Source organism: Triticum dicoccoides, chromosome 5B (assembly GCF_002162155.2).
Source record: "Triticum dicoccoides isolate Atlit2015 ecotype Zavitan chromosome 5B, WEW_v2.0, whole genome shotgun sequence".
Classification (NCBI taxonomy): Eukaryota; Viridiplantae; Streptophyta; class Magnoliopsida; order Poales; family Poaceae; genus Triticum; species Triticum dicoccoides.
Window position 1 is genome coordinate 181,267,849 of NC_041389.1, and position 53,541 is coordinate 181,321,389.

Genomic DNA, 53,541 nt, shown 5'->3' on the forward strand with positions numbered 1-53,541 from the left:
CCCACCCCCTCCCGTCCCCACAAATTTCACTTGTAGATTGCCCATGTAGATGGCGACTGGATCCACAGTTCCGGCCGTTCATGTTTATTCTCCTCTGCCCTCCAACATCAAAAATTTGCCATGTTTTTATCATGGATCTGATCTAAGAATTTAGGTTCCAGATGCTGTCAGTAGGTGTTCGAGAAGGATGTTTGAGATTCACTAAGAACAGGGCAGAACACAGCAATTTGGGCAGGACATATGGAGCGAAAAAATATTTGCCACCTATCTATGTCGTCAGTTGCCATCATATTATATTGTCAGTTGCCATCAGTTCAACAGAGTAGTTGCCATCCAGACTGTAGAAAGAGGATGAACATGCATGCCCTATCATCCAAAAAATGCACGGCTACGATGATTCGTACTTGCCATGTTGTAATAGTTATTTATGACAGAAATGTGATAAGATTGCCATGTTCCTTTTATGTGCAAACGGCAAACAATTGGAACTCCAACACCGAATAATGATGCGTTCTTATCTGTGCAGTGACCGAAAACACAGTGCGAGAAGCAGAGAAAATGAATCTTGAAGACAGGGCTGATCCTTGGTTTTCTGGAAGGCCGCAGGCGCCATCTTGGGATGCAATAGAGTACAATCAACTCATTTTCGCAGGACCATTGCTGCCACTACTAGAGCAGTACGTGAGCTTAGGTATGATGCATGATGAAAAAAAGACAGTTGACATGTTTGTGGACTTCAAAATGGTATTCTACTTATGTACTACAATGAAATTGTTCGCATGTTCTTATGACACAACCACACAGGCAGGGATACCACGGCAAGTTGGAACACAAGGGGCTATCGGTGATAGATATATAGGAAACCAACTTCAAGTAGCAAATGTGGAAAATCAAGGTAACGCAAAAAAGAAAATAGCATGTTGATGTGGCGAATAAAACTTGCAAGGATGGCAAGACTTACGAGTATTTTGAAAAAACATACGACCATCATGCAGCACGTGGCGACAGGTGGCAACCAGATACCTTCCATGAATGTCGTACGCAAGTGAGACATATGAAAATGATCTTGCGGACAGTGTATCAGGAAGGGAAACTAGATGACATTGGTGTTTGCATGGTGTGACGATAAAATGAAGAAAAGATGGTAACTTGAATTTGTAGTTGATAGAAATCGAGAAAATGATGGAAAGTGCAAATGCCAAGCCTGCCCAGCTGTATTTGCCATATGTGGACAACTGTGTGTGTGAAATTAAATGTAGAGCTGACAGTTGCCATGTCTCAACAACTGCAGGTACCATGTCTCAACAACTGCAGTTACCATGACTGAACAACTGCAGCTACCATGATTGAATAACTACATATGCCATGTTTTAACACCAAAGATTGCCATGCCTGACCCACTACAGTTGGTCAATGTTTGTCAATTGTAGTTGCCTTGCATGCTGGACTATGTTTGCCATGATTTCAAAGTTAACTTCCACGTGATCGCAGGTTATTATGGTGTAACCACACCAGCAGATGTCTCATGGCAAGCTTCACCATTGCAGGCCATCGGTAATGCAGATACAGTGCACCAAATTGAAGTGGCACACCAACTTCGATTAGCACATGTGGCACAGCAAGGCAATATCTCAACCAAGAAAACATCATGCATTTGCTTTGTGCAAAAGCATTGGGAAAGTGCATTTTTAACAGTGGTGGTGGCAAATGCCACCAAGTGAATATGTCCATTAGTAATCTAGGATCATCTGGATTTGCCAATTACTGTCTGTGCGTACTAGACATTTGTGATTATCTGCATTTGCCATGTGGGATCATATCTAGAATGCAAGTGTTGATGTCAAGATGTTGGTTGCCATGACCTGGCAACTGCAGCTGCCATATTAGGTAAACTACAGTTGCCATGGCTAGAGAACTGTAGTTGCCATGCATGGCAAAATGCAGATGCTCAAGACTTGCATATATTAATGATGTCATGCCAAAAAAGGATGGGTTACAGTTGCCATGATTTCAAAGTTGCACATTCCAGCACTTTATACATGTAAATTATACAGCTGCAGTTGTGTACCATATTTCAGATGCAGTTGCCATGAACAAATCGGATGCAGCTGTTATATTTCATTACGACGAATATGCCATTCAAGAAATACTACTTACACACATACCTGATTTTTTGCATGAGCTTCAACTACAATCAACAGCGGCACAAGAACATCTACTGCGGGAACCTCAGAGCACACTGAAGGAGCATTCCACAAGCAAGTCATCGGTGCTGCCACAAACAGTGCAGAATCAGTGTCAGAAATGGCAATCGTTGCAGCAATGACGACAAGCATGCCTCTGCACACCAGCACAAGCAACACTCAAGCAGATGAAATAGCCGCCAATACTAAAGTGAATGATGGAACTGATGATGAAGCGCAAGGGGAAGAAGAAGATGGACAATCAGAAATCATGATACCTTGACCACCATATGTTGGGCAGAGATTTGGTTATTTTGAAGATGCCAAGGAGTACTACCAGAGATATGCGATGTTCCATGGATTGGCGGTGAACACGGAATACCATAGGAAAATTAAAAAAACTAACGAGTACAGCAAAGGTGAGATAAGGTTTTACAAGGCACGAAAGAACAAGAAGAGTAAAGATGTTGTGCCTGTCGTGCCGGAACGAAAGAGAGGCATCATTCTCAAGACGGGATGCCCTGTCCGGTTGAAGCTAAACGCAAATGGAGCATGGTGGGTGGTCGCCGAATATTTCAAAGAGCACAACCACGACTTCATAAAGAAGTTTGACCTAGTAAAAATTATGAGCGCCCACAGAGGATTCAGTCCCATCGAGAAGAAATTCATAAGGTTTCTACATAATTGTAACGTCGGTCCATCAAGAATGGTACAAATACTATCCCTGATCCATAGTGGAGATGGTAGTCTGAGTAACATGCCCTACATACCAGCAGACGTCACAAACCTAAAGGCAAAGTACCGTCGAGAGAGCAGGTTGGCTGACATAGAAGACACAATAGCCTACTTCAAAGAGAAAGCAAAAGTAGATAATGATTTCTTCTATAGGATAAGATTGGACGTTGAGGACCATTTCAGAAACATGTATTGGGTGGATGGTGCTGCAAGAAGAGCCTACAAACATTTTCGTGATTGCATTTGGTTCAACTCGACATATCTCACGAATATGTATAAGATGCCATGTGCTCCATTCATAGGAATAAATAACCACAATCAGTCCTTGCAGTTTGGTTGCAGTCTTGTTCGTAACACAGATACAGATGGTTACACTTGGCTGTTCAAAACCTTCTTGGAGTGCAAAGATGGACTTGCTCCGATGAACATAATAACAGAACAAGATTTTAGCATGCGCGCGGGCATAGAGGAGGTCTTTCCGTTGGCAGTTCACAGGCACTGCAGGTGGCATATTATTAAGAAGGCTGAAGAGACGCTAGGACCATTCTTCGCTGACCGTCCAGGGCTACACAAGGCATTCGAGTTGTGTGTGGACCACAGCTTGACGGTGGAGGAGTTTGAACGGAGCTGGACGGCTATGATTGAAACATACAAAGTCCAAGACAACGAGACACTAAATAGCTTGTGGGAGAAGTGAATGTATTGGGTGCCAGCCTACTTCATGCAGTGCTTCTTTTCATTTCTGTAGACTACACAACGCAGCAAGGGGTTCAATGTTGTTTTGAAGCATTACGTGAGCCCTGGCAACTAATTGCTGCAGTTTGCCAAGCAATATTCAGCTTTGCAATAGAAAATACTAGGATCTGAGCTACAGCAAGAAGCAACTACCGCACTCAAGCAGCCTAAATTGCTAACATACTTACCGATGGAGAGGCAGATGAGCAAGATATACACCAACAAGATATTTAACAAGTAAGCGATTGATCTTATGGTCTTATTTCCCATGTACGACACGGCACATTCAACATTGAAAACTGCTAAAAAAAGTAAATAAATATGTTTGCCATATCTGCTGATTTGAAGCTGACATCTATAGTCAACACATGAATGCAAAACAAAATGAAAAAACTATGTAGTTGCAAAAACAAATACCTGCTGCTTGTTGTGAAACAAAGTATAACCGCCACTTTGAATGTGATGTGGTTGCCATGTGGGATGTAGTATAAATGCCATGTATAATGCAAGTTGTATTTCACATGTAAGATGAACTCATGTGCATTGAGAGCAACATGATGCAGTTGCAGTACCATGAAAGTTGTTGCCATCTTTTCACATGCTGATGGTTTGAAAGACAATAGTTGCCATGTCAAAATGCAATGCATTTGCCATGTGAAAATGCAATGCATTTGCCATGTAAAAATGCAATTCATTTGCCATGTGAAATAAACTGTAGTTGCCATGTGAAAGAAACTGCATTTGCCATGTGAAATAAACTGCATTTGCCATGTGAAAGAAACTGCATTTGCCATGTCAATAGTTTGCAGTTGCCATGTGGGAAACAATCATTACAAAAAATATGTGAAAAAAAGATTTCTTTTGCCATCGTTGATTTCAATATGTTTGCTATGCTGTGGCCTACCTCAACAAAAGGTGCTACAGAAAAGGATATAAAGAAATTAACGAGCACAAAACATGCAGATTCCAGGAAGAAATAAAGCGGTCCAACATGTATACAGCTTACCAGGTTGACGAACATACCTTCAAGGTGTGCACTCTCATGGGCATGTCTGATTCAGAACCTGAAGACCCGAACAAGGGAAGAAACTACTTTGTCAAGGCCTCAAACGAAGGTGAATACTACTAGCAATGCTACAAATACGAACGGGGCATGATTGTGTGCTGCCACATACTCAAAGTAATGAACATGCACACGGTCACACGATTGCCCCGCCGTTTCATATGACGGTGGTGGACTTGGGACGCTAACGATGTGTTGGGGCCACAAACATCAACTGCAGTTTTAGCTGTACATGATGACAGACCAGAGGCAACCATGGAGTCCGTGAGGCATATTGTATTGACCAAAAACTATGCTGAGCTAATAGATGAAGCATGCAAGAGTGATGAGACAGCCAGGGTGGCAGAAAAGCATAGGAAGGCCCTGAAAAGAGAGCTTGATGAGATCAAGAAGAGGAAGGCTGAAGAAGCCTTGCATCGGTTCCCCCGCACCTCAAGTGTGCCTTCGTCCATGGGTCCATCCTCTGAAAACTCGAAGGTAGGGTCTGGAACAGCAAGCACACAGACTCAGGTCAGGAACACGCCCCGTTCCGTCACAAAAGGGCGTCCAAAAGAGATACGATACAAATCGGGGTTGGAAATTCAAGCAAATCACAAGAAAGCAAAGAAAGGGGCGGGTAATCCATAAGCAACTATGGAGGATTATAACTTGGGTGTTGGTGACAATTATGTAATGTAGATGATCAAGGTTTAAAAAATGCGAGAGTGAATGTTGGTGGACAACAGAAATTGAAGAAAATGCCATGTATGCACAACTAAATTTGCCGTGTAGTTGCTACTAAATCTGCCATGCAGCTTGCACTGAATCTTCCATGTAATTGATAGCTGAAACTGCCTTTGCGTAGATTACTGTTTTTAGCCCACACATTTTTTGTTTCACACGTATTGAATTGTATGTATACTCTATACGAACCAGTTGAAATGACCACGTCCAAAAACACAAGAGAGAACAGTTGCTTATGAACTACCGTGCTTACCGATACAGTTATCAATGCAAAAAAATCAAAACAAATGAAGTGATTACTTGCACTAACCGTGCGTGATCAACTATATTTGTCGTGTTTCAGCCATCATAAACACACTCAAACTCTCAAATTGGTACTCACATTCACAAACATATACTAGTAGTTAACATGAAAGTAGTTCTTGTCACACCTAAACAGGTTCAGGTCCACACATATATTACAAGTATTCAACGCCACATACACGCCACCACTATATACTACAGCAAAGGGGGATGCAGTCATAACATAGCACGTGGACATAGTTTCAAAGAACAAGGTGATACCTTACATTCCTCAGCCACAGAATGTAAGGTAGTCATGTGTATGAAGAATCACGCGATCACTTGTACTTCTTGTTTGTGGATTTGACCGCTCCATCTATAAATTCTCATGCTGAAGCCTGCTTGTTGAAATCTTCATTCATCAACCAGTTCCATGTGTATATTTTACGGAGCTCGACAACCATTGCAGCTGTGATCACTGGGACCCGTCGACCTTCCCACTTTGCAAGGTATGCCAACATGTAAAACCCCCAATCATGCCTAGAACGAAGCAAAACATGTGAACACATGCAAACAGAAACATAATAAACATTGATGAAGAGAAGAAAAGATGGTGAGCACATGAAAAAGATAGTAATTACCCGTTTTCTTGCTTCTCGGTTGTGACGTACTCGATTGGAAAGTGACTACACTAGACCTTTGAGTTTTCGTAATGATGGTTCCAGGTCTGTTTCAACTTGTTGATAAAGAATTCAGCATGAGTAGTAAGGTCTTCATCAGCTCCTGAACGGGTTGAATAAAGCACCTCAAAACATTGGTTCTTCAGGTCAAGGCAAATGGTGTAGTGGTGACCACACTTGTCATCTGGGTCTTCTGGTGCAAGCTCCTGGAACATGGGGAACATGACCTGCAAGTAAAAAAAGGGTCAATAAAAAAAAGAGTTCACATCTAAAACAGAATGATGTAGTTGGAAAAATGATATTTATATATATATTGCCTCATGTAGTAAGAGATGCATGAAAAGGCAACCATTAAAATGGCCAGTGCACGCATGGAAAAAGGTTCATTTTCCATGTGTAATTATAAGAAATTGCCATCCATGGGCAAACAAAGTTGCCCAATATTTTAAGTGAAATTGCCACATAAGTTGAATTAAAAAGTTCACACTAATTTTATATGGCAGCTGTTGCCACATGAAACATCTGTCATGAAGAGTACGTAACCCACATATGAAGTATAACTGCTGACAAAACATAGCATGGAAAAAGATGTACAACAAAAAGAAACACTCACGTATTTCTTTAATGTGAGCTTAAAATCACCACGCGCGGCAAAATGCCTCCTCGGGATTTTATGGTGGAAGTCACCATCCCATATTTTGCAGGTCATGTTGTACTGCATGATCGTGTTGTCGGGACAAATGTCCACATGCTTGTTGATGAAGTCAATCCCACATGCAAATACATTCTTCGACATTTTACCAGTAGGCCTCACAGACTCAGCAAGATCGCCCAGGTCGACGTATGTCGCTTCGCATTGTATGATTTTGGTTCTGTCCAAACATGAGCTGTATGAAAATGATATAACATGAAAGAATCATGTCTACTAAAAAAATTAAAAAATAAACAATGCATGGCCAAAAGGACAAAAAGCAAGTAAGCGGTTGTGTGGTGTGGACATTACGCTTTCAGCTCCTTCATGTGCTTGTTGTTCGACCTCGCATTTCCGAAATGCTTGACAATATCATATAGTTGGGTCTGATCTTTTGTAGCCTTAACATCGGGCTCAAAGTCATCCACTGGTGGTGCATGAACTACCCTCGTCTGCTTCGCAGATCCAGGGGTTGCGCTTCTGATGGTATCCTCAGATACTGCCTCAGCAGGCACATCATAACTTTTTTTGCCCTGATTCCATGAGGACCTGCTGTTTAATGCTTCCTGCTCAACCCTACGGTAAGCTTCATCAAGGGATGACGAAATCTCCTCAAGGGTGGCTAGTATAATAAAATAGTGGCATAAGAGACTTGGACATAGCAAATTGTTGTGCAGGAAGTTCAAAATGTGAAGTGAAAGTGCTGGTAAGAAAGTATCAATGTCAACTGTTAGTTAGTAAAGAATGTTTGCCGTGTGGAAAGTACAATGCAGTTGCCATGCGCAGGGCACCTCATCTGCCATAAGACAACAACTGCAGTTGCCAAAATGTGTAGTGCACTGCAGTTGCCACATGGCAACAATTGCATTTGCCATGTGTAGTGCATGCATCTGCCATATGGCAACAACTGCAGTTGCCATCCGCAATGCACTGCACTTGCCACATGGCAACAACTGCACTTGCCATGTGTCAGCAACTACAGTAGCCATGTGCAAATGCACTGTAATTGCCCTGTACAATCAACTTGAGTTGGCATGTGGCAGCAACTACAGTTGCCATATGCAACTAACTACAGTCACCATGCATCAACCTCTACAGAAACAAACGGTTGGCATCTAGTAAAAATAAAAAATCAGTTGCCATGTTTATATGAACAGCAACTGCCAAATTAGGTAACCTAAAATGACAACTACATGTGCATCCCATGAGATTTTCCATCACAATTGAGAACGCAAAAAGTTTACCTTGCACTATGGGATCTGCAAACTTGACGGCCTTCTGCCATCAGCCAGTGGCTGCGCCATCATTGGGACCATGCCTGTCGGGAAAGAAAAGGCAACAGGCATAGGATCATGCACTGGTACATCCTGAGTGTGATCAATGCCATGACTAAAGCTCGGTGGGGTGAAATCCATGGGGTGCCTCTCCTTCCTACCAGATGGATTGCGGACAAATTGATTGGCTGAATCTAGAGGTGATAGAACAACAAACATGTCTGCCTCGTCTGCTGAAGGATCATCAGGCTTGTTAGTAGGTCGGGGCGTGCTATTAGCGATCTCAATCACAACTTCCTTGCCTATCTTCCTGTTTGGGCTATAGGGGACACCAATGTTGACAGGGAGCTTGGAAGTGCGCAGATTTAAGCTGGTGTTCTCCATGGCGGCAAAAGATCCAGTCTGCTCTGAACGTCCACCTCCTTCAGTAGTGCACGGCTTACCGGCTGCATCTGTTGTACTGGAACTTCCGTCTTCTCGGCTACATTGCTTTTGGCAGAAGGTGGGAACAGTGTGGAAGCAGGCACGTAACCAAAGTCACCTCTGCTGCCCTTAACCACCTCTGGTTCATTGGATACCTGTGTAGGATTCTTACGGGGGCTATGCCGCCTAGGTGGCCGGCCAGCTCGCACAACGGTTGCAATAGCAGACTCTGGGCCACCAGCCATTGTGACATGAGAGTCAACTGTGGATGGCATTTCATTCTGAAATGTGGCTGCATCCCCTTCTTGTCAGATGAGCGGGAATCTTCCTTGTTTAGGTTGACCTCGGGAGCATCCACTTCAACACTTGCTGATCGGGTGGCATGGGTGACAACAGCATCTCTCATTGCCACCAGGGTAGGCAATATCTCAGCAGTCCTGGCAGATACGGACTCATCACTCCCAGATGTACGGATGCCTGCTCTTGTAGTCTGCACATCTACAACCGGTGGAGATGCGCGGCCCCTTGCATCAGAGCTAGCAGAAACAGTGGACGGTGCAGCAGCAGATTGGTCAACTGGTGGCTCATGAATATCTGCATTATCGGATGTCGACAACTTGGAGTGAATGCGTTCAAGTGGGTCTTTGGTAGTACGACTGGTCAAGCGTGTAGTAGTCTTCTTCACCCTGCAAAATAGAATGTGTCGAGTGATAAACGGCCATTCAAGAAAACGCCAGAAGAGAACAAAAAGGTGAGCGCTAGGAACAAAAATAGATTGCCATGGTAGTCATCATAAAATGAAACATGAGTGTTATGCTAGAGCTGCCATTTGAAAACAAGGTAAGGATGAACACAAATGAAGTGCAAGCGGTTGAAGTAAGTGGAAGCTAACAGTTGCCATATGAGTGGACAAGATTTGCCATGTGGTCTAGTAAGCAGTTGCCATGCAGAAGAAGCAGGAGTTGCCATAAAACAAATTTAGATCATAAAACAATAGTTGCCATGTGGGACAGACATGATTAGCCATGTGTCAAGTTAGACAGTTTCCATGAGAGGCAGATAGTAGTTGCCACAAAAAATGGGTCAAGTAAAAAGTTGTATATGATTTAGAATGCATCAAACAAAATTAGCATCAGGACAATACATGACTTGGCAAGCTCATCGCGTGCAATTGCCACGAAAAGAGTTCAAAGAGAATGCATTTCCATATGGCGACGTAATGAAGATAGCTCAATCACAAAAAAAAAGTAGATAACAGACAGGGAGAACCCACTTCTTGGTTGTCTTCCTCAAGTCTTCCAGCACGACAGGATCCCCGGTGTTGGACATCGATGTGCGAGGAGACACCTAGTGGAGGTGGTGGTTGAGGGAGTCCCAGATTAAGAGGTCCTCGGACAGCCGGACTGTTGGACTATGAAGATACAAGATTGAAGACTTCGTCCCGTGTCCGGATGGGACTCTCCTTTGCATGGAAGGCAAGCTTGGCGATTCGGATATGAAGATTCCTTTCCCTGTAATTGACTCTGTGTAACCCTAGCCCCCTCTGGTGTCCATATAAACTGGAGGGTTTAGTCCGTAGGACAACAACAATCATAACCATAGGCTAGCTTCTAGTGTTTAGCCTCTTCGATCTCGTGGTAGATCAACTCTTGTAATACTCATATCATCAAGATCAATCAAGTAGCAAGTAGGGTATTACCTCCATCGAGAGGGCCCGAACCTGGGTAAAAATTGTCCCCTGCCACCTGTTACCATTAGCCTTAGACGTATAGTTCGGGACCCCCACCCGAGATCCGTCGGTTTTGACACCGACATTGGTGCTTTCATTGAGAGTTCCACTGTGTCATCACCATAAGGCTTGGTGGCTCCTTCAATCATCAACAAAACCGTCCAGGGTGAAGTTTTTCTCCCTGGACAGATCTTCATATTCGGCGGCTTCGCACTATGGGCAAACCCGCTTGGCCATCTGGAGCAGATTGACAGCTATGCCCCTGGCCGTCAGGTCAGGTTTGGAAGCTTGAACTACACCGCCGACATCCACGGAGACTTGATCTTCGACGGATTCAAGCCTACGACAGGCGCACCCCGCCGCCACGATGAACATGACCTAAATCTATCATCAGATGGTGTGCGGGATATTGCACCTATAACCGCACTGGCCCTAGATCCAGAGCAGACCGCGCCATCCGAGGACGGGAGGCTCAACCCCGCCACGGAAGCCGTGGACCCAACGGTGCTAGAGCCAAACACAGATTTGACCTCCAACGAGGTCTGTGTCATTGGAACCTTGGACTCGTCTCCGGCCATAGGCTCCGAACCGCGTGTATCCACACCCATTGAATCTGACTGGGCACCGATCTTAGAGCTCAGCTTCACGAACATCTTCCAACACTCACCCATAGGCGATGTGTTAAACTCACTAAAGTCCCTCTCCTTGTCAGGAGATTCTTGGCCGAACTATGTCCGGCTCGAGTGGGAAGCGGACGACGAAGGACTTCATTGCCCACCCACCACCCACTTGATAGCCACTATCGATGATTTAACCGACATGCTTGATTTCGACTCCGAAGACATCGACGGTATGGACGACAATGCCGGAGAAGAACAGGAACCACCGCCCATAGGGTGCTGGACAGCCACCTCCTCATACGATATTTACATGGTGGATACACCCAAAGAAGACAACGGTGATGACAAAAAGGACCAAACCCCTAGAAAGCAGCCAAAGCGCTGACGTCAGCGGCGCCGCTCGAAACCACGCCATGGTAAAAATAGTGATATCAGCACAAGAGGGAATAACATCCCGGATGATGCTGAAGACAATAAAGAAACCGCAGACCCAGCAACGGAGCTAGATGAGCAAGGTGATGGCAAGCACAATACAGGGCCCCTGTCGGATCACAGCGATGCTGAAGACTCCAATTACCAACCTGTCTCCGAAGAGGAGAGCAGTCGGGGTGACGATGCATTCATCGTCCCGGAAGAACAATTGGAATAGGAGCACCTCCACCAGAGACTCATTGCCACCGCGAGGAGCTTGAAAAAGCAGAAGCAACGGCTTAAAGCTGCACAGGATACGCTCAATGATAAATGGAACGAAGTGCTCGACACTGAGGAAAAATACGGTGGTAATCGCCAAACAAATAGCTACCCCAAACGCAAACTGCTGCACGAATTTGACGACGATGCTATCACACCCATACCGCCGAACAACAATACGGTCGATCAGCCAGGCTGACCACCCCATAATCGAGGCAGAGCGGCCAATAACACCGCACACAAAACCACACCCCCTACCCATAAAGGAAAGGAGGTCGTAGCCCAGAACAAGAAACACGATTTACGTGAAGACCTAGACAAAAGAGTTGGCAGAACCAGGTCCATTTATGGATCCAGGGAACGCATTCCCGCACAAGATCAGGGCCATCAAACCAAATATGCAGGTAACTTACCAGTTCAGAACCAACACCGAACACTGCAACCGTCGGGCCCGTGCCGTGACACGGCCAAATACAGGGGTGCAGCACACCCCTTGTGCTTCACTGATGAGGTGCTGGATCATGAATTTCCAGAAGGGTTTAAACCCATGAGCATCGAGGCATACGACAGAACGACAGACCCTGCGGTCTGGATAGAAGACTTTATTCTTCACATCCATATGGCTCACGGAGACGATCTCCACGCCATCAAATACCTACCCCTCAAGCTAAAAGGACCAGCTCGGCACTGGCTGAAAAGCCTCCCCAAAAACTCCATTGGAAGCTGGGAAGAACTTGAGGACGCTTTCAGGGCCAATTTTCAAAGGACCTATGTCCGACCTCCGGATGCAGACAATCTAAGTCACATAACCCAACAACCCGGAGGGTCAGCCCGTAAGCTTTGGAACTAGTTTCTCACCAAAAAGAACCAAATCATTGATTGTCCGGACGCCAAAGCCTTAGCAGCTTTTAAACACAGTGTTCGGGACGAATGGCTGGCCAGAGACCTAGGCCGGGAAAAGCCAAGGACAATGGAAGCCCTAACTACACTCATGACCCGCTTTTGCGCAAGAGAGGACATGGTTGGCCCGTAGAAGCACCAGCGACCCTGGCACATCTGAAGTCAGAGACGGCAATGGAAATCCACAACAAAATAAAAACAAACGTCGGAACAACAGAGAAAGCCCGGACAATACAGCGGTAAATGTCAGATTCAGGGGCTCCAGACCCGGTCAACGTCACTTAAAGGCAGCAGAGATGGTCCGTCTAGTCTTGATAAAATTCTTGAAAGGTCCTGCCAAATTCATGGCACCCCAGACAAACCAGCTAATCATACCAACAGAGAGTGTTGGGTCTTCAAGCAGGCTGGCAAGCTCAACGCTGAACACAAGGGAAAGGGACCACAAAGCAAAGACGCGGACGAATCTCGCTAGCCAAATATGGGGGGACAAAAGAAATTTCCACTGGAGGTCAAATGGTGAACATGATTTATGTCACTCATATCCCAAAGGGGGAGCACAAACACGCACTCCGGGACGTATATGCTATAGAGCCTGTCGCCCCCAAATTCAACTCATGGTCGGCATGTTCGATCACTTTCGATCGCAGGGATCATCCAACTAGTATCCGTCACGGGGGCTCGGTTGCCTTAGTGCTTGACCCAATAATCAACGGATACCACTTCACCCGAGTCATCATGGACGGCGGAAGTAGCCTCAATATGATATATCAGGACACTGTCCGCAAGATGGGGATAGACCCGTCAAGAATCAAGCAAAGCAGCACTACCTTTAAAGGAGTAATACCAGGTGTAGAGGCCCGCCGCACGGGCACCCTAACACTGGACGTCGTGTTCGGCTCCCCCGACAACTTTTGAAGCGAGGAGCTAATCTTTGACATTGCTCCATTCCGAAGTGGCTATCACGCACTACTCGGACGAACGGCCTTCGCCCGTTTCAACGCAGTTCCACACTATGCTTATCTTAAGCTCAAGATGCCTGGACCATGTGGCGTTATCACGGTGAGCGGAAGCACTGAGCGTTCTCTTCGTATAGAAGAATACGTGGCGGCTCTAGTAGCCGAAGCACGAAGTGGCCCTTTAAGGCCGAACAGCTCATCGGTCCTCAAGACCGCGGACACAGCCAAACGTGTTTGGTGTACACCTACGTGTAAAAGCTCAGATAAACCTGCGCTTGTTTGGCAGCCCTGCCCCCATAGATCGCCCCATAAGAAGACTATATACATTTTCCTATATACATAAATACACACTCAAAATTCCTTGGGTAGCACTGGGGGCACCCTGCACGTAATAAGTCCATAGTTCGGCTCGACCCTATTTGGACTCAAGAAGCTACAGTTCACGGTTCATCAAAACCAACAAATTATATCCGCGGCCGTACCAGATTGTTTTCATCTGGTTTTTTCTTTTTACAGATAGGCCATCATGATATACCCTTCAAGGACACGGCACAACGGAGATAAAGGCGCAGACGTGCAGTAGGGCCCCGTTTCAAGGTTTCTCTTTAGATTAAGACCATGTGTAAACCTTCTTTCTTATTTTCATCTCTTGTTGTTATATACCCTCTTGGCATATAAAATGCCCTGGGTATGGGCAGTACTTGCAAACTTACGATTTGCCGTACTAAAATGGATGTGATGGAAGCAGCCAAGCAGTGTACTTTGAGAACTATATTCTCACCACAGGCGCTCTCTCCTCACGCCGGGTCATAGCACGTGCCTTGAATTTATACCGGGGGCTGTACCCAGCCCGGTACATACTAAAAAGTCCGAACACCTTCGGGAGTGTTCGGCGTTGCGAGTTTTGGCCTTATATGCATCAGCTCCGAATCATGTCTTGGGTCAATAGTTGGGTTTGCCTAGCTCCTGTGCTTGCTACTTTACGTTCCGTTCCATCGGCTAAGGCGGCCAAAGGAGAACTACTGCAATTGTGCCCTGGTTCATCTGGATGAGCACCACAGTAGAGAAAGCCGAAAAATGACTGTCATGGTAAGGCGAGAGCTGGTCAACCACTCGATGACTCAGCGGAATCTTCGCGATTCCTCCGCATTAACGAAGGATCGGTTTCCTGGTCATGTATGTAAACGCATCGTATTCGGATAAACGCGGACATACCAGGGGCTATATAGTAGCCCCACCGTCAAACTCCTATGGCTAAGTGAAAGTGTCAAAGCTCTATAGTCCGATTGCCTAGTTCAACACACTAACACCTCCTCAAACGGACCAAGACGTTGGGTCAAGTGTGATCAAATGCTTTTCCGAACACCCCCGAGTTATACGCGAGGGGGCTGAAGCCGACGACTGCAAACTTTCAGGTTACATACATATATACATACACGGCCTCACAGGAGGCACTAAAATACTTTACGGGCAAAAGTATAAACACAACCTTCATTATCATAAGCATTGCTTTTACAATTCGGATACATGTTACTCGAACATAACATTCTTCGAGCACTAAACCTCTAGCAAGCGGGCACCCTCTAGTACTTCCTCAAAATAATTTTTTGGCGTGTCCTTACCCCTGGGCCCTGCGCAAGCGGGAGCTACATGCACCAGGTTGCCCTTTTTTCCTTACCCCTGGGCGAACCCCCCGTTGCAATATCGGTGGCCTTCATCTTCGCCCAATACATCTTCACATGGGCAAGGGCCATCTATGCACCTTCTATGCACGTTGATCGCTTGACAGCGTCGATATGCGACACCGCACAAACAAGTTGCTGCACTAAACCAAAAAAAATTGTTCGCAGTTGCTCCCCCAGGCCACAGCCGGTCCACGATAGCCTTCATGGCAAGTTTGGATATCCTATGGAGCTCGGCCCATTCGGCCATCTGCAGCAGCGGACGCCTTGGCATGCTAAACTGCGACCAGAAAAGTCATTCCACTTCATGGCCTTCTTGGGCCTGGAAAAACTGCGTCGCATTAGAGGCACTCTTCAACGAGTCCAAATATGCATCCGGAGAGCTCCACATTTGATCAAGCGGGGAATACTTCGGATCGCCGGACTTAGTTCGCAATAAAAAGGGCTTCCCAGCCGTGATCTCCCTGGCTTGTCGGATCTCCTCCCGTGTCGCCCTGGCCTCTGACCGGGTTTCCTTTGCCACTTGTAAGGCCTTCTCAAGGTCAGCCACTTTTTCTTTGGTCTCTTTCTCGAGAAGAGCATATTTGTTAGCAGCGTCCCTTAGCTCAAGCACCATGTTGGATATTTTCTCCTCACTCAGGTGATGAGCAGCCTGTTCGGCCTTTAATTCACCAACTGCCTTCTCGGCAGCCACATTGCTTATCCTGGCCTGCTCCTTGGCTCGGGCAAGCTCAGCCCGAAGGGTCTCCACGGCGGCAGCTCCATCTGCAGTCAAGCACACTATAAATTCCAGCATCATGCTCTAATATATACACACTAACCGCCCAAAATACGTACCTTGCGTCTCATCAAGCCGCTTGTTCACGAGCGTGATGCCATCATCTGCCACATCAAGTTGTCGCTTCAGTTCGGCAAATTGAGCGGCCCGGGCAGTGTCTGGGGCTGCAGCCGCCTGTGTACAAATTAGCAAAATTATTACCTGAGCATATTCGTTTGATCCTCTGGTCGTCCCATTCGGAAGACAACCAGAGTCTCAGGGGCTACTATCTACACACAGTGCACATTGCGTTTACGACACAAAAAAGGGCTAAATTACGTACCTCAAAGCCTCTCAGCAGGCTCGTAAAGGCTTCATTCAATCCGCTTTTTGCAGATGAAATTCTTTCAATCACCATGCCCATTAAGGTACGATGTTCCTCTAAGATAGGCGCTCGCTGCAGAAGACCTGTCCATATGCCCAGTTGTACATCAGACAACCCGGGACTTTTATTGTCAGTCTCTCTAGGAGCCGAACACCCCGGACCTCGGGCAGCCGAAGAGTCATCTTCCGGCCTGGCGCTCCTTCGCGGGTCGGGAGAGGTCCTCCGGGACGACACCTCGAGGTCGTCCGCCTTATGGGGCGGGGAAGTATGGGGCCGCGTTTCCCTCTCCATCATCTCCGGAAGAAGATCCCCCAAAGACGAAGATTGTTGAGGGAGGCTATAGGCTGGACTGCAAAACATATGTTGCAAAATGTTGCCCTCACAAACGGGAAAAGAACGGGGTATGCTTATGAAACACCTTTGTTCACTTACGGTTCGGCTAGAGGTTGGTCCCCTTGTGGGCACTGTTCGGCAATATCGCCTCCCGAACTCGGGCCCCCTGATAGGGATCTCCTCCCTTGTTTGGAGGCCTCTACCTCCAGGTCTTCTGGAGCGGCTCTTTTCTTCCCGTGGGGAGAGGGAGGTTAGATTCTCCTCCCCGTTCACCCTCTGGCACAGGAGTTACGACTTCCTCAGATACGGTGTGTGATGCACCTTCGGTATGAAGGCCGCTTTGGGCCTCTCCACTCCTCTCCTTTCCTTCCCTCAACGGCACTTGATATGGTGCCAGAGCCAGCATCCTGGTTAACATTGGGTCCGCTGAGTTTTCGGGAAGAGGGGCTGAACACCTGATCCTCTCCGCCTTCCTCACCTAGCCCTGGCAGAGTATGGTTTTCTCATTTTCTAATGAGAAACTTAAAACTAAAAACGTGTTCGGAAATAGAGTACTTACTGGGGAATCCGGATGGCTGCAGTCGAGGCCTGCGTCCTCTGTGGTGTCCGAACACCTTTTTCGTGATCCGAAGACTAATTCATACATCCCTTCGAGTGTTGTGCCGAAGAAGCACTGAATAGTTCGCGGTCCTTCCGGATTGAATTCCCACATACGGAGAGGTTGGCGCTGGCATGGCAGGACCCGACGGACTAGCATAACTTGAATCACCTTGACAAGGTCAATGTCCTTCTTAATAAGGTCTCGAATGCGGCTTTGCAGTATTTGAACTTCATCTAGCGATCCCCAGTCCATCCCCTTATTGACCCATGATGCAAGCAGTGGCAGAGGGCCAGATCGGAAGGCGGGTGAAGCCACCCAATTATTGCCGCGAGGCTCCGTGATATAAAACCACTCCCGTTGCCATAGGCCAGAAGTTGTGGTGAAGGAACCCTTTGGCCAGACGACGTCGGCCGATTTGCTTATCAGGGCACCTCCGCACTCTGCGGGTCTTCCGTATATTATCATCGGCCTTATATCAAAGTTATTGAGCCACAAGCCAAAGTGTGGAGGGATACGGAGGAAAGCCTCACATACGATAATAAATCATGAGATGTGAAGGAGTGAGTCCAGGGCTAGATCATCGAAAACTATTCCGTAGTAAAACATGAGCCCTCGAACGAAAGGATTGAGGAAGAAACCTAGCCCTCAAAGGAAGTGAGGGATAAATACGACCCACTCATTTGGCCTAGGAGTAGGGACAACTTGCCCTGGTGCAGGAAGCCTGTGAAGGATTTCCGCGGTCAGGTACTGAGGGAGTCCCGGATTAGGGAGTGTCCGGATAGCCGAACTATCACCTTTGGCCGGACTCCTGGACTATGAAGATACAAGATTGAAGACTTCGTCCCGTGTCCGGATGGGACTTTCCTTGGCGTGGAAGGCAAGCTTGGTGATACAGATATGTAGATCTCCTACCATTGTAACCGACTCTGTGTAACCCTAACCCTCTTCGGTGCCTATATAAACCGGAGGGTTTTAGTCCGTAGGACGAACAACAATCATACCATAGGCTAGCTTCTAGGGTTTAGCCTCTCTGATCTCGTGGTAGATCTACTCTTGTACTACCCATATCATCAATATCAATCAAGCAGGAGTAGGGTTTTACCTCCATCGAGAGGGCCCGAACCTGGGTAAAAACATCGTGTCCCTTGTCTCCTGACGCCGGTTTTGACACCGACATTGGTGCTTTCATTGAGAGTTCCTCTGTGTCGTTGCCATCAGGAAGGATGCCGCATCCCGTCTTTAAAGACGGCACTGTTGCTAAAGGAGCTTTGGCTATCGGCCAAACTCTCCGGCTAGGCGGTTTCCTTATGACCGCCAGTCCAGCCGCTGCGCCGACGATGACTTCTCGGGTCATCGAAAGCAATCTTCACGTTAGCTCGGAACTCGCCGAGCAGTTAGATCCGATGGAGCTCTCTTCCTTAAACGAGCTCTTGGATCGCATCGCCGCCCTGGGAGTCGCTACAGACTACGATCAGATTGGGCCTAAACCCGATCTGAGAGAGATTAACTCTCCCCAGGTTACCCACCACATTGCTGTGGTAGAGGAACAATACGACGACCCTTATTCTATCTTAAGAACTAGCTATATCCGGATTCCCGATCCCTCCATGCCGGATTCCGGCGGAGGGGAGGATGTTACTCAAGCCCTGAACCTAAAGTCAGGCAGCGGGCTAGATTCATTGGACAACATCCAAGAACCCAAGCTTCCAAGTTCGGAAACTACCTGGCCCCTTAGTCTTAAAGTGGATGGGGTTCCGAATTTCATTCCACCCGCCCACCCAAACATAAGCGATCTATCCCAAATCCGGCAAGAGCCCGCAGAAACAGTACACCATTACTGGGCCAGATTCCTCCTGGTTATGAATAGGATAAAGGACTATCGCGAGGAGGACGCAATTTCATTCTTCTGCAATAATTGCACGGACAAGGGAATCCTCAACACCATAAGTTGTCGTGAAATTACATGCTTCGCTGACTTGGCGTCCATAGTACGAAAGTACTGTGTGATGGAAAGCGCCTGGAAAACCGAAATCAAATTTTGGGACAATCCGCCCCTGAATACAACCCCAGTCGAAATAAAAGGGTGCATTATCGCTAGGCACCTGGGTTAAACACCAAAAACCAAAAACCCTCTATAGGGCATGGAACCGTACTGGAAGGATGGCTCAATGGACCCTGCAAAATTCATAGTACAAAGGGTGCCACTCCAACTCATAGCCTTAGAGCATGTTGGATACTACGGCAGGTGGCCAAAAGTGACGAAGAGCTTCTAACTCCAGAGCACCAGCTCAAGGATACCAGTACGGTATTAACAGTCTTCGAGACTTTCGCATCAAATAATATGCGGAAACGAACACTCCGCAGCCTTGACGAAGTCTACCAAGTAGCAACAATAAACCCATGGAGTGACACAGCTATTACCTTTAATGCCAGTGACGAACCTAAATTCCGAACAGCCCGAGCACCAGCTGCATTGGTCCTCAGTCCAATAGTGGATGGCTTTTGCCTTACCAAGGTACTCATGGACGATGGCAGCAGATTGAACCTCATTTACGAGGAAACCCTCAGAAAAATGGAAATAGACTGGAGCCGCATTGAGCGAAGCAGCACAACCTTTAGAGGAATAATCCCCAGTCGGGAAGCATGCTGTACTGGAAAAATCACACTGGATGTGGTGTTCGGCACGCCGGATAATTACAGGTCCGAGGAGGTCACATTCCAAGTGGCCCCGTTCAGCAGCGGGTATCACGCTCTATTAGGGCAAGAGGCATTCACAATTTTTCAAGCTATACCCCATTACGGGTACATGAAGCTCAAAATGCCCGGGCCCAACGGAATCATCACTCATGCTAGTGACCTGGACATAGCACTCCGCGCCAAAAACAAGACAGCCGCACTGGCCCTTGAGGCACTATCCGAAGCCCTAGCAGCCGAGGAACTCTCTGCGCTGCGCTCCACGGTGAATAGGGACGATGTGATACTTGATAAGAGATCCAAGTCCACCTCCTTTAAACCAGCGGACGAAATTGTCAAATTCCAAGTCCATCCAACGGACCCTACAAAAATGGCCTCCATCGGGGCACAATTAAATCCTGATGTAGACGCCGCACTACGAGAATTCCTACGCGAAAATTGGGACATTTTTGCCTGGCACCCTTCAGACATGCCAGGAGTCCCACGTCGGCTGGCCGAGCAGAGCCTAAACAACCTAAAAGGATTCAAGCCGGTCAAACAGGTTCTTCGGTGTTTCTCCGAACCCAAGAGACAGGCCATGGGAGAGGAACTAGCCAAGTTATTGGAGGCCGGATTCATCAGAGATATAAAACATCCGGACTGGCTAGCAAATCTGGTGATGGTACCAAAGAAGGACAAATCCTGGCGCCTATGCGTCGACTTTAAGGACCTCAACAAGGCTTGCCCAAAGGATCCCTTCCCCCTCCCCGGCATCGATCAAATTATCGACGCTACCGCAGGATACGATTCATTGTGTTTCCTTGACGCATACTCCGGCTACTACCAAATTAAGATGGCAGAGCCTGACCAGGCCGCAACGGCATTCATCACCCCATACGGCCCATTCTGCTTCAACACAATGCCCTTTGGGCTCAAAAACGCCGGCGCAACATATCAGTGCATGATTCAGACATGTCTGGCAAACCAGATCGGCAAAACAGTGGAGGCATACATAGACGATGTGGTCGTCAAAACCAAGCACGTCGAAACTCTAGTAGACGATTTGAGGCTCACGTTCGATAATCTCCGAACATATGACATTAAGCTTAACCCGGAAAAATGTGTTTTCGGCGTACCAGCCGGAAAGCTCTTGGGCTTCATTGTATCTAGTAGAGGAATTGAAGCAAACCCAGCCAAGATCCGAGCTCTGTCACAACTGGATATCCCAAAGGACCTCAAACAAATACAAAAATTGATGGGATGCGTGGCGGCTTTAAGCCGCTTTATCTCCCGTTTAGGAGAAAAGGCATTACCCCTTTATCGCCTCCTCCGACGCACCGAACACTTCGAGTGGACGGATGCCGCCACGGCCGGACTCGAAGAAATAAAAGCTATATTGGCAACAAACCGGTCCTGGCCGCGCCCAACATGGGTGAACCAATGCTATTATATATCGCGGCAACTCATCAAGTGGTGAGCGCGGTGCTCGTTGTCGAACGAGAAAAGGACGGACAGAAGTTCCCCCTTCAAAAACTAGTTTACTACGTGTCCACTGTCCTGACTCCATGCAAGTCATGGTACCCGCGTTATCAAAAGATAGCGTACGCGGTGTTCATGGCATCCCGGAAGCTACGACACTACTTTCAAGAGTGATCGATAACAGTAGCCTCCGAAGTACCTCTTAATGACATTATAAACAACCGCGACGCAACGGGCCAGATTGCCAAATGGTCCATTGAACTCCTCCCGTTCGACATAACCTATAAGCCACGGCGAGCTATTAAGTCGCAAGTTTTGGCCGACTTCGTCGCCGAATGGATTGAAGCCGAACTCCCTAAAGAGTACGGTGCATATTCCAACTGGATCATGCACTTCGACGGCTCCAAAATGTTGTCTGGTCTGAGGGCTGGTGTCGTTCTGGCGTCCCCAACCGGAGATACGGTTCAATACGTACTCCAGATAATGTATACGGACTCCAACAACGCAGCCGAATACGAGGCCCTTCTACATGGCCTCCGGATGGCAGTCTCCATGGGCATTCAACGCCTAGAGGTGCACGGGGATTCGAACCTCGCGATATCCCAAATAAATGGAGACTTCAATGCCAAGGATCCGAAAATGGCAGCTTATCGCAACGCCGTCCTAAAAATGTCAGCTCGGCTTGAGGGGCTCGAATTTCACCATATAGCCTGGGATAACAACCAGGCAGCAGACGTATTGGCACGCATTGGCGCAAAGCGCGATGCCGTCCCTCCCAACATCTTCCTAGAAAGACTGTTCAAGCCATCCGTACTATGGGAGGGGGAATCCGGAAATACCAACCCAGATCCAACCGCACTGCCCGACACCGAACATTCTGACACAATTGGTGGTTCTGCCAACGAAGTAACATCCTCAGCCCACGTAATAATGGCAGTAATTGCCCCGTGGACGGAACCATTCCTAGCCTACCTAACCAGGCAGGAACTTCCCGAGGACCAAAACGAGGCCCGCTGCATGGTGCGGCGATCTAAAGCCTATAAGGTCCATGAGGGAGAGCTTTACAAGAAAAGCACAACCGGAGTCCTTCAAAGGTGTATCTCCGAAGAGGAAGGGCGGAACCTTCTGGCTGAAATTCATGCCGGACTCGGCGGGCACCACGCTGCAGCCCAGGCCCTTGTAGGCAAGGCCTTCCGTTCAGGATTTTATTGGCCGACGGCCCGGGCAGATGCTCAGGACTTAGTCCAACGATGCGTCGGTTGCCAGCTCTTTGCTAATCAAAGCCACATGCCACCCACCGCCCTCAAAACTATACCCATAACCTGGCCCTTCACGGTCTGGGGGCTTGACATGGTTGGACCCCTTAAAGGAGGAACCCACAAGCAAAAATACCTACTGGTCATGGTGGATAAATTCACCAAATGGATAGAGGCCAAGCCTGTTAAGACGGCCGAATCCGGACCGGTGATAGACTTCATATCAGGGGTCGTACACCGTTACGGCGTCCCCCATAGCATCATCACTGACATACGCATGAACTTTACGGCCGATGAGGTTAAAATCTGGTGCAAAAACATGGGCATCAAGCTCGACTATGCTTCAGTCTATCACCCTCAAACTAACGGTCAAGTCGAGCGAGCAAATGGTCTAATCATGAGCGGCATCAAACCCAGATTAGTGCGGTCCCTCAAGGAATCTAACACGCACTGGGTAGAGGAGCTCGACTCCGTACTCTGGGGGTTGCGGACCACTCCGAATCGCACCACCGGATTTACAACATTCTTTATGGTATACGGCGCAGAGGCAGTTTTGCCCTGTGACATAATTCATGACTCACCTCGCGTGCGCATGTACGAAGAAAGAGAAGCCGAGCTTGATCGGCAGGACAGTTTGGACGCATTGGAGGAGGAGCATGACGTGGCAAAAGCCCGTTCCGCATTCTATCAACAGCAAGCTCGAAGATATCAAAGCAGAGAAGTACGGGCCAAAACTTACAACGTTGGCGAGTTAGTTCTACGCCTGCCGGACAAGAAAAAGGACAAACTCAAGCCCAAATGGGAAGGTCCCTTTATCATTGACCAAGTCCTGACCGGTGGAGCGTACCGTCCGCGAGATGCATCGGATAACCGACTCGAGCCGAACCCATGGAATGCAGCCCGTCTCCGAAGATTCTACGCCTAGCGCCGGATTCTGAGTTCGTCTCCTTCTTCCGTCTATATTTTACATATTAGTTGTCTTCTGTTTCTCTCCTTCTCCCTCCTTTCCAACTACAGCTTTTGAAAGCTTGTTTGCACATTGTTCGCACACACTTGACGCGCTATCCGTGCTCATTATACCTGGGGGCTTCTTTAACAGAAGCTTATTCATACGGGCTTCATGCCCAAAACATGTGTCACACTTCCACATGAACCTTTTATTCACCATTATATGCATCGATATGACTTAAGTTTTGGCCAAGCTGGGTTGCCTAGCTCCTGTGCTTACCCCTACGTTCCCGATTGTTCGGCTAGGCGGTAAAGGGAGCACCTCTGCGATTGTTACTGCCAGGTCAGCCGGATGTGTACCTCAGACTGGGTGAAGCCGAAAGCTAGCGTTCTTAAGGGAATATTCGGTCGGTGAACTAAAAGACGATTTCTTACCTATTTATTTATCTGCCCCCAGATGTTTTTCTGCTTTTTTCGCAGTCCGGACATGCACTTTAGGGCATGCCTCCCAGGGAAAGGAACCCCTAACGGAACTATTCTCCCTGGAAGATGTTTCTTACTAACCATGTAATATAACATAACTAGTTGGGCACTTGTCTGATAAAGCAATAATGACCCCTATGCCTGGTCTCCACGCATGCCCCGGTTCTTATATAACCGCGAGGGTATTCGGACACACTCCGGACTATTGGGTCCCGAGGTTGAAGCGAAAGGGTCCGCTATGACAAACGATCTACAATCCGGCTAGAAGGCATTTTACATGTCATCTTAAATTACATAGTCAACTTGACTGGGCATATTTCTCTTCAATGCCATCCAGCAGGTTGTCTAGTTTACAGTCCTATTGGGAATACTTTGCGGCCAATTCTACTTGGCCGTACACTAAGCTCACAGGGATCTCCTTCCCATCGGGCCCCGCAGGTCCGACCTCGGCCATGTGGTTTGGGTCAGCCTTCGTATACCGCGTCTTCACCATGGCCCAGGCCTCCCTGGCGCCTTGACGGCAGGCCGATATCTTCCATAAGCGAAAGCGCTGCCGCGCTCCCTGAAGCCTCTCCGCAAGCTCTCCAAGGCCTTCGGGCAGGGAGACAGACGGCCACAAGGCCTGGGCGACGCCTTTCATCACCTGCCGAACTCGTTCGTGCAGTTGCAAGAGCTCGGGAAGAAGGTCACCCGTAGAACCGGGCATTTCCTCTGCAGGACGGCCTGTGGGCATACCTACAGACATAACTCTGTTAGTCGACTTCCTCGCCGAACTCTTTTTTCAAAGTTCGTTCAAGCACTTACTAAAAATGTCGCATCGAAGCCGCCGATTCTCCTTAACGGAGTCAGACAGCTGGGTACGAACATCCTTTAGTTCCTCACCCAGCTGGGTGTTGGCATCTTGGAGGTTATTTCTCTCTTGCCTCACCCTTGTAAGCACATTCTCGCCGGCCTTTAACCGGCGCATGAGCTGTTGCTTGTCCGGATCTATCCCGATGCCATCTGCAATATTATTGTCAGACTTATACACACGCCGCACTTCACAAATTACTCATCTTTTGAATCAGATATTACCGGAGGGGGTCTCTTTGGCTTCCCCCGCTGCGGCTAGTGCGGCCTCAAGTTGGGCTTTGCACTCCTCCAGCTCCTGGGACAGTTGGGTATTCTTTTCCGTAAGATCCTGCACAATAAATGGTCCTTAAATTAGTTATTCTAACTATTTCAAGTCTCAGGGGCTACTGGCATATATAACTGTCAAATTTTCTCACCCGTGTGTCTTTTACATACTGCTCCGTGGCTCTGGCTAGACCATTTTGAGCGGCACGGAGGTGCGCATCTCCCGAATTGAAGGCATCCAATGCCTCTGGGGAGAAACATGCGTCACGAAGAACTCTCCGGCGACGCCTGTGATTCATGGCACTCTCCACCTCTGAATTGGTGGCAGATAACCTGTCGGCATCCTCTGTCGGAGGAGCTTCCGATGCATGCCTCGTGTTCGCCTCCGCTTCTGGACCTGGCTTTGGAGCCTGGCGAGCGGAGGATTGATTGGCAAACTCTCCGGATATAGTCCGGCGAGCGCTCTTCTTCCTGAAAAAGCACGAGCGTTAGTATGCCTCCCGGGAGTAAAACCTGGGAGCAAGACGACACGCCATACCGTTGCATCGGCGTTTCAATCTGGACTGCACTTCTTTTCGGCCTGTTGGGCCTTCCTGTCCCTTGTTGACTGGCCATCGCAGGCTTGGCCTTCCGCCTCAAGGACTTCCCCTGCAAAACACCATTGGTATACGGTGATCAAAAACACGCACGGATGGGTCATTTTCAAAGTATTGGAACTTCGGTCTCAGTTACCTGCGAGGCGGGGAGTATTCCGGGGTAATCGGCCGTAATGGCGACCAAGGCATTATCGATGCTCAGTTGGTGGAATACCCCGTCGATCAGCTCCACCGATAATGTCCGGATCCTCTTGGGAGGTCGGATCGAGGAACCATTCCGGATCCTCGGGTTGTGGAGGCGGGCTATTTATATCCTTTACGGCCCGGCGCAGTTCCTGCACCGAAATCACAAAATGAGATACTTGATTATGGGAGTATGGATCGGATAGGCAAAAATAAATGTCTGCTTACCCAGCTTGGAGGATTGTTCATAGAAAATCCGCCCTGCAGATTGACACGGAGAAATTCCTCCTCTTCTCCCTTGTACAATGCGGACAAGATCTTCATCAGATTGGCGACCGATCCCGGCCCCTTACGGCCGCAGCGGGTGGCATCATCCTCCCCGTTGAAATCCCACATGGGGTGGCCTCTATACTGGAGCGGCTGCACCCCCCCGCATAATGCATGTGGCCATAACCCCAATCATGGTTAGTGCGGAATAAGCTAACAACCTAATTCGGCTCATCAGGTAAAGGACGTCCCTGTCATTTTCCTTCTGAGGGCTCCGTGGACGCCAGCTTAGGCGTTTCTTCAAAGGAGCGTTATTGAAATCAGGGAGGCCGATCCGAATAGGGTCCGGCAGGGGGACATCTTCTATATAAAGCCATTCCGAAGGCCAATCTTCGGACGCCTTCTTCGGGGATCCGGATAGATATCCGGTCCCGGTGATGCGCCATAGTTCGGCTCCGCCCACTTGATATATTGACCCCTCTTGAGAACGGGGCACAAGGCAGAACAGCTTCTTCCACAGCGCAAAATGGGCCTCGATGCCCAAAAACAGCTCGCAAAGGGCCACGAAGCCCGCAATATGCAAAATGGAGGCAAGCGTAAGGTTGTGCAACTGGAGGCCGTAGAACTCCAGGAGCCCCTAGAGAAAGGGATGAATTGGAAATCCGAGCCCTCTTATCAAATAAGAGACAAGGCATACCCGCTCTCCTTTGGAGGGGCTAGGGACGCTCTTCGCTTGCTTTCCGCCCTTATAGGTGGCGAGTCCGGATCGAACCGGAACCATGAAGGCTGGGGGAAGAAATCCCTTGGTTTGGAGCATCACTAACTCGCTGTACGGGACGGAGCATCTCTCCCAATCTCCAGGCCGAGGGCTGGGAGGGCGAGAGGAGGAGCCGCGTCGACTGTCCATGATGGAATGGATTTCTGTCAGATGCGCTCTGATGAATGCTCGCGAAGGGAGGATGGTGTGATTCGGATCTAGATCCTCGTCTCCTTTATAGGCAGCTCATTTGCGCAGCTAGGGGGGTAAATGTAAAAATACCCTGACTTTTCGCATTCGTTCAACACATGGAAGACGGCCATTATTGGGCGTGGAAGCCGAGGAGCGCAATATTCACAGGAAGCCGGACGCTATTCAACAGATACACAAGATTTGGAGAAGAACCCGCCTTGCAATGCCGAAGACAATCTACGCGCCATACTCATCGCCAATGAAGCCTGGTTCGGGGGCTACTGAGGGAGTCCCGGATTAGGGGGTGTCCGGATAGCCGAACTATCACCTTTCGCCGGACTCCTGGACTATGAAGATACAAGATTGAAGACTTCGTCCCGTGTCCGGATGGGACTTTCCTTGGCGTGGAAGGCAAGCTTGGTGATACGGATATGTAGATCTCCTACCATTGTAACCGACTCTGTGTAACCCTAACCCTCTTCGGTGCCTATGTAAACCGGAGGGTTTTAGTCCGTAGGACGAACAACAATCATACCATGGGCTAACTTCTAGGGTTTAGCCTCTCCGATCTCGTGGTAGATCTACTCTTGTACTACCCATATCATCAATATCAATTAAGCAGGAGTAGGGTTTTACCTCCATCGAGAGGACCCGAACCTGGGAAAAACATCGTGTCCCTTGTCTCCTGTTACCATCCGCCAAGACGCACAGTTCGGGACCCCCTACCAGAGATCCGCCGGTTTTGACACCGACAGGTACCTCGCCTCCCTGAGCTTCGTGATATCCTCCTCACTGACAGAGGAGGCCGTCCACCGGCCCTGAAAGATGGATCCGGACATGGCCTGAGGATCGAAGCGATGGGTTGAGCCTTGGGTGTTGGAGCTCGAGGTGAGAGGAGGAGGGAGTAGCGTAGAGGAGAAAGGCGGGTCTCGGCCTCCTTATAAAGATGACGAATATCAAACGTCCCCTACGTGGCCTTAAAACATGCCTATTCCCAAGGAATCATACCAACAGGACGGTTGGGTTACCCACGCCCGTTTTGATGAGAATCCCGTAATAAGGGGACATGATCTTCGCTTCGACAAGACGTGTCAATAAAACCGCCTCGTGAAATGTGGTGCAGCATGCCGGAAAAGCGATTCGAAATAATGACTGAACGATGACGTAACTCGTGTTGTAAAAGCTGTTAGCGGATAGGACTCGTGAAAACATTATACTCTCCACGGTGGCATATGGAATTTGTTTTGCAGAGCCAGACATAATTCTTGTGTTCAAGATCTACTTTGAAGTATTCGGAGAAGGAACCCGCCTTGCAATGCCGAAGACAATCTGCGCGCCAGACTCATCGTCATTGAAGCCTGGTTCAGGGGCTACTGAGGGAGTCCCGGATTAAGGGGTCCTCGGACAACCGGACTATATACTTTGGCCGGACTGTTGGACTATGAAGATGCAAGATTGAAGACTTCGTCCCGTGTCCGGATGGGACTCTCCTTTGCGTGGAAGGCAAGCTTGGCGATTCGGATATGAAGATTCCTTTCCCTGTAACCGACTCTGTGTAACCCTATCCCCCTCCGGTGTCTATATAAACCTGAGGGTTTAGTCTGTAGGACAACAACAATCATAACCATAGGCTAGCTTCTAGGGTTTAGCCTCTTCGATCTCATGGTAGATTAACTCTTGAAATACTCATATCATCAAGATCAATCAAGCAAGAAGTAGGGTATTACCTCCATCGAGAGGGCCCGAACCTGGGTAAACATTGTGTCCCATGCCTCCTATTACCATTAGCCTTAGACGTATGGTTCGGGACCCCCTACCCGAGATCCGCCGGTTTTGACACCGACAGTGGCACCAGCAGCGGGAGCCCCCTTGTTCAACCGGGCAGAAACACGGGTTGGCATAGGTGCTTGTTTCTGCTTAACTGATCGTCCACCAGCTGTCACCTCACTACACGTACAAAAAAATGGCAAAAGTGAGCAAAAAATGCAAGATATAAAATGTGTGAGCCACAAAAATATTGGCGCACATAGAAATGAAAAAAAGTAGGGTTGTTAAAAAGGAAGAACAAATAAAACGCTAAGTAAACATCAAACCTCCTCCTAGCAGCTATGGGATCAGCCCTACACCTCTTCCCAACATTGCCTTAGCCAGCATCCTCTGGAGCCCTGCCCCTCTTTGAGAGCGAAACCCCCGTGTCTCTCACAATAGTTGGGTCAGTGCCTTCCTCTGGTAGAGGAACTTTCGGTGCAGCCTTATCGTTCTTACCCCCTACACGAACTTCGTGATGTTCATCGTGGTCATTATCATGCGGCACATTCTCCATGTCATCGTCGCCGTCCTTTTCGAGACCAGCATCCACGCCACCAAAATTATCCCCATCTAGCTCATCTTGCGTGTCAGGGAGCTCCTGAGAGCTATTGTAGTCATACCGACCACGGCAACAAGTTGGACGATGTGTCCGTTCTCTAATAAATGATGTGAAGTGCCTTGCAACCGCGTCACTATCAGAACCATTAAGTGTTGTCCAACCCTCGACCAACTTCCGTCATGCCGGAAGCAAACTACCCAACTAGGTGCTCAACAGGTGCCCTCGCCTGAAAAGTGACAAACTACAAAACATATTAGAGACACGTGATTAGGAAAAATAAGGCAGAACAACCATAAAAGAGCAATCAAATGCAATAAAAAATAATTTCAGTAAACAAATAAACATGCTTGACTACCTCAGCGGGACAAGATGGAGCTGAATGCACATCCATCCACTTGCCAAAGTTTTGTGGCCCACCAAACACACTGTAGTCTATAGCATGCTTGGCCATTAGCTGAAAAATAGCAAAAACAACTAAAGATGTCAAAAGAAAATAAGAAGCAGTGGCTACAATCATGGATTGCAAGGAAAAGAAGGAGTTTCGACGGGGAACAGCGGAGTTGTCGTATGGAGACAAATATGGTTGCCATGTGCATTCAACCATGGTTGCCAAGTTCTTTATGACTTGTTAGCCATAATGAAAGTGGTTAGGTGGTGTAAAGAAGACACTACTAACCTGCAGTTTCCCATATTTTGTATCAGATACCCTATCTGCAGCAAGTACAACCTTGACAGCATCATACGTCCACACAGAGACAGCAAACTTATGTGGAGGCGGCGGGCCTCCTATCTCACTAAAGTCGACAGTGGACAAATCAAGACTATCAACGTACATGAGCTGGTTTGCACAATAAAGCGAGCAAGTAAATCAGAATATGACAATGATCAAATTTGTGCAAGAAAAAGGAAACATGTAGAAATGCGGGGAAAAAGAAAAGGAAATGACCATGGTTTAAACGTCATTGGTAGTACAATGTCCCTTGAGTCACAAGTTTTTTAAAAAAAGGAAAGAAAAGATTTTCCATCTATCTATGTTGTTAGTTTCCACCTATCTATGTTGTTGGTTGACATCATGTTATGTTGGCAGTTGTCGTGTTATTATATTGTTAGTTGCCACCAGTTCAACATGGTAGTTGCCGTCCAGATTGTATAAAGAGAAATGAACATAGAAAGTGATAACTATGTGTATTATAGCTAGAAAAAATGAAATTGCCTTGTATACACCAACTACAGTTGCCATGTATCAAACAAACTTCACTTTGACATGAAAAAGTCACAAACGAAATATAACAAAGGGTTGCCATGCACGATCGACTATGATTGCCAAAAATCAGATAAAAGCTCTGTCAAGAACTATGGGTTGTCAAATTATGACCAAACAGAGATACCAAATGCAAAACAATTCGGTTGCCACTTATGAACAGCTGCAATGTTGATTTATGAAATAATGAACCGTGCTAAGAGCATTTGCATAAAGAGTAGGGGGAAATACCATTAGGTGCAAGCGACATCCCTTTTGGTACATCATAGTTGAGAATGCATCATTCAGGAAGTCGGCAATGAATTTACACCAGTTCATGTTTTAACATCTTTTAGCTTCGCCTGCACAAACACAATTCGGGACAAAAAGATACTGCATCGGCATTCAATAAAAACATGAAAACTGGCAATGACTAACTTCTGCATGACATCAAAAATAAAAGATTGTATGTAAAAGAATAGAGAGAGAGCATTCACCAGGATAGGGGAGCACTTGTTGCTTGGGCGGAGAGATGTGGTAGGCGCAAATACAGCCGAGATCAAGTACATGAGCAGCTTCATCTTAAAAACCTCGCCATGGGTTGTCATCCCCTCCAGCGAAGTTGCTAGCACAGTCGTATTAGGCATGGATGCCATTCCAGGAAACAAACGGGCAAACCAAGCTTCCTCAATCTTATTGTTCACCTCATAAGGGACTTTGATTTCTCCACGGGGGACACCCAAAGTGCAGAACACAGATTCCTCATTCAAAGGCAGTCTTTCACGTCCCGGAATCATGAATTCCCTAGACGCAGGCTCATATATCTCACCGAGCCAGTCGCATACAGGGTTTACTAGGTTCGTGCACCGAACCTTCATCAGAGCCTGCATACCCATCTCACCGGCAGCTCCCTTCTGCTCATCAGTAAATCCCTTTGTCAGTATAGTCAGGCGTTCTTGCGAAGCCCTATTGCGCTGACGCTTCTTCTTCTGCATAACACAAAAAGGATCATTTGTTGCCATATTTCAATGTAGTAAAAATTAGTTCTAACAGAAGAATGAAAGCTCAGTATCAAATTAAAACATAGGGGGAGAGTGACCTCATCGCCACGATTCCGTGGCGGTGGCTCCATGAAGTCATCATCATCATCTTAATGGTCACCACGAGCCATATCTGCTACGGTAAGAGCAAAAACACATTAGTGTGAAATGAAAACACATCCGACAAATGCGGAAAGTGATACACGAAGTAACGAATCACTGGATATCATTAATAACAAAACAGAAAACTGCCATATTTACCCCAAAGTTTTAGCATGCGAAAGGATGTAATTGCCATGTGCTCAACATGCACAAAAAGGCAAAAAAAAATAACCAACGGAAAAACAGGTGCAAAAACATGGCAACTCGATATGTGTGTGCTTCTTAAGAATGCAGTTGCCATGTAGGAGATTCAATTTTCCGTGTTGGTAAAATAAACAATGTGGCAACTGAGGTAGTACAGTGAAACACCCAACTACCATTGTCCAACATGCAGTGTGGCAACTAACACATTGGCTTAATAAAAGCATAGGCCACAACTACTAGGTTCAAGTTGCCATGTTAACAAACAAAAAGATGTGGCAACTAAGGCACTGATTGATTGATTGATTCAGTTGTTCGGATGTACACAACCAACGCCATGGGAATTAATGTGTTTGTTGGCTACCAACAATATATGACAAGAGAAGAGAAGAGATCAGATGGATACATACTCTGCTTTGAGAACTCTGAATATATACTCTGCTCAGTGGCGGAGCCAGAAACTGAATATAGAGGGGGCCAAAACATGTCATATAATGTTAGAGGGGGCCAAATCTCCTAAACATAGCTAATTTTGTCTGACAAATGGAGGATTAGGAGTACATATATGTGTATTTATGAGAGCATAGGGGGGCAAGGCCCCTGCCAGCACCCCCTGCCTCATCCACTGACTCTAAGTTGCTCTACTCTGAATATATATAGTGCAGAGTGTGGATGAGAAAATCATGAAGAGCAGAGTGTGCTAGTCCACAACGTATAATGTGGCAACTCACACATTGGCCTGGTAAAATGTACTGCAATCAAATATGTTGTGATATCACAAAACAGCATGGCAACGAAGTGAGTACATGGTACATACAAACTGCGATTACTCTACATATGACATGGCAACTGTCATAGTTGATTTACAAAATTAGTTGCCACTTAGAAGGATAGTTGTAGGTAAACAAAATGCAATGAAATTGTCGTGACTGCCATTATCCCGCACTTAAATATGCATCTACTTAGATATAGGGATCATACACAACTATCACTCCCTGAGTTTGGATCTCATAAACTTCAATTATCCTACACAGGACATGGCAACTGACATAGTTGATTCAGAAAATTAGTTGCCATCAACGAGAATAGTTGTGGATAAAACAAGTGTGTTGAAATTGCCATGACTGCCATGATCCTACACATTGAAATGCACCTAACTAGATCTAGGGTTCATACACAACTATCATACCCCTCAATTCAATAGCTAACATCGCCCTAAAATAGTGAAGATCATAGCCATCGAGACAAATCACAACTAACAATTAGAAACGGAATCGCTCACGCATGTAATTGCAGGAATCTAATCTCTCGTACATAGAGAGGTGGTTGCCGACCGGCCGAGCCTCACCGGCTTGACTACCACCGCGACGGCAACGGAGCTGCACAATGCCGCCCTAAAATGGCACGCGCGCGACTCCCCCGCCGACGGGGACGCCGGAGCGGCCACAAATCCGCCTGAATCTCGGGAGGGCTCGGAGGAATGTGACCAGGGAGGAAGGGGGACATTACAGAAGCTTCGACTGCCTTACCTTCTCACTGCGGCTGCTCCGGCGACGACGCTCCGGTCCTGCGAACACCAGCAACGGCCGCGAATGCCGTCGACTCTTCCGCCTCCTCCTCTCGTCTTCTCCTTCAATCGAATGGAACTGCCTATGGATGGTTGGTTGGGAAGTAATGAATGGGATGGGAGAAACCGCAGACGCACTGAGGAGGAAATGGCCAGTCGAGGGAGACAGGGACAGAAGTCGTGCGCCACGAGTGCAGGCGTGACGGCAGTTCCACCGCACGCCCTGACTCGCAACTGGTGACGGCCGAGGGAGAAACGGCGTGCGGGCGAACTGACGAAGACACCACACATCGGCCTTGTCCTACGTGGCAACCAAAAACTGCCTCATCGCGCCAAGATCCGTGCAATTTTGAATCGACGGCGATCCAGGCGTGTGGGCGGGTTGGAGAAGTGTGTGGGCGGGTTGGAGAAATTCCACACGTGTGGGAGTTAAGTCTTTCCATAGATTTGTTAGTCTTTCCGTAGATTTATTTCTTGATTCTGACTTGTCTTCTTCACCTGACATGATGTGCTTGGTACAACAAAAGTCCAGGTTGACGAAAAGGATTCTTTGTTTGGCATCTTTGTTCTATTGTACGATGTATATGCATGTTCACAGAGACGCTCTGAACCATCTAAGATAAGATAAGGTGTTTTCACGATCTGTGATACTATTCCTAGGTGGTGAAACGACATAATTGCGATCTTTAGCCCAAGGAATAGTGCAACAGATTGCTTCAAACATCGTGGGTGCTCTAGACATGCATGCTCTTATGATTGGAGAAAAGACTGCCATCATGATTGCTAATGAAATGCGTAAAGATGGCAAGGAATTCCACGGCACCTAGTTACAGAACGATCCACAACGAACCCCACCAAGCAACCATCATAATGTTTTTTTCTAGAAAGCAGCCATTTCTAGAAGGCAGCCATAAAGTTGGTGAACCAGGGGTAATCATAATAACAGCTACAACAGAATTGTACAAACGGAGAAAATTCTTCGACATGGCAGAAGGAATGGGTTTTGCTTTTGCGTTTAGTTATCTCCCCATGCACGCTGGCGACACAGTTTCTTCTTAATCCAGCTTCTCAAGTTCACCCATTCTCTCTATAATCGCCTGAAGAAAACACAAGTGATGTCAAGCAGCATCTGAGTTCTCCGTACAGACAAAAACAGTATCTTATCATTTTCCATGTCAAGTTTGGCGTCCCACAAGCCCTCAGAAGACAAGGTGTAAACAAGAAAGCCTCGATGTGAGGCTACATAGATACTTCCTCCGTAAAGAAATATAAGAGCATATAGATCATTATTTTAGTGATCTAAACACTCTTATATTTGTTTACAGAGGGAGTACTTTCAATCAAACCGTACTTTTGCTTATTGTTCATTCTGTGATGATATAATTATAATACAGATACAACTGTAGTGTTACTGTACTTTAAGATGCATCTTACAAATAGGGGGATTTAGTATCAGAGTATGTCGACTCAGCACAAAATGCAGTGTAACAAAACATTCTAAAAATCGTTGTCGGTGCTAACAAGATAGCTAGGGAATTAAGCCACTAAAAATGTGTGCAGTACAAGAATAAAGATGCTCTACCAGGCCAACTACAGAATGGGATAAACACATTTGAAGCTATTCAAATGTAATAGTGGCGCAAAAGAAATACATTTGCCAGTCATATAGATATACCGCACATGAACAAAATACATTTGACATTCCCCAAATGTGAAAATTTTGCTAGCGCTTTGTTTGGATGTCTGTATTGGAGGCCTCCGTATTGAATTGGTTTCAATACCAATTCGGCATGGAAACTGTAATGGACATGAATACGAATTCGCTTGTTTGGATGCTCATGAATTGGCCCATGGAATCTATGTGAGGTTTCAATACCAAATCATGTTTGGATGTCAAACTATGGATTTGCATGGTGCTTTTTTTATGCATCAAATAAAAATTTGTACAATGTGTGCTATAAGAGGGCAGGCCTGGCGCAGTGGTGAAGTCCTCCCCACTTGTGCCAAGAGGTCCTGGGTTCGAACCAGCCTCTCTGCATTGCACTTTGCAGGGGTAAGACTAGGTTCCTATAATCCCTCCCCAGACCCCACCTTGTGTGGGAGCTTCTATGCACTGGGTCTGTCCTTTTTACAATGTGTGCTATAAAAATTAACAAATATCATATCATCTATTCAGCCTGATTTTTTTTTACTAGTTACAACATTTATTTTATTTTTCTTTAAACTCAATCTGTGCTAAACTGAATAATTCTCAGTCTTCTATAACAGACGAACAAAAACTAAAGAAAAATCCTTTTGCTGCAAACAGACAATGCATCTCAAGCAACTCTAGATATAAAACTGAAGAAATGTCCTTCTGAAGCAACTCAGTCTATGCTCTTTGGAATCCCGCTGAAGCAATGCCATTCATGCGCCTATGAGTACATCTTCTCACGTACTGTCATGTTGGTGTTATAACAAAATACATATTCAAATTGATGCCAGCAAACACTTTATAGAAACCCAATTGATAACATCCAGATCATCATCACAATAAAAGAGACATAGCAGTACTCACACTGCAGCAAGACATGTTTTTATCTGAATAATATACACCACAGAGGAGGAGATGGGCGGCAGAGGAGTACGGGCGGCAGAGGAGGAGATGGGCGGCAGAGGAGTACGGGCGGCAGAGGAGGAGAGGGACCGGCGGAGGAGGGGGTACGGTGGACGCCGGAGCAGGGATAGAGCAGGAGCGGGGGAGGACGACTAGGTCCAGGCCAGGGCGGCCATGGAGGAGGAGATGGGCGACGGACGAGATGGGCAGCGGAGGAGCTGGAGCGGCCATGTGAGGAAGGGAACAGGAGTTGCGGTGGTGGGATTGCTTGCGCCGGCGTAGGAGCAGGAGGATGGCCGGTGAGGAGAGGTACCAGGGCGCCGCCGACGGTGGGCTTCACTGGGTGCCACCTCCTCTTTTCTAGCTCGCGCGGTCGTCCGTGGTCGAGCGGGGACGGGCTTTTCCAGCCAAATCGGAGGGGGAGTGCTCAGAAACGTGGGAGGGCTCGGCCTGTGCGACCGATTTCGGGACTGTATTCGTTTGATTTCAGCGGGCTGTTTCCGTGCGCATACCAAACAGCCGAATTGGGATTTCGGGAATACGAAATCCGATTCAGGGCCTCAATACAGACATCCAAACGCAGTGTAGTTGATTTCCATCACCAAATATATAATATTACTAGTAAGATATCCATGAGTTGCACACAACACCAAAATGCATTGATCCGGGTCATCTCATGGTTAACAAATATCGATAGGTTTCTTCGGATATTCATTCTTCTCTAGAGCTCACAAGCATACGGGTGAATAGTAAATGTAGGAAATAGATTAAAACATATCTTTTGCAAACAAAAGCATTCAAGTGTTCAACCTGCATCCAAAACTTCATGAAGAAATAACACTTATTGTGCTTTGCAAAAAATGATCTTCAAAAAATATTTTTAGTATCGATTTTGTTTATTTTTTCTAGACAGCTATGAATGTAACTCGGGATGACTTGGAAGTGGGCAGAGGAGATGGCAAGGAGGAGGGGGTCGTGGTGGTGGTCGGCAATGCGACCCAAGCGAAGGCATGAGAGGCATTGGGGGCAGACGACATCAAGAGCAGCGACCTCTCCAGATTCTTCTTATTTTGTCATGAGATGGCTAGATGAGGTGATGAGGTGAGAGGCAGGGGGTTATCTACAAACGAGTAGTGGAGTGCGGGGGTCTTTTTGTAAAACTGACATAGTTTGTCTCAGATGCGTTGGATGTAAATCAAATGGTTGTAAATGAAGGATGGCAGGCACACCATCATCACCAACTCAGCTTTTTATAGGAGTAGAGATGATAGATGAGGTACCTTTTTGCTTGTTTCTTGCAACTCTCCAGCGAGAATAAACTCATCCAATATCAAGTAAACCTAGAGAAAACATGATAAATAATGAATTTAAAATTATAAATGATTCCCAGCCACAAGAACAATTTATTCAAAATTTAGAAGATCTTCAAATATGTTACTTCAATTTAAAAATATAAAGAAATTAGAAGTATAATCGGTCAAACTTGGTTCGGATTACACCAAAAATCAACTTAAAAATGTTTCCTCTTTCCAGATCCAGTTTAGACTTTAGAATGGATTACTGTCTAATGCAAATACAGTTTGAATCTTGACCAAATTTACCAAGGGTTGAGTGTAAACTATATGGCTGACAGGAAGGAATTTGAAATCATGCCAGCAGAAAGACAAATCTGTATTCAAATATAGAATAGCTGCCTACCCTTGTCAAGTTATGTTTCATGGCTTCCGGCAAAAAAAAAAAAAAGCTATGTTTCATGGCAAAACTTGCCCAGTAAATGAATATTTAAACAAATACACTACCAGCTGAGTAACTTCCATCTTTTTCTTTCAACACGAGGAGTGAGGTAAGATAAAAAGTTTTGAAGTAGCTATTCCCATGTTACCTTGTGGAAGTTAAATACTAAATCAAGTTCACACACGTTGCTGAAGAAATGGTCCAATATCTCCACAAATAAGTGGATACATTCCAAGTATACCAACTCATTATCCGTGATATCTACACATATTGAGAAAAATAGTCCTGCATATCTCCTGTAGATAACTTTGTGCGTACGGAACTGCATGAAAAAACATCCAAATTAGATTTTGCCTGCTCCCCACTCTATAGCAGTTTCTTACAGATATGTCCATAGATTGAATACGTTAATTCACTAGGAGCATATACAGTGTGGTGTTTAAGAAGCTTAGAATTTCTAGCTTAGTCATCTAACAGTATTATTATTAACTTGCATCTTCAGAATGTTACTCATTGTCGAAACCAAACACTACCTCATTAAGTAAACGTACCTAGTGGTAACTGAGAATCGTCAAAGAAATGAACAAATTATCATTCAAGATAATGTCCAAGGCATTTATGGTATTTTATTACTTGGATTCTTTGACTGTTTGAGATCAGTTAGCAGATGACTCTTGATCTTCCAAAATTTCAGAGCCAAACCTATCTATCTCTTCACCCTGTTTTTAGGGGTTTCCTTTCCAAGCTTACCATACTACTGACTTTGTAATTATAAGTGGGATATGAACTGATTAAGGACGAGCAGCCAAGGGGATCATAACAACAAATGAAAAACACGCACGCAGTATAAAGGTAAAAGCCCCGTCTTTGTGATCCAGAACAGAGGTTGTACACGGATACAATATACAACTGTTTTCATTGGATATTCACATATCTATCAGTGTAAGACAACACAATTGATGCTCCTGAAAGATCTTCTGCGTATGTAAATTTGGAAACTGGACATGCCATCTCAATTTGGATCCTACAGTTATCCTGCTACTTACCGATGCACGGATGGCAGCAAAGGAATTAGAACGGATTCACTAAAGGAAAATTTACAATAAGCAAGTATCAAGAACCCATTAGCTTGACATCTAGTATGAACTATGAACCCAGCAGTATGGCATTCAGTGTTTGATCTACAACTACTGCATTCAACCTGCAGATGCTTGTGTAGTTGCATCTAACCAAAGAACAGCTAGGCCACAAGGCACAACCTTTTCTAACCGCGATTCAATGTACCTTGTACAACAGTATCCACAATTCTACAGCGACTGAACTTATTCTACCTTTTGATCAGATCAAATAACTCGGAGCCCTGGTCTAAATTGCTTCAGACCAAAGCAAAAAAACAACGATATCTAAGCTAATTTCGCATGCGCATATACAGCTGTTTGGCCTCAAATCAGGATCAAGAATTCAATCACCTCAACGAAGTTAGTGAACTTGGGGTCCCTGTTGACGACCAGCCGATGCACCTGGGATACAGAGGAACAACCCAGATCAACAACACCCTAATCAGATAGGATCTTTCTCTACGGCTGAAGGGGCTGGCCCTGGCTCCGCTCACCTCATATTCAACCTTGTGCTTCTCTGAGTCCTCGAGCGGGACGTAGTACTTGGCCAGCCGCGTCTTCCCCTGCCGATTCTGCAACAGGATGAAACGGATCTGCAAAGAGGCGAGCAAAGATCGGACGGAAGAATATCAGATCCCGGAGAGGAAACCCGGCGGAGTGGAACGCGAGAACGGTCCGTACCATGCTGGGTGATGATGATGACGACCACGCTTGAGAATTCGCGGGATTGGAGCTTGGGAGGGGAATGAATCGGATTTGTGTTGCTTGGTTTGTTGGGTTGGCTATATGCAGATGAGCTGTGGGTGGGTTCACCGTTGAAAAGTGGTGCCTCGGCTTCCTCTCCAACCAGACCAGTACTCCTACTGCTCTTGCATGCGTTAATTTAAGAGTAAAATGCATCCATGGTCACTGTATTTGTCCCTCTAGTTCACTTTGGTCCTTGTACTTAGGACGCGTCTAGCGAGCAGCCGTGTGCTTCCTAGCGTTTTCTGGCGGCCTGCGCTGATAGGCCCCGAAAAGGTAAGTTTCTGTCCCCCCCTCGATCAGAAAGGGGACGTTCCCCCGCGATCACAACCTGCTCCACCACCCCGACTCACGTGATTCTTTTCCATCCTACTTTTCTCCATCCCCACCTCTCCTCCCCTCCTATTCCCTTCCAGCCGTCCCAAAAGAGAGACATCTTCTTCTCCCCCAAGAAAGAGGCAAGGGTCATACTGCTCAGATCTCAAAAGCTTCAAGCCTGCAATACGGACGGCGTCCATGAAACTGTTGATCTAAACACATCTAGAAGCAGCAGAAGCAGGCAAGTTCAGAGGTAAAAAGCTGTAGATCTGCTCACCTTCCCCAAGCCCCAGCCCTCTCCAGCATCTTCTGTAGAAAAAAATGGAGCTGCTTCTTGATTTTCTCCATCTGTGTTTCGTCCTGTTTTCATATGAACGATTTTTAACCCTGTGTTGATTATTGAATCATATGCCTGCTTCTGCTGATTGTAAGCATGTGTCAAGTAGAAAAAAAAGGATGAACATCATGGCTGATGGTTGATGGGTTGTAGAAAGTAACTTGCATCGTAACTTGTATGAAGTTAGGCAAAAAAAATATTGTCTGCAGCAACTTGCATTGCAAACATAGGCAAAAAAATCATTGCTTGCATTATCAGCTTGTAAAAAAAATGAACACTAGGCAAGTAATACTGTGAAAAACATGCAACTCATGGCTGATGGAAAAGCAACTTGGAATAAAGAGGTAGGCAAGAAAGCTATTGTGAAGAAGCAAGTGATGTATAAAAGCTAAAATCTACTACAAATAGTTTATCGTTGGTACTTTTATTCACCAGTGACAAAAAAAAGTGAGGTTTAATTTACCTTTCCAATAAGGTGTAGGTTGCATGATCCTACAACAGTTGTTGTTGTTGTGATCTTGCAATTGGCGGGGAACAATGCGGGTGGATGCAACATATATTGCTATTTTGATCCTGCAAAAAAGAAATGGCAAAAGAAATTTCCTATAGAACTACTATAAAATGGATGTATCAGTTGCAGCACGAAGAAACAATTCACGACCTCGACAAACAGATTGCTTGGAAAAGCGACTACACAAAGACAGTGATAACCAAAGTTGCTCCCAGTACAAACTTTAAGAGAAAAACAAAGTACTGAACATAAAAAAGGGCAAACATATGTTGCCCATGACTGCTGCTATTCTTAAGTTTTTTCTGACACAAAACATGCTGCTGCTCTCTCTGTTTTTTGGTGTGAAATCCATGCTGAAAACACTCCAAAAAAATGTCTATTCTCTGGCATCTAGCTTGCTTCCCCCTTGAGATCCTTGAAAACCATGCATATGTATGAGTTGCCTGCATTTTAAAATGATAAAAGGTTAGTAAAAATTATGATACAATCAAAAAACAGATGCTCAAAAGAAGATGTTGTCTTATCATTCAGTTTGTGATTTTCAGCAACAACAAAAAATGTTCTGTGTTGAAGTCATTCTTACAACAACAAAAAATGCTATCTTATCATTCAGTTGTGATTGCCTGGGTTTAGTTTCTTACTTGATTGACATCAAACTAACTAGCTTTGGTTTTTCTGGTTTAAATGTTGCACAGGCTGTAAAAAAGATGATTGACCTAAATGAGGAACCAGATGATATGGATATTGGTGATCCAGTGAACTCTACACAACAGGCTACTCAAAATCCTGAGTTAACCGGTGATTCTCCTACTCCTCATATAGTGCAAAATGCCACAGCTCCTGTGGCAAAAACAGTGGAGACAGATGAGCAAGCACCTGCAGCGCAATAATCTGAGACTGATGGCCATACCCTTGATGGCACGGATGCCGCGGGTGATACAAGTGTGACTGTTGGTAATGGTTTGACAGGCTTTGGTGCTGAAAATGATGAAGAGGCTTGGTCACAACCGAAGGAGCCTCATGTGGGCATGAGGTTTGACACTTTGGAAGGCGCAAAAGAGCACTACAATGCATATGCCTTGCAGATTGGTTTTTCAATCAAAATGAATACTTCAAGGAAGGCTGTGAAAACTGGAGTGTTGATAAAACAACAGTTTGTTTGCAACAAGTTTCGAAAGCCTGAAGCTGATGACGGAGGGGCAGAAAAAATTCCTGTGCTGGATGATATCGTTGAGCAAACAAAAGATGATGATGAAGACGAGGATATTGTCTTTCTTGATGATGATAATAAAACCAAAAAGAGGAGCAAGAAGCGGAAGAGAGATAAAATAGTGCAAATTGGTTGCAAAGCTAAGATGGTTGTCAAACTGATAGATGGCAGATGGGAAGTGATATATTTTGTTGGCGAGCACAACCATCCACTAGTTGACAAACCAAGTTTGACTAAGTACTTGAGATCGCACCAAGGTATCCCACCAGAAGAAAAGGCATTCCTTACCCACCTACATAACTGCAACTTGACAACAGGTCTATAACCATATTACCCTTCTCTCCGACAATTTTAACTGCCCAGACTTGCCCAAGTATTGTATCCATCTTGCTTGCAGCATGTGTGTGATTTGCCAGACTAAGCACACAAACATGCTTGTTTTTTATGAAAAAAGGTATGCTACCCATTAAAACTTGCCTTGTTTTTAAGTATTATTTGCCTGCTCTTGATCAGAAAACAAACGCGATGGGTCGTGCCTCTGTTGTCTTGTCTTTGTTGTGAAATGTGGTAGATGGACTTGCCTATAAATTGTCTGTTAGTTGCTCAATGTATATTTACTACCTGCCTACCTGCCTTTTGTGCAAATGCATGTTAGTACAAACCACAGCCCAAAAATAAGTTTGTCTGACTGGTTTTATGAAGCTTGTTCTTCTATTTCTTCTACCTGCCTACCTGCATGTTTGTTGTGTTAGTTGCTTGTACATTAGGATGAAAATGCCTAAAATATCCACCTGAGTTGACTGTTCTTAGTTGTGTTAGTTGGTGAAAGAAATCAAAATTGTTTTTTTGTACTGTTCTTAGGTAACAAGGGTTTGACCATCATTTTGACTTCATTTTGACTCCATTGAATGCAGGGCGCATGATGCACATCATGTCAGACTTCTATGGGACAGAGCTAATTGTGCCTTATGGAACTAAGCACATTACAAACCTGAAGACGGTCTTGAACAAGGATGCTACAAGAGAAGGCGACATGATAGAGACAGTAGCATATTTCAAAGATCAGCAAAGAGAAGATCCAGACTTTTTTTACAAGATAAAGTATGATGAAGAAGACAGAGTGGAGAATATTTTCTGGGTCGATGGTGCAGCAAGGAAGGCATGCATGGAAGCTTATCATGATTGCATCTCCTTTGACACAACATACATGACTAACATGTACAACATGCCCTTTGCGCCGTTTATTGGAATTAATAGACATGGGCAATCATTTATGTTGGGCTGTGGTTTCGTTAGGCAAGAGTTGGCTTCTAGTTTTGATTGGCTATTCGAAACCTTCCTTGAAGCAATGCATGGAGTAGCGCCAACCAACATCATAACCGACCAGGACATTGCAATGGCGCAGTCAATTAAGAAAATCTTCCCTACAAGTGTGCACCGCTGTTGTCGCTGGCATATTATGAAGAAAGCACAAGAGAAGCTTGGGCCATTGTTGGGACGAAACCCTGGCTTGTCTAAAGATTTCAACAATTGTGTTGACTTTAGCTTTACACCACAGGAGTTTGAGGCAGGTTGGTGTGAGCTGATGATGAAGTATGAGGCTATGACTGACTCCCACTTTGAGAATCTATACAAGTACCGAGAAACATGGGTGCCCTGTTACTTCAAGCATCAATTCTTCCCTTTCTTGCAGTCAACACAACGCAGTGAGGGGTTCAACGCTGTCCTTAAGCGTTATGTGAACCCACACAAGTCCATCTTGAACTTCGTGAAGCAATATCAGAAAATCCAAACACACATACTAGTTCGAGAGGGTGCGAAGGATTACAGGACAGGACATTTGCAAAGTGAAATGTGGTCATCTTACCCAATTGAAAAGCAAGCCTACAATTCATACACTAGAGACTTGTACGAGAAATTCCGCGATGAATTTCAGTTGACTACAAGGTACAACGTGCGACCCCACGGTGAACACTTGTATGAGCTTTACCCCAATCAAGAATGGGTTGCTAAGTATGGTTCTAGGAGCTATTTTGTGACTGTTGAAACTAGTGCTGGAGACTACAGATGTGAGTGTTACAAGTTTCATAGGGATGAGATGCTTTGCTGCCATATATTGAAGGTTTTCAACCATCTTGGGGTTGATGAAATCCCAACGCAGTACATCAAAAGAAGATGGACACCTCTAGCAATCACGGATGCACCGCCTGCTGTTGAGGATAATCCTGATGAGTTGCCGGAACAATCGAAGAAAGAACTCCGTCATGCAAACTTGATGATGGACTTTGGTGGACTTGCTAAGGTTGCTAGTGCATCGGATGCTGCGACAAATATTGTAAAGAAGCATATGCGTGGAGCGCGTCACAAAATAAAGAATCTTAGCCTGTCAAGGAAAAATAAAACAGCAGCCCCTCCCAGTGGACCGACTGGTGGGCCACCGCCATCAGCTGGTGGTCCTGTGCCACCAATGACAAATGCTTCAGCGAGTAGTGGCAACGCACCACCACAAGCTGCGCAAGCCCCTGCTAGTGCTAGGCAGCGTCAAACTATTTCTGCCCAACAGCCAAAAAATGCAACATCACTACCTACAAACAGTATGGGGCAGGGTGTGCATCCACACACAGCAGTTGGGGGTGCGCCAGTGCACAAGGGGTCTGCGGTGCCAAGCTCGTTCGCTGCAGGGCAACAGTTAGGATTTGTACCTCAGAGTATGGGATCTGCGCCACAAACCAGGGGGCCTGCACCACAACTGTTGGCGACTCCGACCCTAAACAGTGGGCCTGGCCAAAACTGAGGGGGGCTCCGCGACAACTGTTCAGACCTGGAACACTAACCATAGAGCCTGAACCAACAACGATGAGGGCTCCCCAAACAACCTACTGGCCTGCACTACCACTTAGGGGGGATGCACCACCATCCATGGTTACTACACGAGCAGACATGAGTCATCTTACAAATGCTGGCCTTGCAGCATTCCCTACAGATTCTGCAACAATTGCTTGTGCTTCTGGGCTGTATATAACTTCTACTACTGTGCAACAAGCACATGTTGCCCCAGTCTCATCTTCTTTGGCGCAACCTCCTGGTGGACATGCACGCCAACCACTCAACATGGAATCCCTACGTGCAGCTGTTGCAGCAGCGCAAGGTGGTTCTACTACACCTGACACCCGAGTTCCTAGAGACCCCCCAAAATCGACTACAAAAGGGAGAACGAAGTCGAAAAGGTTGCAATCAGCACTCGAGCTGCATCCGAAGAGGAAGAACAAATGCAGTTACTGTGGGTCTTACAACCACAACAGTGCACTGTGCCCCACAAGATTGGCGTGATGAACACCACAGGAATGCGGGAACACAGATGGAGTTTCGATTATGAAAGACAAAAAAATGAGCAATTACTAGATGCCCGATGATATGTTTACCCTCATTTGAATTACTGTCTTTCATGCAAAAAAGACAACTTGCTTTTTAAGCCTGTAAGGTTCAAAAGTGCTCTGGATAACTATATTAGTACAATGGATTGCGTGATTATTATGTTTAGATTGCCTGGTACTACAGTTAAACAGATTGGTGTTAAATATGGGTGTTCCATGACTACATTTCACCGTGGAAAAAAGTAGGCAAATTCTGTTTTGGTGTTATTGCAAGTTACAGAATGGTTTCAGGCAACTCCTTGATTGTTCAAAAAATATGGGTGTTCCATGACTACATTTCACCATTGAAAGGTAGGCAAATTCTGTTTGGTGTTGTTGCAAGTTACAGAATGGTTTCAGGCAACTCCTTGAATGTTCAAAAAATTACATATGACTTCTGGAAAAAGGGCGATGATGAAAATATTATTCATGTAAAAATAATGCTGGCAAACTTCAGTTTGTATGCGAGCAAAAAGAAAAAGTCAGTAAAAAAACACGAATGGAAAATAACTGACCTAAGCTAACTTCAATACAGCTTCCCATGGAGCCTTGTTGCGCTTGGTGTTAACCCACGTGTTTGTCAACTGCTTCCTGATATTTTGAACATCCTCTGCTGTAAATCTTGGAACGTTCCTTCCTTCCCACCCATTTGCAATTGAGAGAGCAAAAATGTCGCAGTCATATCTATAGAGAATGTTTCAGGTCAGCTATGAAACAAGTATGAATTTGTTAGGAATTTGTTTTGCAGTTTGTCTGGGAATTGATGCTTACTTGTTAGTTTGTTTTGGCACATCAATGTTTCTTAGTGTGAAGTCATCTAATGAGATGTGAGACTTCGGATAGTGCTCTTCCCACAGAGCCCGAAAACTAGCAACCATAGTCCTTGCGCAGACATCTAGAGTCTTGTCCTGAAGTGTCCTCCATGAATCAAGCACCTCGAACCTTCGATCCCTTATATTCACGTTGAAGACCCAATAATGGTTGCCTAAAACCTTCTTTGACTTGTCGATATTCTCTAACACAATAAACATTATCTGTGGGAAAAAGTGCAGAAAACAAAAGCTGAGGGTAAGAGCATAGTCTGTAGGCAACTTGAAGAGATATGGAAAGCATGTAAAAGTTTTCTCATGCTATGAGGAAAAGCTAATTGTGATTCTGCACTCTGGCAACTTTCATGCATGTCCTGAAAACTACTACTCTGCTATTCACATGCGGGTGGAAAAAAAGGAATGGGAGAAGAGTACTATAGTGGAAATTCGAGAAACATGGACTTACCATGTCTTTCCGGTCCAGGTGATTTGATTTCTTGAATCGGGAAATAATCTCTTGGCTGTTGATATCATTGGAGAGGAAAGTCATCTGCAGCATCCTTGTCTATAACACAAAAAGGGACAAGGTGGTTAGAAATGACCAAGTAGGAACCAAGTACAAAAAGATGCAGAACCTGAAGTAATAATGACTCCTAGTCCTTTTTCTTACCGAGAACCTCAGGGGCATGACAACCTTCTTGGAGTCTGCAGGCAAATTCATCATTATGGACAGTATGCCAATTTCCATTACATGTGTCAAGACATATCCTTCTTTTTTCATAGAGTTTGCAAGCTCCCTCACCGACACATCATATCCATTGTAGTCAATTACCTTCGGGCTGCAATAAAAAACGAGAAACCGAAAAAGGACAACCATGAGAAAAAAGTAACCAAGTTGCCTGCTGCTGTACTTTTGATTGCCTAGAAATAGATCCTGTTTTGCCTAAGGAACATAAACTTGGGGTTGTAACAATTTGCAATGAATTCTTTCTACCTAAAAGTGCATGTCTAGTTAGCACCCAAGTTGCCTGCTGCTGTACTTTTGATTGCCTAGAAATAGATCCTGTTTTGCATAAGGAACATAAACTTGGGGTTGTAACAATTTGCAATGAATTCTTTCTACCTAAAAGTGCATGTCTAGTTAGCACCCAAGTTGCCTGCTGCTGTACTTTTGATTGCCTATAAATAGATCCTGTTTTGCCTAAGGAACATAAACTTGGGGTTGTGACAATTTGCAATGAATTCTTCCTACCTAAAAAGTGCATGTCTAGTTAGCATATATAAGGCATGGGAAAAATGTGTTAATGCCTAAAAGTGCATTCTGGTTAGCATGTATTCTTAATGGGGTGATTTTTTGCCTGCTTGTTTTACTTCTGTTTGCCTATGAATTCAGCCTGAATTGCCTGAATGGTGCATTTTAATTGCCTAGAAAAAACATGTAAAAAATGCCTCATAAAAAATTTCATACCTAGTATCTACATCTGGTGATTCTTCTTCATTCAATCTCCCATGCAGAATAACCGATGCATACAGCCTGCTTACTTCAGGTTTGCATATGTACACTTTCCTCTCATTATAGTCCAAGAATGGTGACCTCTTGCAAGGAGGTGGCTTGATAATCCTTCTCTCAAATTGTTGTGGGGCCATCTTTCCTGAGCTGCTGCTGCTATAAATATTACTGCCTGATCCCACTACTACTTGGTTGTGGGTAACTTTTTCAGGTGTCTGGTAAATGTTCCCAACTATGCCTTCAAGATCCACAACATGGTCGTCATCAATTATTTCAATGAGTGGCTCCTTGGGTACTTGATACTGCAGGGACTCATGCTCACACTTCATAGCCTGTTCTTCTGCATGTGCATACCCTTCATCTATGCCTTCGAGATTACCAACTTTTTCATCTTCAATAATTTCAATGACTGGCTCCTTGGTTACTTGGCACTGCGATGACTCATGGTCAGCCAATGCATTTTCTCTGGCATCTCGATCTGCTCCATCATCTACATGTGTTGTAGAAAAATCGTATTTGAAAATATCAAAACTTGGAGCTGGGCAGTATTCACTAACAAAGACATTTGAGCTTTCACTTCTGCTATGCTGAAACTGTTGTCCATCCATATCTGCTGGAATATGAATTGCTGACTTGCTTTGCAGATCGTTGGTAGATGGGGGAACGCACCTTGCCAAGAGCTCACTGACATCTAGCACATTTATTTCCAGTGGACTGACCGCCTTGTTAGCATAACTAAATTTGATATCCTTCAGCTGCGGATGGGGAGGTGATTGGGCAACTGTAGGAATAAAAGCAGGCAACTTGCCCTGAACTTTTAGCAACTTTGCTTCCGAACTTGGTTTAATGTTGCCGCCGATGACATCTTCCATCCCTCCAACCCCTGTGATTGACACTGGAGGTATGTTCTCCTGACCTGCATATAATGGTACAGCCTGTTGTGATGCTTTGTAATGAAACAATTTGCCCCTCTGGATGTCATTGGCTGATTGCATCCCATTCCCTAGAACAAGATTTTGTGCTTGACCATTTAGACTGCTTAGTGGTTGCCTCCCACTACGGTTTGTACTAGGGACTGCTCTGCTTACTTGCAATGATGCATCCTGTTTCATTTGAGTTGCTCCTCCTGCTGTGGGTTGAATTGATGCATGTGCAATACTTGCCTGAAAATCAGATGAACTTGCTTCCTCCCTAGGATGACTTGCTAGAATTTGTGAGGCACTTGGTTCTTGTTTTGAAACAGTCCCTGGTGAAACTGCAACATTTGTATCTTTGCCACTGGTGAGATCTGCATGTCGTGCTGTTGAGCTTGATGCTGTATTGGTTTCAAGCTGGTTCTTGTGAGTGCTAGAACTTGCCTCTTTTGCATGATGTAATGCCTGATGTTGCAACTGAAAAGGCCCAGATTTCTTCATGGCTGACTTTGTTTCCTTTCCACCTTGCAGTTCTTGAACATTTTGGGCACGCATAGCTCGCAGTTCCTCCACTGTCTCTGTCAACACCGTTGGCTCTGATACGAAACTCACACTCTTTTTCTTCTTTGGTGTTGGAAGTGGTGGTACACCAACTTCCTTGGGTTCATGTGCAGCCCCTATCTCCCTCATGATTTTCTTGCGAATCCACTTGGGGCAGACATCCTCAAGATTGAATGCCATCCCCAGTTCCATTTCTTCTTTTCTCAATAGCTCTTGGAACATTTTGCTCGCTAGCACTGCAATAGGCTGCTCGTCGAGATCCAACATTTCTTTCACTTCAAACATGCGGATGCGTGGCATTTTGCAGTAACTTTCCTCGTCCATCATAACAACATCTCTCACAGAGATGCTAACTGCCTCGTCAAGCCCCTTTGGCTTCATATCCTTTTTCTCTTCGAGTAAATATTGAAGTGTGGATTGCTCATCATCAGTCTCTGTTTCCTCACCTGCAGAATCCTCGTTCCCTCCATTGTTTCCGCCATTGCCACTGTTGCCACCAGAATTGTTGTCATCCTGGTCTTCCTCATCACCCTGCATATCATCGTCCCCCGTGTCTTTGTCATTGTCGTTGTCATTGTCTTCGCTTTCTTCATCATCATCGTCTTCCTTTTCTTCATCCTCATCTTTGTTTTCTTCCTCCTCCTCTTCGTCCTCCTTATCCTCCTTGCTTTCATCCATTACTGCTCCCCTCTCCTGAAAAGTTGCTTCTCCCTCCTCGTTGTCGTTGCATCCAGCTTTTTGAACTACAAAGTCGTCACCATCATCATTGCTTGAGTGGCCGTCGTTGTCACTTTCATCACCCCCTCTGTCCCAGTCACTTTCGTCACTGCCACTTGCATCTTCCTCACTGTCAGTTTTGAACGAGTCTTCTTCACTCGATAAGCTTTCTCTCACAGCTGGAGCTTGTTTGGATCTCCTAGTAGGTTCTTGCCTCCTCTTTTCCACATGAACAGCCTCTGATCTGCTTGTCCCCTCTTGCGCATCATCTATCCCCCCAATACCAGAAACAAGCTTCCCAACTGCATGTGAAATAGTTGAACACATTTCGTGCACCATACGTGTCAGCTTCTTTTGTTTCTGCAAACAACAGGAAAGTAGAAAAAATGGATGAACATGATAAGTCTTGACAATATGTTGGTTTGAGATTAAAAATGGAAAAACTAGTGAGCATAACAGGCACTTGATAACTTACATTTTCGTCATATGACTCAGGTAATCTTGCTGCTACAAATTTTGTGACGTGGTCCATGCTACCAAACAAGCTATCATCCGCACATCGTGAGAACTCAGTCTTCAGCTGCTCGTTGGGTTGGCAAAAAAACAATAAAGGATGGGATAAAAGGAATTAGTGAATTCTGGCACTGGCTTGACAACAGAAAAAAAAGAAACCGTAAAATGCTCGTGAGAGTGCTTTGATTTAACTGCCATTTTTAGTTAGAAAACTAGCCTATCATGTTGCCAAGTTTACAGAAAAACAAATGCATGCTTTAACCCAAGTCAAGCACTGTGGCATCATTTTTGCCTAAATTTCCTTATCATGTGTGGATGGGGTTTCTAGCATGTAGAATCGCTTAGTTTTTCAGTATATAACTTAGCAGGACTATATCAATTATAGGAAACCATCAAGTTGCCATAAAAAGCTATGAGCTTGCTAATGTTTAGTGTGCAACTTGCTATGGTGAAATTATTGGATTTGCCTATTTTTTCTTAAAAAATTTAGACATCAGCTGCTATAACTGCCCCAGCAAAAATCCTACCTGTTGCAGGCAGTTGCAAACAAGGGTAAACAAAATGAGTAGAAAACTACAAAGTTGGTTCATGAAGTACTTTTGAACTTGCTACTGTCCAATATACAAATTGCTACGGGCAATGTGTTGGACTTGCCTACTTGTTGACAAAATCTTATACATCAGCTACAAAATAGTGACAAGATAACAAAAAAAATGACCACAAAAAACTTTGTACTTGTTTGGACCTTATAATTCAATTGCCTCCTCTATGAGAAGCTAGATTTGCCTAACCTTATGCCTTTTAAAGCAAATAAAATTCAATTACTGAATACAGATGTGATGACAAAAAATAGCTTACCCGCGGTTTCCCATATTCCCCGGGAGCTTTCCTGTCCTTCTTGATAACTCTTGCCATCAAATCTGAATTCCAAACTGAAACCCTTGGTACCAAGCTGGGAATTGGTTCATCAACATCCAAAGAGTCTAGATACAGCAACTGAGTTCCGGATAAGAAAAACATAAAGTTTGAGTTATGATATGATTTTTAAGAAAACATAGAGCACATAGGAAACATACAGATTCAAAAGGTAGGTGGACTTACTACGAGGTGGAAAACACAGCAACAAACGGCCTTCTTGGCACGACCTGATTTGAATGCTAGCTTTAGTTGATCAACCACAAACTGGCATATGTTGGTTTCAGTTATTCCATTTACATCCATGACCGCAGGGAAGCTTTTTGGTGAAATGCTTAAACTTGTAGATGGTGCAAGGAAGCAAGAGAAGACAAGAGACAACCATGCGCGTAGGAAGTCGTCATCGTGAGCTCCTGCCATATCTTTGATCATCTTGCACCATGCTGTGAGAGATGGTGAATTCTTTGAAGTGATATTGTAAATCCTGAACATTGCCTTTGTGATCTCAGGGCGGTTTTCGTAACAGACTTTTCTCCCACTATTTGGCAAACCCCATATCCTCCGAACACTCACAGCATCTACTGGAATCTTCCCCCTCTCTGGAATAACTATCTGTGACATCTCTGGATCATAATGCTTCATTATCCATTGACTAAGATCGCCAGGCATGTTGTTCGCTGCAAGGTCCAGCAGGCCTCCAAACTCTTTTCTAATAATAAAACCTTTTTGATTAGAAACCAACTCTTTATTCAATTTGAACAGCCTTGCAGGCGATGCCCTATTCCTACGACCCTATGGGAAAATAGTTTGAAAAACAGAAGAAACAAAAATCAACAAAAATGGAATATGCAAAGCAATTTAGACACCACTACTAGGCAATTGTTTCAATAAGGTGAAGCAGAAAATACCTCGTTTCCTCCGGTTTTCTGCCGCTTTGGATTTGGTGGCTTATCCACACCACCGCTTTTGTCACTCACATTTTCAGCATCTCCGGGAAGACTCTCATTGCTCACAATATCATCAGGGCGCTTCCCTCGGCAGATAATTGCCTTACTCCTCTGGCGCTTGTACCCAACTAACGGTTCACTGCTTTGAGCCTGAGAAATGAAGATAAACACATAAATAACAATCCATAACATGAAGTTATGAAAAAATAAACCAAGAATGAAGATAAGGAAAAAGGTAGAATGTTACGAAAATGATTTAATGAATTCTGCACACCTCCATCCTACGGGCTTCAGTTGCATGAGATGCTCCATCAACAGAATCCAATGCAGGGGGGCATCCTGTATGCCTTTTTTGCTTGCCCCCGACATGTTTTCGTGCTGCACGTAAAAAAGAACATCATCACACATGAAAAAAAGGAGTAAAAAAACTGCAAATTTCCTAGTGTTCAGCCTAGTCATGTAAACACAGAATGACACACATAAAATGCATGATCACATTAAAAAAAAAAAAACTAAAAAACTGATGCAAAAGTGTCAGGCAAACTCATACAGAAAGAAAACATGACATGCTGGCAAAACGGGTAGTCATATAAGGCAACTAGAACTAAAACTAAAGCTGAATTTATTTCTGTTTTGCTATATAAAGTTGGACTAAAGTGTAAAGAAAAACTGAAGCACATCAGACACACTGTTTTTTCAGATCAAGCAACTTGCACCAATGTCGTTTAAAAATTGACACCAATAAACTAGTTCCCTCTATTCTA

General features: G+C 45.6%; 2 protein-coding genes across 2 annotated transcripts; both read right to left on the bottom strand.

Moving 5' to 3' along the window:
• Nucleotides 1–31,265: 31,265 nt before the first annotated feature.
• On the bottom strand, nucleotides 31,266–32,175 carry LOC119305566. The gene is made up of 3 exons (XM_037582054.1): nucleotides 32,100–32,175; nucleotides 31,498–31,989; nucleotides 31,266–31,362 (listed from the first exon to the last, which is right to left on the bottom strand). Exons 1-3 carry the CDS (start codon nucleotides 32,130–32,132, stop codon nucleotides 31,336–31,338), a joined length of 552 nt encoding a protein of 183 aa, XP_037437951.1. The 5' UTR covers nucleotides 32,133–32,175; the 3' UTR covers nucleotides 31,266–31,335.
• Nucleotides 32,176–34,666: 2,491 nt separating this feature from the next.
• Nucleotides 34,667–40,221, bottom strand: LOC119308012 (AP-2 complex subunit sigma). The gene is made up of 6 exons (XM_037584126.1): nucleotides 40,040–40,221; nucleotides 39,853–39,951; nucleotides 39,710–39,760; nucleotides 38,389–38,562; nucleotides 37,787–37,846; nucleotides 34,667–35,007 (listed from the first exon to the last, which is right to left on the bottom strand). The coding sequence occupies exons 1-6, from the start codon at nucleotides 40,040–40,042 to the stop codon at nucleotides 34,966–34,968; spliced, it is 429 nt and encodes a 142-aa protein (XP_037440023.1). The 5' UTR covers nucleotides 40,043–40,221; the 3' UTR covers nucleotides 34,667–34,965.
• Nucleotides 40,222–53,541: the final 13,320 nt, after the last annotated feature.

Excerpts from the sequence above, each read along its gene's own strand:
- LOC119308012 (XM_037584126.1), bottom strand. Across the intron at positions 38,563-39,709 it reads AGTTCACTAACTTCGTTGAG|TTCCGTACGCACAAAGTTAT; the intron begins GTGATTGAATTC and ends TTTTTCATGCAG. Across the intron at positions 37,847-38,388 it reads TAGTATTTAACTTCCACAAG|GTTTACTTGATATTGGATGA; the intron begins GTAACATGGGAA and ends TGTTTTCTCTAG.
- LOC119305566 (XM_037582054.1), bottom strand. The coding sequence starts at position 32,132 with ATGGAGCCACCGCCACGGAATCGTGGCGATGAG. Across the intron at positions 31,990-32,099 it reads CACGGAATCGTGGCGATGAG|AAGAAGAAGCGTCAGCGCAA; the intron begins GTCACTCTCCCC and ends TGTGTTATGCAG. Across the intron at positions 31,363-31,497 it reads ACAAGTGCTCCCCTATCCTG|GCGAAGCTAAAAGATGTTAA; the intron begins GTGAATGCTCTC and ends GTGTTTGTGCAG.